Genomic DNA, 72089 nt, shown 5'->3' with positions numbered 1-72089 from the left:
CAGAAAAATCAACTGAGGAAACCCTGAAAAGCCGAGTGAATTTAAACAATGTTGCAGAATCAAGTCGTACACAAGAAGGAAGAGGACGTGGTTTCAATCTTTAAAATAGAGGTAGAGGAAGTTTCAGAGGTAGAGGTCATGGCAATTACAACCAAGGAAGTTATAATAATTTTACACCACCTAATCAAGGAAGAGGTGGAATGAATTTCAGGCCTGTCAACTGAGGAAGAGGTCGAGGCAATTTTTATCAAGAAAGAACTAATTACAACTGCTTTTATTGTGAAAAGTATGGGCACAAAGCAGCAGATTGCAGATTCAAAATGATGAATAACAATTAAGCACACATTGCAGAAAAATAACATCAAAATACTAATGATAATCCGGGTACTTAGACTTTATTTTTTACAAGTAATTCATGTGTTGAAGATGAAATATATGGTACTTGGATAATGCTTGTAGTAATCATATGTCTGGTAGAAAGGAGTTCTTTTCTTCATTAGATGATTCTGTTAAACTATTATTGAAGTTTGGTAATAGTACAAAGATCCCTATTGAAGGAAAATGGCACATACCAATTAAATTGAAGGATGGTTCTCTGAGTTATATTTCTGATCCTTATTATGCTCCTGAACATGATTACAATTTATTGAGTATGGGGCAATTATCTGAGAAGGGATATAAGATGATAACTTATCATGGATATTGGACTGTGTTTGACAACAACGGAAGATTCATAGATAAAGCAAAGATGACTTCAAACAGAATATTTTCATTAAAAATTCAACATGTTAATCCCTCTTGCATGAGCTCTGTGATACTTGATGATAACTGGCTGTGGCACATGCGGTTTGGACATTTTCATTTTTCTGCCCTAAACTACCTGTCAAGGAAAGGACTTATTTCTGGCCTACCACGGATTCATATTCCCAATTGTATTTGTGAGATTTGTCAACTGGGAAAAAAGCACAGAGATCCATTCCCTATAGAAAAGTCATGGAGAGCTAGAAGATTACTTGACATTGTGCATTCATATCTCTGTTCTGTAGAAGTTCCAAGTAATGGTGGTAGCAGGTACTTTATCACTTTTATTGATGATTTTAGTAGATATACATGGGTATACTTTCTGAAGCAGAAATCAGAAGCATGTGATGTTTTAAGGCATTCAAGGCGTTTGTTGAAAAATAAAGTGGCTATAAAATCAAAATTCTCATAACAGACAGAGGAACAGAATATCTTGCGTGTTCAGAATACTTTAAGCAACACAGAATTCAACACCAACTAACAACTAGATACACTCCTCAACAAAATGGAGTTGCTGAAAGAAAGAACAGAACCATCATGGATATGGTTAGATGCATGCTCAAGTCAAAACAAATGCCTAAAGAGTTTTGGATAGAAGTAGTCGCAACAGCAGTTCATATTTTAAACAGGTGTCCAACAAAAAGTGTTCGTGATAAAACTCCAGAGAAAGCTTGGAGTGGAAAGCGGCCTTCCATCCATCATTTCAGAGTCTTTGGGTGTATTGCTTATGCCCATGTACCAGATCAATTAAGGAAGAAGTTAGATGACAAAGGCGAGAAGTGTATCTTTATTAGCTATAGCACAGACTCAAAAGCATACAAGTTGTACAATCCAAAAACAAAGAAAGTAATCATCAGCAGAGACGTAACGTTTGACGAGAAAGACATGTGGGACTGGAACATAAAGACAGAAAAGCAGCTGACTATAATTCCAAATACATGTGATGAAGTAGAAGAAAAGCAACATGACACAACTGAACAACCAGAATCATCTAGAAGATCACAAAAAGAGCGGAGACTACCTGCTAGATTAGCAGATTATGAAGTTGGCAATGACAACAATCCGTCCGATGAAGAAATCACAAACTTTGCTCTATTTTCAGACTGTGAGTCGTTGAACTTTGAAGAAGCTTCTAAAAACAACATTTGGAAGAAAGCAATTGACGAGGAGATTCATGCCATTGAGAAGAATGACACATGGGAGCTGACAAATTTACCAGCAGATAAGAAGCCAATTGGAGTAAAGTGGGTTTACAAAACTAAGTACAAATCTAACAGTGAAGTTGATCGTTTCGAAGCAAGATTAGTTGCAAAAGGATACAAACAAAATCCAGGTATCGATTATTTTGAAGTATTTGCTCCCGTTGCTAGATTAGATACTATTCATATGATTATTTCACTCTCGGCTCAAAATAAGTGGAAAATACATCAAATGGATGTTAAGTCTGCATTTCTAAATGACACTTTAGAAGAAGAAGTGTATGTTGAGTAACCTACAGGATATGAAGTTCTTGGAAAAGAAGATAAAGTTTACAAATTAAAGAAAGCTTTGTACGGGTTAAAGCAAGCACCAAGAGCGTGGTATAAGAAGATTGATTCTTATTTCATTGAGAATGGTTTCAGAAGATATCCGTTTGAGCATACTCTTTATATCAAATTCATTGAACCTGAAGATATCTTGATCGTGTGTCTTTATGTTGATGATTTGATCTTTACTGGGAATAATTTGAAAATAATTACAGAATTCAGGGAGGCTATGATAAAGCACTTTGAAATAACAGATATGGGCTTGATGTCTTACTTTCTTGGCATTGAAGTGGTTCAAAGAGATGGTGATATTTTCATTTCTCAAAAGAAATATGCAAATGATATTTTGAAGAAATTTCAAATGGAACATTCAAAACCAGTTTCTACTCCAATCGAAGAGAAGTTCAAGTTGTTGAGAGAAGATAAAGGAAGAACAGTAAATTCTATATATTACAAAAGCTTGATTGGAAGTTTAAGGTACTTGACTGCGACTAAACCAGATATTGTGTTTGGAGTTGGTTTGCTTAGCAGATTTATGGAGAAACTTTGTACCAACCATTTGCAAGCGGCAAAAAAGATTATTCGATATATCAAAGGTACTTTAAATGATGGTATTTATTATGAAAATACTAATGAAGTGAATCTTATCGGTTACACTAACAGTGATTCAGTTGGAGATATAGAAACAAAAAAAAGTACTTTAGGATTTGTATTTCATCTTGGTTCTGGTGCAATTTCATGGTCATCAAAGAAGCAACCAGTAGTAGCACTCTCTATAGCAGAAGCAGAATATATAGCAACAGCAAATTGTGCAATGCAAGCAGTTTGGCTAAGAAAAATTCTTGAGGAATTGAACGAGAAACAAAGTACTCCAACAACAATATTTTGTGATAACAAGTCAGCTATTGCACTTTGCAAAAATCCAGTATTCTATGGAAGATCGAAGCATATTGATATTCGATTTCACAAAATCAGAGAGTTGGTAAATGAGAAAGAAGTTGTGATCGAGTATTGTCCAACTGAAGAACAAGTTGTTGATATATTTACAAAGTCATTGAAGACCGAGTTATTTTACAAATTGAAGAAGATACTTAGAATGATTAATTCTGCAAGTTTGATTTAAGGGAGGCCATGTTGATTAAAAATTTTAAATCAATTTGCATGGACTAGAATCTTCATGAAACATGGTTAAAGAATTGAAGAAGCAAAGTTTGAGTTGAAAACAATAATCATCTACTTACTAGAAGATGTTGGAAGCTTGAAAATTTTTGAAGAACATTCAAGAGAGTAGTACAACTACAACATTCTACAACATTAAAGAAATTCAAAATCAAATTGAATTGAAATTGGAAGTCAAGCAAATTAGAAGATTATGGAAACTATATGAATACAAGTTGAAAGAAGATTCATGAAGCGAACTCATAAAATAGTGGTCATTATAAAATTGAGTTGTGATTCATAAATTATTATTTTAGTAGGAAGCATTGCCTATATAAAGACTTCGTATGTATGTTATTATCCATCTCTCATGAACCAAAATACTTAGTGTTTGTTTTAAAAAATTATCTCATTATTATGGGTGTTGGTGAGTTTGAGAGATTGAAAATATAATAGCGTCATTTATATGAGTGAGTGATCTTGAGACCAATTGAAGCGTGAGTATTATACTTACAAATTATCTATCTTAAAAATTTAAACTAACATAAAAAGATAAATATTTATAAATTTAAATAGTTCTTACACATTTTTGTTAGCATGATGTTGGATTTTTGTGAAAAATAAAATAAAAATATTTTTAAATACTTATAGTTTAATATAAATAAAAATTTATATACAATTATCTTTATATAAATTTATAATTAAAAATTATTAAATAATAATTAAATTAAATATATTTAATTATCTAATAATTTTTAATTAACAAATAATTTATATTAAAAAAACTGCATACCAATATGCACCTTCCATTTTTGTGCATTTTATGAAGGGAAGAAAATAATGTAAGTGTTACTTTCTTAAACATAGGAACATAATGAAACGATTGAAAGGTGCTCTTCCTCATCATGAATTTTTTTAATAATAAACGAAAGATGTTACTTATTTTTTAAAATTTAGTATTTGATCCATTTTTTAAAAATTTATTATTATTTAATTAATTAAAATATTTATTTTTACGTATTAATTGTTTAAAAATTAAAAAAATACTTTTTATTTTTTAAAAAAAAATTAAATAAAAAATAATATTTAAAAATAATTAAAATTCAGATATAATCAATTTTACGTATAATTAAAAATTAATAATTAAAAAATTTATTAAATAAAAATTTAATCAGAATGTTTAAATTATTTAACAACTTAACTGTCAAATTCACTTAAAATTGACTTAAATTTTCACTTTAAAAAATATCTAGCTGCACTGTTAATAAATTACTAGTCATCGCCATGCATGTCACAAGCACGTGTCAACATCTACAACTCCACCGTTCTCCAAAGCCACCACCTCATCAAACTCATCCACAAGCACCGATATCAATGTCTTCCCACTCTCCATTATTAATCTTCAAAACCTAAGGAAGAAAAGAGAACAAAAGGAATCCCAAAAAAGGGCCTTTTCTTTTCTCTTAACAATCAAACAACCATAATGGCTACCGCTACTGATCGTGCACCTCACCAGGTTCAAGTCCACACCCCCACCACACAACGGGTCGACGTTCAACGCCGCGGCTACGACGTTAGTGGTGGTGGTGTCAAGACTCTTTTCCCCGACAGAGGTCCGTCGACCTCTCAAATCATTGCCGTCCTCGTCGGCGTCCCCACTGGGGGCACTCTGTTGCTCCTCTCCGGCCTTTCGCTTCTCGGAACCATAATCGGGCTGGCTATTGCCACCCCGGTTTTTATCTTCTTCAGCCCGGTTATAGTTCCCGCCGTCGTTACCATTGGCCTTGCAGTCATTGGTATTCTGACTGCGGGAGCATGTGGACTAACCGGGCTGATGTCTTTGTCATGGATGATTAACTTCATCCGACAGGTACATGGGACGACGGTGCCGGATCAGCTGGACTCGGCGAAGCGGCGCATGGCAGACATGGCGGATTACGTGGGGCAGAAGACAAAGGATGCTGGCCAAGAGATACAGACTAAGGCCCAGGATGTTAAGAGGTCATCATAAAGTAAAAAAAGAAAAAAAAAAAAGAACGGGTTTGAATTTGAATTTAGGGTTTATCGATTATGTTGGAAAAAAATAATAGTTATTATGCATGTATGTACCTTTTGGTACTTTTGAATTTGGAGGTCTCATTTTGTGTTTTGGTCTTTGTTAATTAATTTGTGCTATGTATGTGTTTTATGTTAATTAATAAGTGTTCTAGATATCTTGTTTTGTTGCATTTGTATTTGTTCCACACTTCCACTTATTATTATATTATGGGGAATGCTAGGAACAATAATTTTGTTGAACAATATGAATAATTATCAATCAAATAAAAATACACCACATCTCTAAATTAATTTTCTAAAATTTAATATTAAAATAACTATTCGTACACTAGTAAAATAAACATCTGATATATTTATTGTTTATATTGTTTAATATTTTTATTGTTTACCTATATTTTTCTTTATATTATATTCAATGTGTTCAACAAGTCTATTAATTATTATATTTTTCTTTGAACAGTGTTATATAAACCTAGTTTAAGTGTTCATCATCATATAATCTTAACATTAAGCTAATAAGCTAGCACAATTTATGGTGTCCAAGTACCAGACTTGAACAGGATTTATGTGGCATTTATTTATCACCTTTTAATATTTTTTTGGGTTCAAATATTATTAAATTAAATTAAAGGTACAAGAAAAGTACATGAAATTGTGGTTATTAAGAAAAGTTAAAGAAAAAAAATTAAAATTAGACACACAAAAAGGTTAATATCTAATTCTTTTTGAAATAGATAAGTTATTAGTAAAATTAAAATAGTGATGAAAGGTGAACTAAAATGGCTAATTTTTTTAGTCATAGAAGTTTAAAATATGTTATGCTCAATTATGAAAAAATAGGAAAATAGTGTGTTTTTTATGGATATGGAGATAATTTTTTTTTAAAATTAAAATTCACAAATTAGATGTTCAGTTTTGTTTTCAAACACAAAACTTAAGGTTAGATTTGGGGTAATAGAGACAAAAACAAAACTTAGAATTAGATTTGGGAACAAAAAACAAAACTTAAGGTTAGATTTGGGGTAAAAAATCTTAGTCTCAAATTTATGTGGGCTTAAAAAAATAGAGACAAACAAAACTTAGGGTTAGATTTGGGGTACCAAAAATATGAGTTTTAAATTTATGTGGGCTGAAAATTTTTTTTAAGAGATAAATAAATCGGTGGGTCAATTTTGTGAAAAAAAAATTATAAAATTTTATAAAAAAAATTATAAACCACAAATTTGATTTTTAGATTTGTATTTTTTTTTTTAAAAATTTAAAATTACAAATCTAACAAAAAAAATTAAAATTCACAAAATTGTGCTTTAGATTTGTGACTATCCATACAAAAAAACACACCAATTCTTCACCTTATTTAAAAACACCACCACAATTTCAATAATAAAAATAAAAAGTTCGAACTAAAATAGCAATTTCAAAGGAAGTGGAGTGTTTTTTTGACAAAGTAGTATTTTAACTTGCAAGTTCAAATTAAACATGTGATTTTTTTTTAATATTCGGTCGAAATTGATTTTATTTGCTAAATAAAAATAAGCGAATAAAATTTGTCTAAATAATAAAATTGTTTTAGATGTCACATTCTCATTGTTGCTGACCCATACAACTTCATAGTCTTTGTTCCAGTTCATCATAACATCACACTCAACTTTTAGGTGATCGTGATCAAGGAACCTCTTCTAGCAAAAAAACAACCGCCACTTCGAATCAAATTGAACTATATATCTATAATGGGGCCATGGTCCCAAAATCTTTGCAACTATCTGCAATTTTCTTTGGATGATATCACAGATGAAAACTGTGATAATCAGTCCTTTAATTTTGAACATAAGTGCAGTGTGTCCAAATTTGTATAATAATGACATTATTCTGAGTCCCTGCTGGACCAGTTGCTTTTCTTTATTTTGCTTCAGTTGTTGATGTCATGCGAGATTAGTTCATGTGTAGATTAATTTGCGCCTAAATTTTTTTCATATTAAGAATTCTTGTGTAAAATATAAAAATATTTGGGCATTTTAATATTTTACACTTGCTATAATAATGGTAGCATAATCTATTACAGACGTATTATAAAAGAATTATTTTTAATTATGTAAAATAACGTCACTTACATTAGTCATATACTTGTAGTCACCAAAAAAAAAAAACATTATAGTAATATATTTTTTTAATTATGAAGGACAACACGTCAATAAATTTTTGTAGATGCACAACGATGTATAACGCACAGTTTGAGTTATTTTTAGGAAATTCATCCCTAATGGCTTATATATATAAAAGAGTAAAGTATCATTTATGTCCCAAACGTTTGGGGGTAAGTCTCAAACCTATCCCTAACGTTTTAAACGTTCTATTTGTGTACCAAACGTTTGTAATTGTAGTCAATGTAGTCCTACCGTCAAAATTGCAAACATTTCGTTTACGGCGGAACCTACGTGGACGTTATGTGACACAGTGGCAGGGCATGTGTTGTTACCGTTATTCAATTTAAAAAAAAAATAAAAAATAAATGTTAAGCAGGGGGTCCTCTCGAAAACCCTAATACCCAATTCTTTGGCTCCAGTTGCTGCTGCTCTGCCTTTGAAGGCCGATTCCCCGTGCGTGAGAGAAGATGGAGCATGAAGCATGCCAATCTGAAGCGAGCCAAGGCAGCAAGCAAGCCACACGAAATAGGAACCTAGCACGTCGAAGGAGGACAACCTGTTACTGTGGGGAACGGCCTGTGCTCGCAACGTCGTCGACGGCAGAAAATCCTGGGCGGAGGTTTTGGGGTTGCGTTAACTTTGGGGTGAGCTTTAGCCATGTCCTTATTTGTTGTTGAGTTATGCGTTTTGATCATCAATGGGTGTGACTCTGCTGTATCATGTATTGTATAGGTTGGAGAAGAATGTGGCTACTTCGTATGGGCAGAACCAGAGGAAGATCCGTCACAAGTTTCTAGGCTAAGATTGAAGGTCAGAAATTTGAAGGGCAAACTGGATATGGTTGAGTTCAGATTCATGGTTGCAGTGGGAGTTGCTTTAGTTGGATGGACACTTGCACTGATAATGGTGTTTGAAAAAACAACAGCAACCAAATTTGGCAGACTTTCACTAGAATAATGTTGCTGGTTTTGATGAGTCATAGGAGAAAGTTGTTACATAGCTAAATTGAGATCTGTATGTTGGGTTAGAGATAATAGTCATGTTGAACTAGTTGCTATTTTGTTGAACTCAATCATATTGTAATGCATTGATGTAACTTTGTGTTTTGGTTGAAGAAAGGCTGGTTTGTGCAGATGCAATGTTGTTTCAATGAAAGAGTTGAATGAAATCAAGTTTTGGATTTTTGCATTCTATTTAAATGAAGCAAGTCAACAGGAAACATAGGGTTCTGTAACATATTACTTAATGATTAACTATAAAGCTGTCATTGGATACAAGTAGTAAATGTTGGAAGCAAAATAACAAAACAAGAGCAACATAGTTTGCTCCATACTAAGGGTCTGCAATAACATACTATTGTCTTAAAACTAGTTTCCAGACACTATAAGGATACTAAACAGAAATTTTGTACTCATAAAACAAGTAGGCTTAAAATATAAACCATCAGACATCATATTCGTCACATCCTTTTCCATGCTTTGGGAGGTGTCCTAGCCATGAACTTCAGTTGGGATTGGGTGATGTTCTTCGATGGGCTTGGTAGCACCCTCAGATTTGTGGTGGATGGAGTCAGCTTAGGCTTTTTTGAAGTTGCTTGAGAGTGTTGTGAACTCACATCAGTAGCAGCAGATTTTCTCTTTGGCCGGGTGACTGTGGTATTCTTTGCAGCAGCTTGGGATGGCTTAGAGCCCTAACTGGAGATAGTGCTAGTGCTGGTGCTAGACTTGAATCTGGAAGCCCTTCTTGTGGATCCAGCTACTTTATTTGCCTAGTAAACAGCCAGAAAATCAACTAAGCAGAATTATTCAACAGCTACTCATATCATAATCTTTAAATGCAATTAATAATAATGAAGCCCTAACTAACATGAGCAAAATAAAGTAACAGTGCTTACCGATGCAGTTGCAGCTACTTTGCGCTTCTTTGGACAGGTTCGTTTGTTGTGACCTCTAGCAAAACAATAGGAGCACTTCTGATTCTGCCCTTCGCGAGAAACTCCTCCCCGAGTTGGGTTCTCATCTGCAGCTTTATTACGTTTTACTTTAGGCCTTCCAATGGGTTTCCTGTAAACTGGTGGCAAAACGTCATCAAAGGGTGTCTTCTCCCACAGGTTGGGTCCATTCAAGGGATATACCACATGTTGGTAGCAGTCAGTGTAGGTTGATTTCTTGTAACAGTTTGCAACAAAGTTGTCAACGTTGAAGCACATCTTCCTGATGCAGGTCATTGCATGAGCACAGGGGATCCCGGAGAGTTGAAACTTCCTGCAAGAACACTCATGATTCTTCAAATCAACAACGAACTTCTCTTTGCCTCCATGGATACTTGTTACCTCATATTTATCACGACCAGCATACGTGCTCACCCACTTACCACTTGCATCAGCTTGTTTCTCAACCTTAATCCTGATACGGGGCAATACTTCTCTTGGGTATTCAATTATACGATCCCTATTATCAGCCCAACGCCTCATTATGTATACTCTGATGTCTTCAAGCATGCTGACTATTGGCTTCTCTCTGGCATCCACAATTACAGAGTTAAAGACCTCACACATATTGTTTACCAAGGTGTCACACTTAGACCAGGTCCCAAACTTGTGGCGGCACCAATATTTGGTTGGTATCTCCATCAGGTGGTTGTAGGCTCCATTATCAAGACTCTGTATTTTAGCCATTCTCCTCTCCCACTCTTGTAAATAAGTAGCCTTTGCAGCATTCCACATCATCAGTTTTAGTTGCAGCCCTGGGAATCTCTTCCTGAAATTGCTATAAAGATGTCTAACACAGAATCTATGATCCACTCCGGGAATCAGCTCATCAAAGGTTGGAACCAATCCCTAAACCCACAAGAAATAGTTAATACAGTAATTAGAGCAGCATGATGTCTGTTAGGTATAATTAAATCAGTTAATGCACAAAATCAGTAACTCATTACAACTCAGACCATATATCATATAGTACAAACACCAACAAACACTACAAGAACTTCTCCCTACAATTCAAACACCTGCATACACTACTAAAACTAATAATAGGTTCAATGAAGTAGCTCCTTAAAACTAAGTTTAGAAATAACTACCTTCTGTTGGTCAGACATGAAGGTGCAGCCCCTTATCTTGTCATACCCGAAGTCATCACACAAATTGGTAAGGAACCAGGTCCATGTGTCCTTCGTCTCTGCTTCAACCACTGCATAGGCTATTGGCAACATCTGGTCGTTCGGGTCCCAGCCAATAGCAGTGAGAAGCTGACCCCCATAAGGTGTCTTGATGAAGCACCCGTCGAGGCAAATTATTGGACGGCAAACCATGAAGCTCTTCTTGCATGCATCAAGGCACACATAGAGTCTTTAGAACTTTGGCCTTAAATCCACACCAGGTTTTGGTCTCTCAGAAGCAAACTCTGATGGTCTCTCCACTTGCAACTTCACTGTAGAGCCCGGGTTAGACCTGAGCAATTCGTGACAGTAGTCATAGAGCCTTCGATACTGCTCAATGTACGTTCCTTGTAACTCATCAAGAGCAAACTGCTTAACCCGGGCAGCTTTAGACTTAGTCAGCTCTACATTCCACTTGCTGTATGCTTTCTTCATTAGTGTGGAGAGCTTTATCTTTGGATTCTCAGCAATTTTGTTTAGAAAGACCTTGCTCAACCATTTTGCATGCATAATCCCAATTTTCAACTCCCTGGAACAGGTATGCTTGTTGTGGCAGCTGGTGAGTTGCCATGTTTGCTCATTCTTCATCTTCCCACAGTATGCAAACCAGTTACAACCCTCAACGCAAATGACTTTCACTCTCCGAAGGTCAACCTTATCAAACCTCAAACCCCTCCCAGTATGTACAGCATAGGCAGTAGCACAATCCTTAAACTCATCTCTTGATACATAAAGAGTTCCAATCTCCCACTTATACTCACTCATGTCCTTTAGCTGCTTGTGCAAGGGATACCTCTTCGCAACATTGTTGGCATCCTCATCATCACCAACAATAGGCACATCAAGAAAATCTTCTGATTCATATCCCTCTTCCTCATCCCCTAAACCTGCAGGTATCTTCTCCTTACCTCTGTCATATCCACTCCTATTCTCTTTTGCTGCATCAGTTTGGGTTTCAGTTGTGCCAGGCTCGAATGTATCCCCTACCCTGATGTCCACATCAACTAACCCCTCAGCCCCTTCCTTATCATCATCACTGTCACCAAACACAACCTCAGCAGCACTATCTTCTGAGCAATAACCATTTCTGGAATCAGAACTCCATGAATCACTGCTGTCATCTACACCACCCTTGGGAGTATAGTCCTCATCCTCGCTGCCATCACTACCCTCTTCTTCCTCATCTGATTCATCTTTTCCATCTTTCTCACCCACATTTTCTTCCTCCACATTTGGGCCAGAATTTCTCTCAACTTCTCTTGCTGAATGGGCCTCAAATGCCACAATTGGGCCTGGCCCATTAGATCCACAAGCCTGCTCTTGCATGGTAGTTTCAGTACTCCCTAACATGTGTACATCCTGAACTTCTTCATGGATATCACTAGGTTTATGCACTACATACAGCTCCACCATATCCTCCCTAACCCCAATATTAGCCATATCCATCGCATCTTTGTCTGTTCGCAGCATCCTTAAGCCTTCTTCTGTACTCCCTCCCAGTGATTTGTACCACATTGCTGCAATGTCTTTTTTCAAATACCCTTGTCTGCTCACTATGTCATAAACCTCAATCAGGCTCCACTCATCTTCATTACAGTAGTCTATCACAGTTGTCTCCCCACCCAAATACTTCAAAAGCCCACCTTCAAGACCAAAGCTTCCATGGTGGTAAACTTTGACACTGAAATAACTCATCCTAAAAACTGCACACCCTGTTACATCAGATCAGCAAAGTGAAACTAGTAAATTCTTAAGCACAGCTTGAGTCACAAAAAACAATTCAATTCATGCCCTAACTAACGTACGAAGCGAACAGTTCTCTGGGAATACATAAATTCAAATAAACCCTAAACTGTAAACAACCTGCTACATGACATTTGTTCTTCATCCAACTACTAAATGCAAACCCAACAAACATAATTTCTTCCTCGTACATACCTTGTCGAAGAAAACCTCTCTGTCGCCAGACCAAAGGTGCGATCTTTCATTTAACACAAGGAACCACAACCCGCCAACTACCTTGTAGCCCCTCCCTGCGATCACCCTCGAAGAAGTGTCAGACGTGTGTGGTGAGGAGAACCGGACTGAACAAAGAAGCGTTGAGGTGCTCTGTTTCTTCAACGTTTCGTTTTCCCATTCACTGAATGGAATAATAGGCGCGAAACGCAAACGTGTCTCTCTAAACCATTTGGGCTTACAACCTCAGCGTCCACGTAGGTAACGGAGTTAGCGGAATGTTAACAATTTTGACGGTAGGACTACATTGACTACAATTACAAACGTTTGGTACACAAATAGGACGTTTAAAACGTTAGGGATAGGTTTGAGACTTACCCCAAACGTTGGAGACATAAATGATACTTTACTCTATATAAAAAAAGGTTACACTAATACATGCATTGTTTTTAATGCATATATATATATACTAGTGAAGTGAGTATGATAAATTTAATAAAAAATATTTAATATTAAATATTATTAGATTAAGTATTTAACATAAACTTTTTATATTAAATTAGATCATTACAATAAAAATATGTGATTTTACTTCTTAAAAAAATGTAAGAGTATATAAAATAAAATAAAAAATACGATTTAATTATAATAAATACATTATAGTATAATTATATAGTAAAGTTGTGAATGAAAAATTTTAATATTAAAGTCCTATAAAAGAAAAGTTTATAAATCAACACAAATACTAAAAAATCTAAAGTCAAGGTACAATCCAATTTGCATTACAATAATAAACTTGATTTTTATTTTTTCCAAATCATGAAAACTATACAAAATCATCCTATCATTTCTGTTATTTTTCAATTTTTATATTTTTTTCGAAACTCTTATGTACCAAACCTATTATTCTTTTTTTATTTTTTCCTTTTTTAGAAAAAAAAAAAAGATACTTTGGAAAGCTTTAATACTAGACACTGAAATACTGAAAAATAAACAATGAGATTCAACCAAACAAAATTGCTATAAGATGAACATGAGATGAATTTTTATCAATTTTTTTTCCAAAAACAATGAGCAGAAATTCTCACAAAAACAACATCATTATCAAGACCAGTGATTTCTCAGAATGAGAATGGTTAAATCAAAATTTGAGAAGACAAACTTAATATGATATAAACCAAATTGAATCAAATGAGAAAAAAGGTGAGAAAACATAATTTTTCAAAACTTAATATGCATATATCTCATTTGCAGAATAAATGGGATATTGTTATATATTTTTTTTTATAATAAAAATAAGATACGCAATGAAGTGAAAAAACATAATTTTTCAAAACAAAAAATTGCATGCATTGCTAAATGATATATTTATTTTATTTATTTAAATAAATAAATACAGATAAAATGATTAGTCCAAATTTAAATACTCATTTTATTTAATCAATTTAGATTGGTTGAGTGATTATTTTATTTATTTATTTAAATAAATATCAAAAATTAAATATATAATAATTCATGAATTTATATTCTTTAAAATAAAAAAAAATAAAACAATAAGTAAAGGATTAATTACATTAAATTTATAATTTTCATCATATGAGTTTTAATATTTTAATTCGGGTTATGTGAAAATAAAATCTATCCATAACTAAGTAAAACAGAGAACAATAATAGAGAAAGAAAAAAAATGAGTGTTAATTATTAATGTGTGCTTTAAATAGTAGCTTAAAGAGTCATATTTATACACAAGTATCAAAATTCTGGAAGCTACTAACTCTAGTTTAATAGTAACTAACGCAATTAGTTACCCTTTTTTTATATATGCTATTATCCCCCTACAAACTCATAGTGGTTTTGATGCCAACCTGAGTTTGTTTTTAAATTTGTCAAAGCTGGCTAATGATAGAGGTTTTGTTAACACATTTGCCACTTGTTCAGTTGATGGAATATGTGTGACAACAATGGAGGCTTTAATCACCTTGTTCCAAACAAAATAGAGAACTAATTTAAAGTGTTTAGTTCGATTATGTATGATTGGATTATAAGCAAGCAACATAGCTGAGATATTGTCACAAAATATAGTGGGGGAAGCTGTGCAAGGCTGATGCAACTCAGCCAGAAGATTTTGAATCCAAATGAGTTCCATGAACACTACTGCTAGGGCTCTATATTCAGCCTCAGTCGAACTTCGACTGACCATGGGTTGTTTGCTGCTCTTACAAGACACCAAATTTGAACTATAGTACACACAAAATTCAGTTGTAGATTTTCTATCATCAAGATCACTTATCCAATCTGAGTCTGAAAAAGCAGAAAATCATAAATCAGTCCATCGATGAAATTGCAATTTGAGCTCAGTACTACCTGCCAAATATCTCAGGACTCATTTAACTGCAGTCCAATGTTCTTGGTAGGGGTTGGACATAAATTGACTAAGTTTATTCACGGAGAAATTGATATAAGGTCATGTAATTGTTGCATACTGCAACCCGCCCACTATGAAGCGATATAAAGTTGGATTTTCAAAAGGGGTTTCAGTATTGACAGTCAATCTAAGAGAGCTTACCATTGGAGTCACATGCTTGATTTGGATTCATTCATGCCAGCATGTGTTAAAAGGTTATGTATATATTTGGTTTGGTTCAAAGAAATTAAAGAAGTAGAATGTGTTATAACTTCTATACCTAAAAAAAAGTTGAGCTCACCTAAATTCTTCAATAAAAAAGATAGAATGAAGTTTGCTAAGAAAAATTTTTATTTCAGTTTCGTTATTTCTAGTAATAAGCATATCATCAACATAAATAAGAACATAAATGGTAGAAGTAGAAGTATATATAGTAAACAGGGAGGGATCAAATTTTATTACTGTAAAGCCAAAAGAATGAAGGGTGGAAGTAATTTTTAAGTACCAGGCCCTTGGGACTTGTTTAAGGCCATAGATAGCTTTATTTAATTTGCATACAAGTTTAGGATTAGAGTGACAGAAACTTAGAGGCTGGGACATAAAAATAGTTTCATGAAGAGTTCCATTTAAAAATACATTGTGAAAATCATATTGTTAAATTTTTCAACCTTTTGATAAAGCAATGGTTAAAATCATCCTAATTGTAACTAATTTAATAACATGTGAAAAAACTTGATCAAAATCAATTTCAGCAGTTTAAAGAAAACCTTTTGCAACCAACCTAGCTTTATGTCTGATGATCTCATCTTTCATATTCTTTTTAACAGCAAATATCCACTTATAACTAACTACTTTTTCATTATCAGGTAATTCAACTAAGAATAATGTATTGTAAAATAGTAGTGCTTTATATTCTGTGAGCATAGCATCTCTCCATAAGAGATTGTAGAGAGCACTTTGAATACTTTTAGACAATAAGTCAGAATTAAAAGAGACTGAGGATTTTGCTACCTGAAGAGCTTTTGGAGTTCCAAGCAGCAATGCTCACATACACTAGAATCAGAAGCATTTTTTATTATTCAGAGGTAAAGAGCAATTAGTTACAATAGACTTTACAATTGGTAAAGCTGGATGACCAAATTTTTTGTGGTAAACATCCAATGTCAAAGTTTGAGCAACAAAAACTTGTGTATTAAATTGTTTAGAGTCTGATGTAGGAAGAGACACTTTTTCAAAATGATACATTCCATTAATTGTTGTGCCTTGGAGAAGCACTTTCTTGGCAGCCTGAGATTTTACAAAAACAAACATTAGCCCAAAACGAAAAATACACATTGTTATCTCTAGCAAATTTGGATAAACTAACAAGGTTATGTACAATTGAGGGAACATGTAGTAAATCATAGAAATAATATCTTTTTTCTGTTGGTTTATGATGCAAGTATGAATTACCAATATGCTGTATTTTAATACCTAAACCATTACCAATATAAACTTGATCTTGTCCATGATATTCTTGTGCTTGTTGTAGGTTTGACTTACCAGGAGTACAGTGATGAAAAGCGCCAAAATCAGCATACCAAGATGGATCAGCAATTGTAGCAGGTGTAGCAAACATTGCTTTGTGATTATGGAATGAAGGAGGTGGAGGGAGTGCATTGTGTATAGAAGAGTTGGGTGAATTTTGCTATGCATGTTGAAATTGTTGGTCAAATATGAAATAACAGTAACTAGCAATATGCTCCAGCTTGCCACAAATTTGACATTGTGGCCGATTTGAGTTCCAAGAACCTCTACCTCCACGCCCTCTTCGACCATAAGTGCCTCTATTAGGTGTAGGCGGTATGTTTCTTGCATAGCCAGAATCAAAATTAGTCTGAGTAGAAGGTTGGGTGGTGCGCGGAATTAAACTTTACACAACTGAACCAGCAAGTGTACTGGATCGTCCAAGTAATACCTGAGTGACTCAGGGTCGATCCCACGGAAATTGTGATTTGAAGCGAGCTATGGTTATCTTGTAGATCTTAGTCAGGCAGATAGAAAAGTTGGTTGGTTGTTTAAAGTGCATAAAAGTAAAATAAAGAAAACGTTACTCAATTGATGGTGAGAGCAATGATAAGAAGATGGTTAAGACTTCGGAGATACTTTATTCTTCTGGATCAATTCGGTTTTACTATCTCCTCCAACTGTGAATGATTTCTTCTATGGCAGACTGTATGTGATCAACGCCTTTCTTGAGAGGTCGCCAATGCTCCTCCAGATCTAAACCCAGGGTTAGTGCGGATCTAGTCTGATTGAGGGTGAAACTCCTGCAGTTCATTCCCCTTAGTGATCATACTCAAAACGCCACAGACAAGGTCGAATCTTCCGGATCAGATAATGCTGCGCCTTTGGTTCTAGCCTTTACCACAAAGACCCTAATCTCCCCATACCTCGGTTGAACTGATGTCTCGAGAAGTCTCCAATGAAGTCGTGGATTAGCCGTCTAAGAGAAGTATAATCAAGCTAGTGGTTCATCATTGTCCGATGAACGACTCACTCTGAACCTATGTAGAATGAGATAACCTTATGCCAATTCAACACATTCAAGGGGTCATATATATTTATTATATATGATTTCAACCAAGCTTTGGTCCAAAAAATATTAATAATTGTAAATTCAGTTATTAGTCTAAAAATAAATAGATTCAGTCCACTACCAAAAATGAATTCTAGCTTTTCAAAAATCAATCAAAATATTAAGCTGTAATTTAGTTCATAATAAGAAACGGAAAACTGTGTATGTGACGGTGACTATGTGTAATGGTAACAGTGTGAAGTAGAGACAAGCACACAAAATCACGCAGCAATCTTCTTTCGACGCATATGGTCAACATAGTATGCTTTTCTCGACTGTAAGCACCATAGAATCTTCCTAAAAACAAAAGGTAAAAAAATATGAAAAGTTAAGAGTAAAAACGAATCCTGTAATATTATGAAAAAATAGATTATTATGATGAGATAAAAGTACCATGAGAATCTTATGGCATAATACAAGATAAAAGATTATGCCACCTAGAAAAAAAAAATTTATGTGGTAATATAAAGTGAAATTAAATGTTTAAGAATGATTGTGAAACTACCTTGTACTCTCTTTTAATATATTATAATAAGTAATAAAAGAATTCAATTAAAGTTTATTCACCCGATTTCATATATTTATTTTTATTTTTAAATAGTTTTTATTTTATTTTTTTTAGTAAATTATTAGATAAAATACAAGTATAATGTTTTGATAATTAAAAACGATATCTAATTTTTTTAATTTTATTTTTCATGAATCATGACAACATGTATTTTCAACGATATTATTACAATTAAATAATATAAATTGTTGAAAGGAAAAAGAAATAATATATAGGCGATAAAGACAATATATATAACTCATGAATAGAAAATAATAGAAAAACTAATGAATACAATAACACAATCACCTAATACATACGTTTAGCAAATTAAAAAAAAAAAAAAACTATGGTTATCAATCAAAATTTAGTTGTGCAAAAAATTAGCAAAAATTGAGAGGAAAAAGGAGAAAGAGAAAGAGGTATGAGCATGGACGGACCCACGTTTAATATAGAGGGGACATTTGCCCCCACAATTTTTTTTAAAAAAATTAATACTTATATATATATATCACTTATTATATTATATTTGTCTCAAAATAAAATATAAATAGTTCTTTTGTATTTTATGTTAAAAAATATTTTGTTAAACTTAACACATAATAATAATTAGTTAATTAATTAATTTTATTATATTAGTTAATTAATTAATAATTAAATTAAAACTTAGTTTTCTAATTAAATACAACTTAAATTATTAGTGATTTTTTAAAAAAAATTTAAGATAAAAAAAACATATTATCTATATATTAATTATAAATTCCGCTAAAATTAGTAAATAATTAGTCAATAAATTAAATTTTAATAAAAAAAATTAGAAATAAAAATCTTACGTTAGAATAGGATAAAGATCTTTAAAATAAGAATTTTGACACTAATCTCAAAAAATTTGACCCAAAATTGAGTCAAACGGACTAAACTAAACTCAAAATGGGCCCCCAAGACCCAATTAGGCCCAACCATACCTTACCAACACAGCTTCCCTTCTCCTCTCTAGCCTCATTCATGCTCGGAAACATTTAATGAGGAGGAAGAACACTTAAAGCTTCCAAACTCTCATTCAAATACTCTATTTGCTATAACTTCTTCATCCGAACTCCGATTGCTGCACCGTTTGTGGCTACGCATTCACCGTGTCGAGCTCTACGATTACACCAGAACAATTTCTCTGGTGAGCCACTCTAACACTCCAACCTCTCTACCCCCTTAATTTTCGAAAAATTAGTGAAAAACTATGTTGAGAATTATGATTTTGGTTCAAGTTTAGCTTGAGAAACTTGTGGATCTTTGTTCAATCAAGACATAGACAAGGTAAGGATTCTCAAATTCTACAATTTCTTAGCCTATATGAGTTGGATATTGAATTTAAGTATGTGTGTGATGTATATATGTATTAGGTGTATATATGTATATGTTGGAGCTTGGATTATAAGCCTTAGAACTTGGTGGAGGCTAAGTGCCTTTAATTGGGTGATTTTGGGCCTTGGAGCTGTGTTTTGGTTTAGTGGGTTACCTTGATTAATACGTGAAACGCGGCTAAGGTATGGTTTAGGTTTCGCATATATAATATATAATGTCGTGTAAAAACTTAGGCTAGAGAACCATAGGATAAGCTGGAATGATTATGTGTATGGAATGTTTAGTGATAATGATATGATTTGAGTATGTGTGGTGTTCACTTGGTCTTGTTGATATTGGAATTGATACGTTACCTGTATCCTCGGTCGCCCGGAATACCCGGCACACTAATATCCGAGGCCGACGCCACACTAAACAAGCTCGGAACAAAAGCAGATAAGCTCGGCCTCACTCATTCGAATAAAAAGACACGTGCATCATAAAGCTCGGTCCCGTATCAACCGTCCAAAAATCTCGGCACGTGATCAGGACCGAAGCAGCATCACCTAATTGAAAATGAGAAACGTGCTCAGCGGATTTATAGCACCATAACAGAATATCTTAACTAAATCTATAAACTAGGACTCACCCACTAACGGGTAGAAACCAACTTCTATAAAACCTAGCTAATACACTCGGCTAGGTCTCAGGTTCTATCACTCTAACTCTCTCACTCTTTTCTCTTAACTCACTCACTGTGAACCACTACTGACTTGAGCGTCGGAGTATCTTGTGCAGGTATTCCCGCCGCGGTGTTTCACTTCCGGCCGACGTCAAGCTCTTCCTCCTCGGTGTCAACCCACTCGGAAGCGCTTAAGCTCGGCCTCCCTAGTGTTTGGACGAACCACTTGGCGCCCACCGTGGGGCCGGAGTCCATCTAACCCCACTGTTTCCTTTGTTTAGTCTTTTACCTTATTTTGCAGGATCCCCGATCCTCGGACATGGCTGACAAGGAAAATCCACAACTTTCACAAGACGACCTCCTAGCTCAGATCGCTGAGCTTCAGGCGGAGGTACGAAGGATAGCTGAGCTCTCAACACAAAGTAATGGAGAGAACTCCAAGGGCTCAGATCAAAGTACGGCGGACCCTTTAAACATCGTCCCGCCAAAGGAAAAGCTCACCCTCGACAACCCCTTCTCCGAGGAGATCACGAATTACCAGATGCCAAAAAACTTTACGCTGCCCACCGCGCTGGAGCCGTACAAGGGGTTCGGCAACCCCCGAGCCCATGTGAAGAAGTTCCAATCGATGATGTTCTTCAACGGCCCGAACAATGAGCCCGTCCTCTGTCGAGCATTTCCCACTTACCTAGATGGTGCGGCGTTACTCTGGTTTTCTAAACTTTCTGCAGGTTCGATCTCCTCCTTTGAAGACCTCGCCAGATCATTTATTGATTACTTCGCTGCATCAAGAATATATGTACATGGCTCGGACTTTCTCGGCACCATTAAACAAGGACAGCACGAGAGTCTGAAAGACTACATGACCAGATTCGCTGACGCCACTATGGAGATCCAAGATTTGGACCCGGCCGTTCACCTGCACGCTCTCAAGGCCGGCCTCAGACCTGGCAAATTTCGGGAGACCATTGCCATAACAAAACCAAAGACGCTAGAGGAATTCCGAGAAAGGGCGGCCGGGCAAATGGAGATTGAAGAACTCCGAGAAGCACAGAAATCAGACAAACAGCCACATCGGAGAGATGAGGAAAGGACTTTCAGATCACCAGGAAACAGGGACACAAAGAAACCTCCTAAGCCCGCGTCAAAGTACAACACATACACCAGATTTAACACCAGAAGAGAGGACATCATCAGAGAGATCCTCAACGCCAGAATCATAAAACCACCAGCCCGAGCAGGGAACTACCAAGATCAACGATTCGTGGACAAGACAAAACATTGTGCCTTCCACCGGAAGTTCGGTCATACCACAGATGACTGCATCGTTGCGAAGGACCTCCTGGAAAGACTAGCACGCCAAGGTCTCCTGGACAAATACATTGAGACCCGGAAGGGCAGAGGAGGAAACTCGGACAAGGCAGAACGTAAGCAAGCAACGGCTGACAACAAAAAAGAGAGGATGACTCCTGATCCGCCAAGAGGAATCATCAACCACATATCAGGAGGATTCGCAGGCGGAGGAGAAACAAGCTCGGCCAGGAAGCGGAGCTATAGAGCAATGCTGGCAATCGAAGGAACCATACAACCAAAGAAGGGCAAAGAACCAGACGTCACAATATCCTTCAACCAAACAGACTTCAAATCGGCAAGCCCTAACCTCGACGACCCCGTGGTAATTTCCATCCAGGTCGGAGAGCTGTTGATAAGAAAAACATTGTTAGACCCAGGTAGTAGCGCTGACGTTTTATTTTACTCTACTTTTACAAAAATGAAATTATCAGAGAAATTGATACAACCCTCCTCTGGAGAGCTAATTGGGTTCTCCGGAGAGAGAGTCCCCATCATGGGGCATATATGGCTAAAGACCACAATGGGAGAGATCCCTATGTCAAAATCAATTGATATTCAATATCTAATAGTAAACTGTTACAGCCCTTATAATATTATACTTGGGAGACCCGCACTGAACATATTCAGGGCAGTGGTGTCCACATTACACCTGTGTGTCAAGTTTCCAGTGCAGGAAAACAAGATCGCTACGGTGTACGCCGACCATCAAGAAGCTCGGCAGTGTTACAACGCTGGCCTAAAACCAGCCCAAACAGAACAGGAAGCTCGGCCCCAGGTTCAAGCAATCCACACGACGGCCAACTCAGCAACACTAGCCGATCTAGACCCAAGGGAAGACCTCGGCGAAAGACCTCGGCCAATGGACGATCTTCAACAAATAACACTAACAGCAGACGACAAACAATGCACATATGTCGGAGAGGCATTAGAAGGGGCAGACCGAGCAAGACTCATTCACATACTGCGTCAGAACGCCGACCTTTTTGCATGGACACCAGATGACATGCCCGGAATCAACCCAGAAGTCATCTGCCATAAGCTAGCAATCGACGAAACAATCCGACCAGTTGCACAGAAGAAAAGAAACCTCGGAGAAGAGAAAAAACAAGCAGCACTCGAAGAAATCCAGAAACTCCTCAATGCAGGTTTCATCAGAGAGATTCGCTTCACCACATGGTTGTCCAACGTGGTAATGGTAAGGAAGAGCTCAGGTAAATGGCGCATGTGCGTCGACTTTACAAACTTAAATAAAGCTTGCCCTAAAGATGCATATCCACTGCCTTGCATTGATAAATTAGTTGATAACGCCTCTGGTTTCAAAGCTTTGAGTTTTATGGATGCATACTCTGGCTATAACCAGATTCTAATGCACCCAGAAGACCAAAGCAAAACAGCTTTTATAACAGAACATGGGAATTTTTGTTACAAGGTAATGCCTTTTGGCCTAAAGAATGCAGGGGCGACATATCAAAGGCTAATGGACAAGGTGTTCCAACAACAGATAGGCCGCAATATGGAGGTCTACGTAGATGACATGGTAGCAAAAACACCTATGCAGGGATCACATTGTGACGACCTAGTAGAAATCTTCAGACAACTCCGAGCATATAACATGAGACTCAATCCAGACAAATGCGCGTTCGGAGTACAAGGAGGGAAGTTCCTGGGATTCATGTTAACATCTCGAGGCATCGAAGCCAACCCAGAAAAGTGCAAAGCTGTGCTGAACATGACAAGCCCAAAAACGGTAAAGGAAGTCCAGCAACTTGCAGGACGAATAGCTGCCCTGTCACGTTTCCTACCTGCAATGGCAAACCGATCTTATCACTTTTTCCAGACATTCTCAAAAGGCAGGAAGTTCAGCTGGACAGACGAATGCGAAAATGCTTTTACCGAACTTAAACAACACTTAACATCACCACCAATCCTCCAAAGACCAGAGACAGGTAACCCACTGTATTTATACCTATCAGTATCTAACCATGCTATAAGCTCGGTTTTAGTAACAGAAACAGGAAGAAAGCAAAGCCCAGTATACTTCATCAGTAGGGTGCTACAACCAACAGAAACAAGGTACCCGAAGATAGAACAACTGGCGTTAGCACTAGTCACCACAGCAAGAAGACTGCGGCACTATTTTCAGAGCCACACAATCATAGTACGAACGGACCAACCGCTAAGGCAGATATTGACCAGACCCGAGCTCGCCGGCAGATTGATAAAATGGTCGGTCGAGCTCTCCGAGTTCGACATCCAGTACGAATCAAGGAAAACACTGAAGTCACAGGTGCTAGCCGACTTTATATCGGAGATGACTAACGACACACATAATACAGAGGTCAGTTGGAGCATACATGTGGATGGAGCGTCAAACAAAGAAGGCAGTGGGGCAGGGATACTACTAAAAGAAGGAGACAAGGTGGTGGCCGAGCAGTCACTACAGTTCCGCTTCAACGCAAGCAACAATCAGGCAGAATATGAGGCCCTACTTGCTGGACTAAAGCTCGCCCTACAACTACAAATACCTCGAATAACAGCCTACTGCGACTCTTCCTTAGTGGTACATCAAATAAAGGGTGAATTTCAGGTAAAAGATCCTTTGTTAGAGAAATATTGGCTCATAACAAAGGATCTAATTTCAAAATTTAAAGAATTTGATATTACCCATGTAAACCGAGAACAAAACACCAGGGCCGATGTGTTATCTAAGTTAGCCACCACACGGCAAGCCGAAAACACATCGGCACTGTCCCAGCTAACACTTGACAAACCAAGTTTTGAGCAGGAAACAATTTTAAGTATTACACAGGTCCCAGATTGGCAAACACCTTTTTTCGATTACATCAATACAGGCACCATTCCAAAAGGTGAGCCGAACTTGCCGCTCTTCAGAAGAAGAGCAAGCTTCTACACAGTGCTCGGAAACACCTTATACAGGCGAGGACATTCACAACCATTACTCAAGTGCATCAGCAAAGAGGAAGCCGAGGAGGTCATGGCTGAAACGCATGAAGGAGTCTGTGGCAACCATATCGGCGGCCGAGCATTAGCAGCAAAGATCTTGCGAACAGGATACTATTGGCCGACGATAAAACGGGACTGCATCACAAAAGTCAAAACATGTGACAATTGTCAAAAGCATGCCACCCTCTCAGAGACCCCAGCCGAGGAGCTCCATACCATAGAGGTAAGCTGGCCTTTCGATAGGTGGGGATTGGATATCCTCGGGCCCTTTCCGAAAGCACCAGGCCAGGTAAAGTTCCTCTTAGTGTCAATCGATTATTTCTCCAAGTGGATAGAAGCACAACCACTAGCACACATAACAGCAGAAAAAGTGCGATCCTTTATATGAAAAAATATCATATGCAGATACGGTATCCCACGAGAGATAATCTCGGACAACGGGAGACAATTTACAGATCACAAGCTCGCCACTTTTTTGAAAAATTTTAACATTACACACCACTTCAGCTCAGTAGAGCACCCGCAGACTAATGGACAAGTTGAATCAGCTAACAGAATTATATTGCAGGGATTAAAGAAAAAGCTCGGCGAAGCTAAAGGAGAGTGGGCCGACCTCATCCCAGAAATCCTATGGGGTTACAACACCACCATCCAATCTGCCACAGGGGAAACTCCCTTCAAGTTGGTATATGGTGCAGAAGCTCTCATTCCAATAGAGGTCAGCGTCCCAACATTAAGGGCGGAGCTCTATAATCAAGCAAACAATCAACAAGCTCGGATGGCCGAATTGGACCTTGTAGAAGAAGACAGAGACATCTCCGCCATAAAGCAGCGAGCCAGAAAGCGCTACCTAGAGCAGAGACACCATTAAAGAGTAGTTCGCAGATCTTTCAACAATGGAGACCTTGTACTCAGACGAACAGAAGATGCACGGAAACCTTCCTCACATGGCAAATTAGCGGCAAATTGGGAAGGACCTTTCCGAGTCCTTCAAAACCTCGGAAAGGGGGCTTACAAATTAGAAACCCTTAGAGGAGAACAACTTCCAGGAACATGGAACGTCTCCTCTTTAAGGAAATATTAGTCATGACATAGCCTGAATAATAGCGAATGATGGTACTCTTTTTCCCTCCGAAGGTTTTTTCCCAAAACACAAGGGTTTTACTCGGAAAGGGTTTTAACGAGGCCGGACGCAACAAATCATTATACCCATACTACTCAATGTGCAATCAAAACAGTTCTCATTTTGACAGTTAGCATACGTTTTAGTCAGTAAACACTTCAAATTATCCGAGCATACTCCTCAGAACCCTAACATCACGAACCGAGCATATTCCTCGGAAAACTGCCAGCATAAGGATAAGTCAAAGTTTATCTAATTAAACTGACCCGAGCTTCATACTCGGAAAACAACATGCGCATGCCGAGCATACTGTTCGGAAGAAGTACAAACAAATAATATCATCACATCGCTTAAACAAATCCTAACGCGCTTCCATTCAAAAATATAAGTTCTACACTAGAACATCTACTCTCATTTCCAAACAAGTTCACTTAAACAGAATGGCTTCGGCCATCTTCGATTTATATATACACGACTACTTCTAAACACACAATCATAAGTTTATCCAAAATATCAAATTTTATAAGTCATCATGCCGAGCTGTATGCTCGGAAAACAAAAAGTGTCACAACCAAGATTATATACTTGGTACCCAAAACATTTCCACCAAATATTCATAAACAAAGTTCAAGATAGACAGCCACAGAGTTCAAAAGAGGCTACACATATACAAAATAAACAAATACTAAAGGCCTAGTCTGCCTTATCGCCAATACTAGACTCCCCGCTACCATCTGAAGCAGCAGCACCATCATCCACAAGCTGCCCGTTCACAACCACTTTAGTTGCATCAAGCATATTCGCATCTGATCCAGGAAACAACACCCGCACTTGAGAAACAGCGCACTCGAAGCCTTGTGCATATGACTCATAAACCTCAGTCTGCAACTCCTTCACCCTTGACCCCAAGCAATCATTGTCAGCCTTAACAGTCTTCACCTCCTCTGCACAAGAAAGATGAAGACGTTTTTCCTCAGCAAGCTCGGACTCTTTCAACTTCAGCGACGAGGACAATTCCATAATAGTCTTATCCTTTTTCTCCAAAGCCGAAGACAGCTCGGCAACATCCACAGCAGACTTGTGCTCTCTCTCAAAAACTAGCTCTTGAGCACGACCAACAGCTACCATACGTGCACCAATGACCTAACACCAAAACACAGAACATCAACAAAATATAACAAATGCACACTAAGATAAAATACAACCCTCACCTGCATAAAACGGCTCACTCCTACATGACCAACATCCTCGATCATCTTCATATCATCTGGGAAGCAACATAACTCATCAGCCATGACAAAAAAAGGGTACAGTTTTCCCCACAACGAGCGACAATGAACATCTTCCGAATAGCCATGCAGTCTTTTTTGAGACTCATAGGTAGACTCCACTCACTGAAGCTCCACAGAAGACTCCCCTTCCTTCAGGAAAGCCTCGGCAATCTTTTCTTTCGCAAAACCCCTCTTTCGTTTAGACTTAAGAGCAGCCTCGGACTGAATCACAAGGTCTCTATCAGCATTGGTGGCCGAGCTCCCCTTCTCAGCTCTCTTCTGCTGATTGAAGAATGACTTCAAACCAGCAGTAGTAATCGTAGGCACCTTCTCACCTGCACCAAAAAGCCAACAAGGTAAGAACAGACAAGGACAAAAACGACAAACTAATCAAAAAACAACTAATTTACCTAGATATCTCAGAACCGCCTCTCTATCAGAATCCCATTTTAACAATTCGGACACAGATAGCAAACCCTTTGGACCCAACTCTTCAAACAGAAACTCCATCACAAGTTGATCATCAACCGACCTATCATCCACGTCTAACGCTTGCACAGGCTCGGAACACCAAGATAAAGGGAACTTCTCAACAAGAAACTCATTTAGATAAAAAGGAAACTCCTCAGGTACACTCCTCACTTTAACATACATAGTTTTAAAGTCCTTAAAAGAAGACTTATAAAGGCCAAAGATAGCGCGACGGGGGTAACTACTTAGATTAATCCAGAGACCTCGGTTAACCCCTTTAGCTTGAAACAAGGAGAAAAACAACCGAAGAGAGGGCGGCTGCTCAAGGAATTCCATCAACACCTCAAAAGCCCTAACGAACCCCCAGGAGTTTGGGTGAAGTTGACTCGGAGCACAATTCAACCAATAAAGAACACCACATTCAAAGTCAGTAAAAGGGACCCTAACCCCAATTCAGTAAAAAGGCAGCTGTACATATAAAAGTAAGCCCAATCATCACGAGAATGAAAAACCCGGTCATCAACACCACAGGGAAGTATCTCTATCCTTATATCACTACCACTCCTAACCCAAACATTCGAACCCAGCATATCAACAGACTCTTTATCGCTAAACTGAGACACATACTCCTTAACCCTAGAATCAACCCAACCATATAAACCCCCCCACCTTCATTAGACACTGTACCTTCCATAAGAACAGGGAGCAGAAAATCAAAACTAAGAGAAGAAAAGAGAAGCAGCAAGAAAATGAATCAACACTCACCTTTCTTACTCATCTTCTCCGAAAAACGCAGAGGCACCAAACACAAAAAATATTAGGGAAGGGGAGCACGTTTATTACATAGTGGAAGGGCAGTTACATATGAAACGTCTCCCTCTGATCTACACCCTTAGAAAGCCCACGATCAACACTCAGCAAATCAAACGGTCAGGGGCTCCTCGAAACTTACAAATGCAATCAAATCAATCATTCATTACCGCACAAAGAACAACGCAGGCAATAAATGCTACAAACCATTTCAAAACACCAATGCGCCAAAACTAAGACAAGCTCGGGGGCTGTGAGGAGCACACATAAAGCGACCGAGGATTTGGCCATCCGAAGTATACAAAGCTCGCCTTAGTCTTGTCCAAACCAAGGCAAGCTTGGGGGCTATGATACGTTACCTGTATCCTCGGTCGCCCGGAATACCCGGCACACTAATATCCGAGGCCGACGCCACACTAAACAAGCTCGGAACAAAAGCAGATAAGCTCGGCCTCACTCATTCGAATAAAAAGACACGTGCATCATAAAGCTCGGTCCCGTATCAACCGTCCGAAAATCTCGGCACGTGATCAGGACCGAAGCAGCATCACCTAATTGAAAATGAGAAACGTGCTCAGCGGATTTATAGCACCATAACAGAATATCTTAACTAAATCTATAAACTAGGACTCACCCACTAACGGGTAGAAACCAACTTCTATAAAACCTAGCTAATACACTCGGCTAGGTCTCAGGTTCTATCACTCTAACTCTCTCACTCTTTTCTCTTAACTCACTCACTGTGAACCACTACTGACTTGAGCGTCGGAGTATCTTGTGCAGGTATTCCCGCCGCGGTGTTTCACTTCCGGCCGACGTCAAGCTCTTCCTCCTCGGTGTCAACCCACTCGGAAGCGCTTAAGCTCGGCCTCCCTAGTGTTTGGACGAACCAGGAATGATGGATGATGATATGATGATGTTTGAAGAACTTGTGATCATGGCAATATGTATATATAGGTGTTGGTGGGTCCCCAACCAAGTGGGGCCCACAGTTTTTAAAACAAAAAAAAAAATAAAGAAAGAGTGGCCTAATAGCCATGTGAGAGAGAGTTTAAAAGGCCTCTCTTTTCAAAAGAAAAGAATAGAAGGAAACAGAAAGCACGGCGTCGAAGGAGAAGAGAAATTGGGGAAAAAGGGCATGCCAATCTTGATCACATTGACTTGGTAAACTTTCTCCATTTCTTATGAAATTTTAGTATGTTATTCCTGGTGTAGAGATGAACATTAGGATATAACTTATTTGTTGTATTGCCTTCTCTTTTGCCTGATTTGAGATACCCACTTTGTGGAGGGTTTATGTTGATGCCACCAGTTTTGGTGATGTATTTTGTTGATTGTTGAGATGCCCTAGTGTCACTAGGAAGACTGTTTGTGTACCCATTATTCTGATAGTGGAAGATTTTTCTGGACTAGGTCCCGTGGATTTTTTGTCCCTCTTTTGGGGGTTTTCTCACGTTAAAATTCTGGTGTCTGATTATTTAATTTCTGCCACTATATTTGCTGCTTGGAGTATCTTTGATGTTGCCCATTTAATTGCACAGGTTGTGAAAAAATTATTTCTGGTGCTTCCGCTGTTAAACAGGTTATTGTTTTTGAACCTTTGTTGAAATTTTCCCAACAATAGGTTGGTATGTTGATGTTTGTTGATAAACTTGTGAAATTTAGGTTGAAGTGAGATTGTTATTGAGTTGAGAAATTGTAGGATTGCAAAGATTGTTGTGATATTGTTAAGGGTAAGTTATATTGCTGATTATAGGTACGATGGATTGGGTTGAAAACAACTTTGCAAAGAAAATGAGGTTTTGAAGCTTTTTGTGAAATTTGGTTTTTAGCCGAACTTTGGCAACCCATAACTTGGCTTCCAAATCTCCAAATGATTTCAAACTTATTTTGTATGAAAATTGGGTCCGTGAAGTTTACGCCGTTCAAAGAACGGAGCAAAAATGATTTAAAACAGAAAAGTTATGTGCGTCAGAAGTTTGGTGTTTAAATTAGCAAATCTGCAAAATTTTGACTTGGTAAAATTTTTTAGAAAAACGTACGCCCACGCGTACGCATGGCCCATGCATACGCGTGACATGAGACTTTCGCGTACACATAACCCTCATTCGCGGATAGTAGCTACTGCCTGGCGCTAATGCGTACATGTAATAAGGGGATGCGTGTGCGTCTTGGCCTAAACGCATACCCATGCGTACGCGTGGCCCACGTGCACACGTGGTCCTGTTTTCTGCAAAAACTATATTTTGAGTTTTTAAACTGAATTTCAAATTTCTAAACCTCTATTTTCCTATGGTTAGTTCTAAACTTGGTTAGGAAGCTTAGTAATGAGGCGGAGTTAGTAAATTAAGGTAACTTGAGGGTGAAGTAAAGGTTAAAAATGATGAAATCATGTAAAAAGGAGATGCATGCATGAATGATTGAAGATGCTAAGGCTTGAATGATTGATTTCTATAATTACTATGAAATGTATGAGGCTTACACATTTAAATTATCTGAGATACGGGTTTCTCTGGGTAAAATACCGTGGCTTGCCACCACATGTTCCAGATTGAGACTTGATACTCTGTTGACCCTGCAACGTAAGATGTGACCGGGTACTCTAAATTTCCGGGAAGGTTGAACCCATTGAGCAATCTATAACATGAGAAAAAGCTATGCATAGACTCTTAGGGATGCGCGTTGGGGGACAGTCCAAAGGTTTAGCAAATCGGACTTGTCGGGTTGGCTTAATAACCGACAGATGAGACTCATCAGCCATAGGACATACATGTACCATATGCATATTACCTGAATTACTTGTTTGTGCATTAACTGAGTATGCCTAAATGTATTTGCTATGCTAATTGCATAATTGTTATCTGCAGTACTTGTACTCTTCTTGTGTTTGATTTTATCTGTTTAACTATGTGTGGCATACCATTGGAGATGGAGGTTCAGAGGAAAGGCGGAAGGAAATAGGATTAAGGTTAAGTTATGTTAGGCTTGGATATCTCTAGAAAGCCACCCCCTTTATGGTTTCTGTTTAATACTTTAAGGCTTTTAATCTGAGTATCGGCGTTCTAGGATTGCCTCTGACATTCACAGGACCTTATATATTATGTGCGTGACACCTTTACCATGCTGAGAACCTCTGGTTCTCACCCCATATTGTGTTATTGTTTTCATATGCAAGTCGAGAGGCTCCTCGCTAGGCGTCTGAACTTCTGAAGCGGAGTAGTCTTTGGGTTTATTTTGATGTACAGCTTTATATATATATGTACTTAGCCTTCTCTCCAAGAAACTTGTTTATTTTGTCCCTCCTAGAGGGTTGAGGAGAGTTAAGTTTTCAGCTATGTATTTTAGATTTTCGGGATATGTATATATATGTAAATATTCTCCGGCCAGCCTTAGCTTCGCAACCTGAGTTAGGAGCTTGTTATTCTGTACTTTTGACCCTCCATTTCCATTTTCTACTTGTTATACCTATAATCTCTAGGTTTCTTAGCACACAGGTAATCTCGTTTCCTGAGTGTTGCGCTTTTTAATTTGTGATTTTGTTTTACCTATTTTTCAAGGCTCCTAGTTTATTATATTCTTTCTGCTATTATACGTATGTATTTTAGATTAGAGGTCGTAGCGCCTCGCCACCTCTACTTTACATCCTAGGTGTAAAACTCTGTGTGGTAGGGTATTACATTAATATACTGTAATTATTTTGGTTAAAAAATTTATTTATACTATAAAGACTATAATAAGTAGATTTGACAATTGAATATGAGATAATAAAAAATAAAATATTTTTTTAAGAACATATATAGAAAAATAATATTTAGTCATGTTAAAAATTTAAAAAAATTATTATAAATATTTTTTTGTTATTTTAAATATTATACTGTGTGTATGAAATTATATTTTTATTATCTTAAATATTATAATAGTGATTGTGTGTATATTTCTAGTTTTTATATGTATAGATAGTTCTAATTTTAAATTTTGAATATATCTAAACTAATTTGGCTTGGTCAAGTGATCAGCTTAGTCGTCCGCTTAAGTAAGTATTGAGGGTTCGAATTCCGTCTCGTATGTATAGCAACTCATTGCCGGCCAATTGTAGATACTCAAATGGAACTCAAATTCATGACGGATTAGTTCTTAATTTATTGGGTATCGTGGAAAGCAAAAAAAAAATTTATACCTAAATTTTATTTTATATATATATATATATATATATATATATATATATTTTTTTTTTTTTTTTTGGGTCCGTCACTGGGTATGAAATTACGTGAGAGGAGATAAAAAAATATGTGAAGTGAATTTTGATTTATATAGTAAATATAAGAATGAGTGATGGATATGAAAGGAGAAGAGAAGAAATTAGTTTTTAATTAAATTTATACCTATTATTAAAAAGAATTAATATTAAAAATAATAGTGTAACCTACATAAAAATAAAAGATAAGAGAATATAAAAAATTAAATTAAAAAAATTCTTTAATATTATATAAAGATAAGTTATTATAATGAGATAAAAATATAATGAAAATGCTATAATGTAAAGATAAAAGTTGTTAATTGTGACCATTAAAATAATTGTAGTTACCGTTATAATATCTGATTATATACAAAAATTAAAAATATATATTTAGATGTACATATATTTATATTGTTCTTTGTTATTTGTGACCGTTATAATTATTGTTATAATATTTGATTATATAATATATAATTATGTTATTTTTAATTATATTTAAAAATCCGTTTAGTTACATTTTAAAATTAATATTACAATTGATTACATTTAAAATAGATTAGTTATCCTAATTTTAGTGAAAGCTTAAAAGAATTTATACGTTTATTTTTTATTTCTTGTAATATTTTATCATTTTAGTGGGATCTTAAGAATAAATTAAAATTTTCTTGTACATTAAATTTTATTAGGTGTAATGTTTTATAATTTTAATGGGAACTTAAGGTGAAATTTACATTGATTTTAGTGGGACCTTTATTAGATGTAATATTTCATAATTTTAATAGGATCTTAAAGTGGAATTGAAATTTTTATTCCTTGTAATGTTTGATAAATTTAATGGGACGTTAAGGTATAAAATATAAACAATGAGATATATGAAGAAAGAGGAATAAAAAGCTAACAATAGATCTAGAACCATTTAAGTGGAGTGAAACATAGGTGACTAAGAATAAATAAATAAAAAAATGTCTTTTATTTTTTGAAATATAAAACATTTAAATATCTCTAGAAAACTAATTTGTCATTATATATTTTAAATAAAAAACTTAAATGTCTCGTATTTTAAAAAATAAAAAATATTTTTATATTTTAAGAGTAAATTACCATTTTTATTCACGAAAATTAAAAACACTGACAAATTATCCTTATCATCTTTTCCTTCCCCATTAACCACTTCATCATCCTCATCTACTCATCACCTGACCACCACCACCACCACCACTAATCTCATCCTCTGTCTCTCACCAATAATTAATTGATTTTCAAACAATCCAAGCAGCAATCTTTTCAGCCACGAGCCACCTCTCTTTCTCTGTGACAAACGCGGCCTTTGTTTCTGTTCCTGCAGCTTCCAGCGTCAGCGACTACCGCTGCCGTCCTCCTTCTGCCGTGGCCACCCCTCTTTCTTTCCTTCCCTGTCTCGCCTTCGCTGACTAGAGGACCTTCGCACCAGTTTCTGCTTCGCTGCTGCCAGCAACCCTAGAGCCGCAGTGCCCCGCCTCTCCTCTCTTCACCGCTGACCACCCTCACCTACTGTGACTATCTTCTCCTCATCACCGAACTAGTGCCACCAACGGGCCACCGTGCCAGTCGCCACCACCGCGGTCAAAACTACGGCGAGCTCTCTCTCTTTCTATCTCTTTCGCCATCTGTATTAAACCACAGAACCCTAATTCACTTCACCTTCTCCTCTTCTTCCCCTTCTTCTTTCCTCTTCAAGAACCAAAGACCTCTGAACCACCATCACAGCCTTACCATCATTGCCGTCCGCACTTCCAGCCGCCAGAACCGCCGCGAACCACCGTTGTCTCCACCATCTGCGATGAACTCGAGCCACCCTCACCTTTCCAATCGTTCTTTCTCTCAGTCTAGACCACCACCAGCGAGCCACTCACCAGTCTCGCACCTCCTCTACCGAACCCTAACTCAGGCCCTGCTCTCACTCTCTCTTCTACTCTACCGAACCCTAGCTCACCCCTGCCTCTCAGAGTTTGGCTCAGGTGTAGGGGTGAATGCGGATCGGATATGGCCAAAACTTCGATCCGATCCGCACATTTGTGGATCAGGTCGGATCGAATATCAGATATATCCACAAAAACACAAAAATATTTTTAAAAGCTTATTTTTATTTAAAAAATATCAATAAAATTTATTTTTTCTATTCTTTTAAATATGTTTACTCTTAAAATAATGTCAAACATACTTTTATTAAATAATAAATTAAAATAATACAACATATATGATAATTATTAGTTAAAATAAAACATAAAAAGAATATTTGCTTATTTATTTCTTTATTTTTGTGGATACGCAAAAATGCGGATACCAACACAAAATCCGCAATCCGATTCGATTAGTGTGCGGATCGGATCCGTATCCGCAATTTTTGAATCGGGTTCGAATAAAAACCGCGGATATGCTGATCAGATCCGATTCATGAACACCCTACTCAGGTGAGGATTACTCATTCATTCAATTCCCCACATGTCCTGTTTGAGTTTGGCAATTGATTTGTTGCAGGGGCATTAGGTGCGATGATGATAAAAGTAATTTGGGGTTTTTTATGTTATTTTTTAGTATTTAGATAATTTTATTGTTTGGAACCCATATTTTATAGATACAAATGGTAATTTATTTTTTTTTATGGGTAGATCTGTCAACGTTTTTAATTTTCGTAGGTAAAAATAGTAATTTACTCTAATTTTAATTAATAAAAAATTTATATATCTTTAAACCAAAAATTAAACCCCTTTTTTTTTCAAAAATTAATTAATGTCTTATTTTATTATTATTTTATCATTTTACTGACACTTTTGTTTTAAAAGATCTTAATCAACAATTCATTTACCGACCACAAATTATTAGCCCTTAGTTACAAGGTTAGTAGATATGGTTAAAATGTACTTCACTAAGGTAAAGTCCGAGCTTGGAAAGCACCCTCTCGTTGGATTTTTTTTGAAATAAAATAAAAAAATTAAAAAAAATATAGGTAGATAATGAAAATATTAAACAATGTGAACAATAGATATATCGGATGTTCAATTTATTAGGTGTGCGGATGATTATCTTAATATTAAGATTTAGATGAATAATTTGGATATAGTGCGTTTTTACTTTATTGGGGCCAATTTTAAAGCCCATTATTCACATTGTTCACAAAAACTATTGTCTACATAGCAAAGTCCATGTTTTTTTTTTATTTTATTGGGTCAATTCTAGAGTCCATTGTTCACATTATTTACAAAAGTCATTGTCTACTAAACAAAATCCAAAAAATTATTATTTTCCTAAACTTCATTTTTTAACGTTAATTTTTCAAATACAATTTTTCTAGTTCAGAGCAAGTTCGTTGTACTTCGGCAAATTCTATATTTTTTTATAGAGTTTGCATAATTTCTGGTGAACTCTCCTTCAAATTATAAAAAATGGTTAACTCAAATTTTTAAACTTTACAATGGACAATGACAACCATTATCATCGTTTTCAGAGTATATAGAAATACACAAGTGTACACAGAAATAAATCATATTTTTACAGGGAAAATAATGGTTTTTTTTTATTTATTATTAAAACTTGTTGAAGAAAGAGAGAAAGAAGACTTATGGTGAGAAACCAAGAAGTGAGAAAACAGAGGAGGAATAGATTAAGATGAAAAGAATTTGTTATTAAGAGAATCTCTCTTTTTTTTTCTCCTATGCTCGTACACTTGAACCTTGCTATTATAGCCAAGGATAGCTAACTCTAACTAATATATCTCACATCCCCCCCCCCCACAAACTTAGGGAGGCTTTTGTGTCAACCGAAGCTTGCTCTTGAACTTGCTAAATAGCAATGGAGATATGGGCTTAGTCATAATGTCTGCTACTTGTTCTAAGCCTGGAATATGAGTAACAGCAAGCTGTCCTTGAATCATCTTATTCCGTATAAAATATAGATTCAATTCAAAATGTTTTGTTCGCTCATGTAAGATGGGATTATAAGCTAATAATACAGTGGACATGTTATCACAAAATACTGTGGGAGATGAAGTGCAAGGCTGCTTTAGTTCACTAAGTAGGATTTGAATCCATATTAACTCAGAGAAAGTAGCTGCCAACACCCTGAATTCAGCCTCGCTGGAGCTTCTGCTAACAGTGGGTTGCTTTGAACATTTCCAGGAAATCAAGTTTGCTCCAAAGTACACACAGTATCCAGACACAAATCTTCTATCATCAACATCAGCAGCCCAATCCGAATCTGAAAAGTTAATTAAACAAAGATCGTGAGTCTTATGAAATTGAAGAGCAAGATCAACTGTACCTGCTAAATATCGAAGAACACGCTTTGCCGCCATCCATTGATCTTGACTCTGCTTTGACATGAATTGGCTGAGTTTGTTTATTGCAAATACGATGTCTGATCTTGTGACAGTGGCATATTGAAGTCTCCCCACAATTGATCTAAACAATGTAGGATCTCAAAAGGAGTACCTGTATTTGCCGATAATTTTGAAGAGCTAATCATAGAAGTGCTAATCGGTTTAGCATCTTGCATACCAACCCTGCATAATAATTCTTTTATGTATTTACTTTGATTAAGAGAAATTAAATTAGGTGAGTGAGTGACAGCCTCGATGCCAAAAAAGAAGTTTAAGTCCTCCAAATCTTTTAGAAGAAAAGTTGAATGAAGCTGCTTTAAGATAGAAGTGATTTCAGTGTCATTGTTCCCTGTCACTAACATATCATCAACGTATATAAGTATATAGATAGTAGAATTAGAAGAAAATTTCGTAAAAAGTGAAGGATCAGACTTAGTACAAGTTGAACCCAAATTGTTTAAGTGCAGCAGTAATGGTGAGGTACCAAGTCCTAGGGGCTTGTTTTAAGCCATAGATGACTTTGTATAATTTACATACAAGATGGGAATTTGAGTGTGTAAAATCTGGAGGCTGAGACATATAAATGGTTTCATTGAGGATATCATTTAAAAAGGCATTGTGGAAGTCATATTGTTTAACTCTCCAGCCTTTTGATAACGCAAGAGTGAGTATGATTCTTATAGTGACAGGCTTGATTACAGGTGAGAATACTTGATCGAAATCAATCCCAGCAGTTTGAGTATAACCTCTTGCCACAAGACAGGCTTTATGTCTCACAACCTGCTCCTGAGCATTTTTCTTCAAGGCAAATATCCATTTGCAACTAACTACCTTTTCATTTGGTGGAAGTTCTACTAAACTCCAAGTCTTGTGATGAACTGATGTTTTATGTTCTGCCAGCATAGCTTCCTTCCAGTGAGTGGATTGAAGAGCAGCTGTGACCGATTTTAAAAGATGTGGTATAGCAGAATTGTCATGAGTATCGATGCTGGCATGTAGCACTCTTGGTTTTGTACTTGCTGTCTTAAATATAGTTTGCATTGGATGAATATTATTAGGGACAATGTGATTGAGGGGTAATGTAGTATTATCAAAGGGCAAAGCATCCTCAATTGTTGAGATAGGAATTGGGTTAGTGAAAAATGAAGAAGGAATAAGAGAATTTTTATCAGGTACTGTATTAATGTCTTGATGACTCATTGAAGCACTTAGAAAAATAGAAGTAGAAGTAGACGGGCCTGCTATGAGGTCTGATTGGGTTGTTGTAGAGATAGAAAAATGATTCAATTGAGAGGGAGGAAGAGTGACAATAATTGGAAGCATCTCAGTAGTAGTGCCTGCAGCAGTAGTACTATCACAACTAGAATTGTTAGCAATAAAGAAACTATAGGAAGGAAATTTTTTCTCATGAAACACAACATCTCTGGATATAATAATTTTGCCAGTGGAGATCATGCATTTGTATCCTTTTTGAGTACTAGAATATCCAACAAAAATACACGGTTGTGATCGTATTTTTAATTTATGTTGATTATAAGGTCTCAAGTTAGGAAAACACAAGCAACCAAATATTCGAAGAAAACTATAGTCTGGAACATGATGAAAAAGAATTTGTTATTAAGAGAATCTCTCCTTTTTTTTTTTCTCGTATGCTCATACACTTGAACCTTGCTATTTTATAGCCAAGGATAGCTAACTCTAGCTAATATATCTCACATTTATAATGAAAAAAATTCTTGTTAAATATGACTTATTCCTGTGTATCGGTGTATTTTTAGAGACGATGAAAATGGTTGCCATTGTCGTCAGCAATGTTGAAGAAGTCATGTCTGTGTATTTTTGTGTACTCCTATGTACTCTGAATACGATGATAATGACTTAAAAATTTGAATCCCGTGTATCTATTCTTAATATATAAAAGTAGATGGATAGGTTTACCCGCATTACTTTTAAGACAAATTTCTCCTCCTACTAATACTATGTCAGCAAAATCGCTTATTTGGCAAAATTTTAGAATCAACTACTCAATTTTTGCCAAATCAACTATTATTTCCAAATCAGCAAAAAAATAAAATATACAAAAAAATAAAAAATATCGGTAATTAGAAATTAATAGTATATAACTAAATTTGTAACCTACAAAGACATTTAATCCATATCCCTATATTTATTATATCTTACCGTTATAAACAATATAATAAGATAAATTCTTCACATACAAGTGTTTTTTTATACAAGTATTTACAAGTGCACATTCTTCTTTTTTTTTTGCTGCACGTTCTTCTTCCTCTTCCTTTTCTTCTTCTTCTTCTTCTTCTTCTTCTTTTCTTTCGTTTCTTGCCTTCTCTTTTTCCTTCTTCATCCGTTACTGCACGTTTTCACTGCACCTTCTTCTTCTTCTTGCTGCACGTTCTTCTTCCTCTTCCTCATCTTCTTCTTCTTTTCTTTCGTTTCTTGCCTTCTCTTTCTCCTTCTTCAACTGTTACTGCACGTTTTTACTGCACCTTCTTCTTCTTCTTGCTGCACGTTTTTCCTCATCTTCCTCTTCTTCTTCTTCTTCTTTTCTTTCGTTTCTTGCTTTCTCTTTCTCCTTCTTCATTTACGTGCTTTTATCTCTGTTTTCTTTCTTCGTTATTCTCGATTTCCATTGTTTTTTGACATCAAGCTCTAAAATCATTTTTGAAGAAGAAAAAGCAGCAGAAGACGAGGAGAAGAAAGAGTAAGAGTTCTGAATTATGCATAAGATGTACTTCAACGAATTTTGGGTGTATTTCTTAAATCCTTTGGGTGTAGTTTTGTAATCCTTTAGGTGTATTTCTGTAATCCTTTGGGTGTATTTCTATAATCGTTTGGGTGTATTTCTGTAACCGTTTGGATGTATTTTTGTAATCGTTTGGGTGTATTTATGTAATCGTTTGGGTGTATTTCTGAAGTTCTATTATCTTAAAATTTGGCAAGAAATTCGTTTTCATGGAGGAAGAAGAAGAAGAGTCATTTATAATGCATGGTGAGTAGCGCGCTTTGAAAACAGGAAGTGGTTGAATAACGTGCGTTTATTTACTCTTGAATGTGGGAGTGTAATGCGTGTTTTTTGTTGGGTTTGTGCCAACTTGTAAGACTTGTAAGCCAAAAAGAATTGTATGTGTAGCAGACCTCATACAATAAATTTGTAATTCCCAATAATTAATTTCTATAAATAACTGATTAAATATAATAAACATCTATATTACAAATGTCATAATAATATTATTAATCATAATAAATTTTACGTTACAAATATTCAAATTCCATACCATTTGACCAACTTATATAAGTCTCTTATCACTATTCTCTCAAATTACATCAAATTTAGCACAAAAAATTTATTTTCCAACTACACAACATCTCAAACTTACTCAATAGAGCATCATTCTTTGGACAATATTATCAAATAAACAGACCATTGGTTGATCAAAGTTTGCGTGGTTCGTCTATAAAAAACATTAACGCCCACAAATGAAGAGGAGCCACTTTGCTTAAAAATAATTATATTAGATGAAAAGGAGACAACTACATTTGTGGCACGTGTAATCAAACACCACAATATTAATAAGGTAACTCTATATACTTTTTATAATCCCATCTATCAAATCATTAGTTATTAACCAAATACTTATTTCATATCAAAGTGCTACAACTATTTGATGGCAAAGAAAAAAAAGTTGAACACAATTGTTTCAAATTTAATGACACTCTAAAAAATTAATGACATTGAAGTACCACCTCAATTGAAAAATTTGTCCAACCTTACACTTATATTTGAAGTTAAAGTAAATGATTTTAATCTCAAAAAAGGTTGTCAACAATACACTATTATTAAGATATTTATTCTAACCAAGAATATTGAACCTCAACACACCCATTACAACAAATAAAACGAGTAATACTAAAAAAAAAAAAATACTTATTCAAGACATCATTGTTATTTCATTGATTATAGGAACCAACTTTGCCAACACTTCACATACCCATCAAGAAATTAAAGAGAAAGAAACTCATACAAATTCAAGACACATCTTCGGACGAAAAATTTACATGCAAAAATAGAAAAAATTCATAAAGAACATGTCTTTACAAGAACCTACTATAGAAAGAAGAAATCAACAACTCTAACAACAATCAATAAGAAAAAGAGGACAAGGGCCACATAAGAAGACTAAGTCCATCAACTAAAACAAATGCAAAAATCAAATCACCAAATAAAAATATCACTTTATACAACTCCGACATCAAAAACTTTTGTACTACAAATTATTTTAAATAAAATACCTTTTAAATTTAACTTTAGTTTACACATATTTAATTTAATTCTACAAAATATAATAATTTTTAATATTTATTATATACTCATCCTTAATATATTCGCCCCACACATTGCGCGGGTCTCATTCTAATTTTAGAAACAGTCCCGCTATGTTACCAACAGTCCAACAGCATTTTTGCCAACTTCTGGCAACTCTTATTTATAATTATATTTAATGAAAGTGTCTTCGTGGAATAAAAATATCTTTTTTATGGCGGTGTTTAATAGAAATGTCTTTATAGATATATTTTCTGGATGTGTCTCTTTATATATGTGTTTAAAATATAATAATTAATTATTGTTGACAAATAAATTGGCAGATAATATGTTGATACCTATACTTTTTCTTTTAGAAAAGATCGAAGGGAAGTTAGCGCGGTTATTATGTGAACTCAATACAAAATAACACTATAAGTACTGTTTGGATCAATAGAAAATGCAAGAAAGGTAAATGTAAGGAAAAATTCATTTTCCATTGATTGAATGACAATGGAAATTAGAAGAAAAGGAAAAATAGTGGCATGGGACCACCTCCAAGTTTTCCTCTCAAACTTGATGAAAATGGATGATAACTTTAAAATGAAAGTCAAATTATTAATTTATCCATAGTGTTAAAAAAAGTAAAAGAAAAATGAAGAGTATTAATGTAATTTTACTTGATTATGATTTTTTTCCTCTCATTTTTTCTATGGAAAAGTATAGGGTACCAATATATTATCTGCCAACTTCTGCCAACTCTTATTTATAATTGTGTTTCATGGAAGTGTGTTCGTGGATGTGTCTAATAATTAATATATTTTAAATACATATATAAAGAGACACATCCAAAAAATATATCTATAAAGAAGCTTCTATTAAACACAACTATAAAAAAAATATTTTTATTAGACACATCTACGAACACACTTCCATGAAACACAATTATAAATAAAAGTTGGCAGAAGTTGGCAGATATGATGTTGGTAACGTAGCGGAACCGTTTTTCTATTTATTTTTTCTTCATCTAAACAACATACAAAAAATCAACTTTTCTTCTCATTTTCTTTCCTTCCATTTTTTTTTCTTATTTTCTTTCTTTCTATTTTTCATTTTCCATCCAAACAAAGTGTAAAAAAAAAAAAAAATGTATTTAAAATATTAATATTGAAAAATGGGATTTTGAAAAATAATATATATATTTTTTATTTTATTTCAGTGAAAAATCTCACTCTGGTTTCTTCTTCTTCTCTGAATTTGATTCCTGGAGGTCGCAACACTTGACTCCATGGATTCCTACGACCCTCTTCTCGAAAAGACCCGACTCCCCCAACCTTCCCTCCAGAAATTCGCAGTGGCATCAATCTTCCAGAACATCCGATCCAACCCGCATTCCGACCCGGGAAGGCGTGCCATCTCCCAATGCCTCAATTCCTCTTCCCCTAACGTCGTCGACACTTCGGTCCGCGAGCTTTGCCGCCTCGTAACGGACTCCGTCGTCCCCCTCCAATTCGCCTTGCTGGAGCTCCACTCTGCCCTCGAAGGATCCCACCCGAGATTCGTCCCCGTTTTCGTCAAGGGTTTGGGCTTCCTTGTTCGTTACGGTTTCCAGAAGAACAATGCCACGTGGCAATTCTCCTCCACTGAAACGCACCCTTTCGTCAAGGTTTCTTCTCTCGTTTTCACTGCATCCGTTATGAGCTTCTTGATTGTTAATATAACAGCTCAATTTTGAATTATTATTATGATTATGAGTTATTTTGAATCAACATTTTAGTTTGAGTTCATAATTATTGGTATCTTGTGCCGCAAATGCCGTGTTAGTTTTGCAAGGGATTCTGTAAGAAATTCTGAGGAGTGTGTAGGTTTGTGCAAGTATCTGGAAAATGCAGAACACAATGCAACAGAGAAAATTTCATTTAGTTGGGTGTGTTAGACATGTGATAAAGTTAGTTGAATAGAATTAGCTGGTTGAGTAGAGATAATTATCAACCATGTGTCGCGTACAGAATACATGTTGAAATACAAAATAGTATGTGAAACAACACATGTATTTATAATTATTGAGACTGATATTTGGCATGCACATAGTATTTTTTGTTAGCTATTGGAACAATATGTCACATGTGCATAAAGCAATTAGTAAGCTAATGAAACTGACTTTACATTTTTTATCATCTCATTTCTGTAGTAAATATAGAATTAAGTGTGATTTGATATTTGTCAGGTGTTGTCTAGCTGTTCCGAAGTTCAACCTGAACTACTGCAGCAAGTGTTGATGTTTATGTTGCAAAATAAGCGACTGGGAATGGACGAAGTTTGTGAATTCTTGAGGCCATTGTTGAATTTCTCAATCATAAGATTATTAGTTTCCGAGTCATCTTCCACTTCATTTGCAATGCAACTGGTCTCATCTTTGGCTTCATTTTGTTGCTCATTTCCTTATGAGTCTATTCCTGTTTTTAGGCTCGTAGTTGGATGCCTCAAGTATCTTCCACACGAGACCTCAGAAGTAAGTGCAATTGTGAAAGAAGAACTGCTTATCTTGGGTTAAATAAGTTTTTAATGGTTATTATTTACTTTATTGCTTATTGGCTCTTCTTAGGACTACAATAAATTTGTATATATTGTAGAACACATGACGGAGGCATATATAGTGGTACTGAAGTCTCTGGCTGGAAAGAAATTGGTACGTACCTTGTATTCTTGTAATTCGCAGTCCACACTGGTGCTTATTGTTCTACCCTGTACTCATATTGTTCTTGGTCCCTGTCAACAGCTGATTACTGGGGCTCAAAACTCTTCTGTGGAATTTCTAGAAACAGTTGTTTCCCTGCTCACTTGTCTTAAGTGGTACCCAAGTGGTCACGAGCGCATCTTTGAATTATCAAGGCGCCTCTTATCTGTACAGAAGGATCTTGGGCTGCAATGGGTACCTGGTCTGTCATCGACTTTGGTAGCATTATTCACAATATTTGTTCAATCAGAACTTGAGCATGAACAGGCTTCAGTATTGAAACTTCTTCTCTTAATCCTGAAGTGGAAATATGATAGTGGTAAGTTTGCTATAATTGTCCTGATTTCAGAGTTTATTCATACATTCAAACTGAATATAATTGAAGTATGATTTTTTTTTAAAATTGTCAAGTTTCTTTTTAGAATCCTCGAGTTTCAAGTTAACCTAAGCCAATAACATTTGTATTTTGTAGACAAGGTTATGCACATAATATTGCTTTTGCATACTCTTTCTTCCTGGTGTGATGAACTCGGTTCAATTTTTTTGGTTGGTTGGTTTATTAGCTACTTGGCAGTATGCTATGTGTGGTTTATGCATGTTATCTTCCAGGATTCTGAATAGCCGTATATGGTTCTTTGATATGGGAGTAGCTATATCACTTCTTCCTGCTGTAATTTGCTCCAGCTCAAAATTTTAAAGTTATCCTGTATAATGACAATTTTTTTAATATAATTTGTTTATTATGATAATTACCCATGCAGATGATGCTATTAGCAGAACTAAATCCTCTCCAATTGAAGAGATTTTGTTTTTACTTCCCACTGTCAGCCTTATGTCTTCTCCTTCCAAATGTGTGAAAGGACTGGCTGCCGATTTGCTTCTTGTTTTGGAGAAGCTCCTTGTAAAAATGTTTGTGGTGCCAAACGATAAACCAATAACTGAGAAGGGAGCTCACTATCTAAGCACACCAGGAACTATACTTTCAAGACTTGTGCAACATCTGTGGTATCAGGTTCCTTTTTTTGGTTGTTGTCTGGCATTATTTTTTCCCCCACTCTCTATTCTCCTCCTTCCAACTTTCATTTAACACAGAATATAGAGATTAAAATGCTGTAGGTTGAATATTCATTTACAAGCTCTCCAATAGTGTAACTAGAATGACAGAAGTATAATAATGAGAATTATAACTAGTAATAATATAATTTAGAAATACTATCACTCTTCTGTTTCAGGATGGAGAATATTCTTCCAAAATCTTCCTTCTAAATTTGGTTTTGAATGGCACAAATGAAACCAAAATAATGCATGATAGACCAATATCTTGGGTTTCCCGTGTACGAGGGTTCTGCTCGTCAATTATTGACCGGCGAAAGTCTTCATTACCTCTCACACATTTTCAGGAAGTACTTTTGACTGGTATGAGACGCTAGCCTATGGGAATGGAGTTATTTGGCATTGTTTTGTTAGAAGGATGCAAGAGATTGATGTTATTTCAATGTATGCTCTTGCAGAGATGCCCTTGTTACTCAGTGCTGTTATTGGTGTTTTGTTGATTCATCCATCAATGGAGGCTGCTGCTGTTGATACTTTGTCTTCTATTGCCATTATGGATCCCAGATTGGGAGTTCCTTTGTTGCTAACCATTATGTTTTACAGCAATATATTCACAAGAAAAGATGTTGCTAGCCATGATATGTTGGTAATTTCTCCCTTCTTCACTGGCACTTATTGCTCGACATACTGTTCATTTGTCTCGATTATTTGTCAGTATGGTCCTTTATTTCGCTCTGTCTCTCTCTCTCTCTCTCACACACACACACACACACATTTTAAAACTGTTGTTGCAGCTAAAAATCTTGGAAATGCTGCCATCACTTGCTTCACATTCAGCAATGATTCCACTGGTAGTTCAAACTCTCTTGCCGATGCTTAACAAAGATGCAAAAGTGTGAGTACTCGATTAGATATTGAGAATAAATATTACTATTGTCGTAGTTTTGCCGTATGATATCTCATATCTGTTTATCTAGCATAGCAATAATGTTGTGCCATTGATGTCCCTTTTGACAATAAGTATCCTTTAGAAGAGTTGGTCCCAGTGATTGAAATTTGAGCTTCTATACATATTTAGTTGAAAAAAGGGACCACAATGACATTGAAAAACAATTTGTTTCATGAATAGTTTCTGCTATTCCTTTGTATAAATTAGAACTCTTACTACGTTCAATTACTCATTCCATCCAATTCAGGTTTTTATATTATTCTTTTTTAAAAAATTATGCAGCTCGTTATATGCTACAGCAACTCGATTACTGTGTCGAACCTGGGAGATCAATGATCGAGCTTTTCCAAGTTTGCAAGTAAGTTTCTAATCCAGTCTACACAGTCAATACTTTAGGCAGAGACAACTCTTTTAGTCCAAAAGAAATGGAACTGGTAGCATAATGAGTTAAACTTGTATTTGCAAGGTTGAACAAATTGAATTATTAGTTCCATTGACTAACTCTATTATTTATGGAGACTGCATTTTCCAGAGTCCACAATTCAGATTCAAAGGGCTCTTGCACAAAGTAGTATATTGGATATGAAATTGTCACTATACTATCCCTTTTGTTTCTTTGAAGCTTACTCTATCAAAATTACCTTAATTATTTTATATTTTCTCCATGTTTAGGGTGTTTTGCTTCCCAAAGGATTCACTGATTTCATGTCAGAGAGAGCTATCTGTATAAGCATGGCTGCTTCCATTCGAGATATTTGCTATAAAAGCCCTGATAGGGGTGTTGACCTTATCTTGTCTGTTTCGGTATGCCCTACCTGTATATTGTTTTCTTGATTCTATCCTTCAATGCATGCTTTTCTGGCAATCATGGTCTTATGTTCAAATATACAGACTTGCATTGAGAACCCAGATCCTGTAATTAAAGTTCTTGGTTTGCAAGGACTTGCCCACCTTTGTGAAGCAGATGTGATCGGTACTGTCAACTTTGTCTTTGAATTACATCTTCTGGAATAATACAGTATCAAGACGTATTAAAGCATTTTAATGGGATATGCTGTGTTTTTTATTTAGATTTTTACACTGCATGGGGTGTCATTGCCAAGCATGTGCCAGGATACCATTCTGATCCTGTTCTTGCACATAGGTAAGCATGTCTAAGGTTCTAAGCATATGCTTGTATTTTTTTGACTTGTACTATACCAGTGATGGGGGTATTTTTATTTTTATTTTTTTTCCAAAAATAGTTGACAGGCTAAACAGAATAGTTTTTACCCTGGGCTTTTGCATCCCAATTCTTATCAAGTAGCATTGACAAATTTGGTTCTGTCTACTATTGGAAACCTTGTTCTTCTTTTAGCTACTAGATTTGCATTAGAATGGTATTTCAAATTAATTCTATTTTCCCTCTTGAATTTCATGTTAAATTGTAATCCTTTTGTCTCAACAAAGAACACTTCCTCATAATTTGCTGTCTTTGCAGCATTTGCTTTCTTTTAAGGTGGGGTGCAATGGATGCAGAAGCCTATCCAGAAGCATCAAAGAGTGTGGTGCAAATTATTTGGGGCGTAGCTACCTCTAGTCAGGAGGCCCAGTGGGCTAAAGCTAGAGTTTCAGCCCTGGAAGCTCTTTCCCAATATGAAGTATACTTTGCCTGGTTCTGAATGTATGGAATGTTGTTATTTTAGGAGTTATACTTTCTCCATTAATATTGTTATATTACCATTTTCCAGGTGTCACAGCTTGAAAAAAGTATTGCAGATTTTAAAAAAAGAACTTTGGAGCTGTTTGTTTCTGAGACCTGTCCCAAAATACTGAAGGTCATGGAGGATTTTCAAGTCAAGATAATAACACATGAGCACATGTAAAACATCATATCCTACAATACCTTTATTAATCTGATGAATGGATAATATGATTAACTTCATTAAAATTTTGTGTTTTTTTTGTTTTAGAAATCGCCGACGATTGGTCAAGGAGAAAAGAGTTTCAGGAAGTAAGATTGAGAAATTGGTGGATGTACTTCCACAGGTTATATTCTCTTCAGGTATGGCAGTATTAGCTTTCCATTTTGTCTTCTTCTTAATAAGAATTCCATGGCATGCTTACTAGGAAGATCCAAAAAGGGGTTAAAAAGGAGTTGAAATTCCTAAATGGTGTTCCTTTTTCTTTTCCCTGTGACTTTTACGTTTGCATTTTTAATTCAGAAGATAATTAGAAATAAATGTATTTTGAATTTTCTGAAATCTAAATGGAGTACTAGAGTGGTTGTAGCTAAGTTGAAGAAATGACAATGCAGAAAAAAGGGGTCAATATTTCCTTTAGTGCGGTGGCAGAAAATTTGCTACTTTATATTTTGGGCAAAGTATTATTTTTGTTCCAAATGTTTGGAATAAGTATCAATATTGTCCCTAATATTCTTAGTCCTAATTGTGTCTTAAACATTTCAAAAGTGACTCAATGTTTATCATAACCATTAACTCCGACAAAAATTACTAAGTGATGACATATATTAATATATTATTAAATGTTGCATGTGGCAAACTCTAATGATATACAATAGTAAATAATTTTTTTAGAAAAGTTAAAAAACAATAAAATTAAAAAAGAAAAATTAAATTATAAAAGATTAATAATATTATGGGTTTTTTCCTCATTGCCAATCGTCATCGTGCTATATAACCCCATATTCTTCTCTTCTAAATTGCTGAATGGGGTTTGAGAAGGTATATATTCTCTGGTAGTATTCTTGATGTGGTTAAAGATGGGAATAATATTGAGTCACTTTTGAAACGTTTGAGACAAAATTGATACTTTACCCTTTGGTGTTTATGAGCCGAGTGAAACCGGGTTTGATATGACCCAGACCCGGCCCGAAATATATACCGGACCTATTTGTTATACTCGAACCCGGCCCTAGACTCGAACCTGGCCCTAGACCTGATGAAACCTACACACTTTCGGGCCACGATTATACCGGGTGAAAACCGGGCCGTTAACATTACATTACCTTGATACCTTCTTGTAAGCTAGCATGTGAAAATATCCAAATTTTCAGGACTCCAACCATTATTTGACATGGTAAAATTCACTTAGAAAAATATAACAAGAACCAACCATTCTCTAAAAATAAAGCATAACCACAATCAATACTAATATTTTCTAATAGCACCAAATATTTAATTCAATACAAATAACAATATTATGCATTAGTCTAAAGTCTTATGCATTTTAAACATAAAACATTAACTTATAGTCTTATAATGACTAATAACACAAAATATTAAGGTTTACAATACTTAAATTCCACATAAGAATAGTCATCATCCATCACTAATAACACAAAATATTAATTATGTATGATGACCGGGCCACCGGGCTAATTGCGGATGGCCCGAGCCATTGCCCGGACCCGACCCGAAATAATGACCGGGTCTATTTTTGAGACCCTTACCCGACCCTAGACCCGGTAAAATCACACCAAATTAGCCCGTAAAATGTTCGGGGCCGGGCCGGATCTTCGGGTCAGGCCGGGCCATGCACACCCCTAGTCTAATGTATTAATTTGGTCCTTGTTTGAATATGCTCTGACACAGACTTCCGATTTGCAGGTAATACTAGTGAAGCTAGAAAATTGCCTGGTGCAGCTTTGTTATCTTTTTCTTTTACTCCTAAAGACGTGAAAGCCTATCAGGAATCAAAAGTAAGATGTCAAAAGATTAGCTATATTTTTTTAGAATTGGCTTCACTTTTAGTCTGATATCATAAGTATTCAGAGGCTAAGAGATGTACATGCTGGGTATGGAAATGCTCTAGTGGAAATGGCTTCTTCTCTTCAGCTCTCAAGAAATATCATGCTTGCACTTATGGCGCTGCAATCGTGGAAAGGCTTTGTGCGACGTTGGATGAAGGCTTACATTGCGTCCTATGATACAAAAGCACAGACTGTCCTAGATAAAACGTCTAAAGCTGCCAGTGATATTTTAAAGGTTTAGCTTAATGTTGTTATGGATATCCTGTTTGCTCAAAGTTCAGCTATATGCAAGTTTTACACAAATTTATCTTATTACATGTTCTTTTCTGTTTTTTATTTTGTGCAGAGAATGATGGCACTAGCAGATGAAGCTATACCTAGAGCTGCTGAAAATATTGCACTGGCTATTGGTGCACTCTGTTTGGTGAGAAACTTTCCATAGTTATGCACACTTTTTCTTTTCCCTCAAGTTTTGCTCCACTGCTGCCTGTTGGCATCTCAATAAGCCATTGGTAGGATTATCAAACTTCTGATTATGTGGGTATTAACAATGACTTGACTTAAATTTTGCAATATAAATGATCATTTGCAGTGATTGAATTATTTGGATTTAACTTATTTGTATACAATAAATTAAAAAAAAAATCCCACAAAAAATTATTGCCTATAAAATAATCACAAACCATTAAAGAAATAGCAAGTCTTGTGTGATAAGCACCAGATTGTTATGAGATTTGGCTTTTCTTTTTAGGTTTTGCCTCCATCTGTTCATACTGTTAAATCTGCTGCTTCAAAGTTTCTCTTGGAGTGGTTGCTTCAGCATGAACATGAACACCGTCAATGGTCTGCTGGAATTTCTGTTGGATTTATCTCAAGTTGCCTTCATGTAACTGATCATAAACAGAGATATCATAACATCACAGGACTTCTTGAGGTGCTTTTTTCCCCCCATTCTTGTTTGAGTATTTCTATTGTATCATTATTTTCTCTTTCTGAAAAAAAAAGGTTATGTTTAAGAAAATATTTTTGGAAACAAAACCTATTCTAATACGAAAAGAATAGCAGTTTTAGGTTAAGAATGCTCTAAATATGTTAGATGTAATGCAAGTGTTTGCAGCAGTCTTTTAACTCCACCTTCTCCCTTGTCTTTGCTTTGTGATTCAAATAAAAACTTCATGGCGAAAAGAATTCAAACCTGTATGACATTATACACATGCTGTAGCATACTTGGGGTCCTGTTCACCTTTGTAGTAGGGTCAAGGGTGCATGAATAGGGAGTTGAAGAACACCATTGGATATATGTGCTGTGCAGTAAGAGAGGCTAAAAAATGCAGTTTTTCTAAGGGGTCCCATCATTTTTTCCAAGTTAGGTCCAAATCACATGGATGAGTTGTGAGGGTTGATTGAAGACAAGAGGTGATGATGTGTAAAAAAACTTGTCACTGATTTGGTAGTTGACTTCTGTTATTGATTTGACAGCTTTCTTATGAGTTACGAGGTTGTATTTAGAAGTGTAGTTGTACACATACATACACTCTTCCAGAGGGATTTTTTGAAAAAAAAAATCTGCTTTTTTCCAGGTCCTTTTTGCTAGCAGAAGTTCCCTTGTAAAAGGGGCATGTGGTGTTGGATTGGGTTTATCATGCCAAGATCTTCTTACCAGGGTTGAAGCTGCTGATAACTCCACTGTTGAAAATGAAGCTAACATGGTTCCAGAATCTGAGTTGCTAGGAAAAATTGTTACAGCCTTAGCTACAGTGATACGTGAAGGAACTCGATCTTTGTCTGTTGTTTTGGACAGTCTATGCTCATGCTTTCCACCTGGTTCTCATGAGGTGAATGCTAAGGTACTTGAACAATCATTTAGTAACACTGAGGATTTTGAAGAAGATATATGGGGTGTTGCTGGTCTGGTTCTTGGTTTGGCTACTTCCATTAGTGCAGTATACAGAGCTGGAAATTTAGAAGCTGTTCTCAAGATTAAAAGCTTGGTATTATCATGGATTCCATATGTGAATTCACTAGTTCTGAAGACTAGTTCCCATGGGGAAGAATCTGCGATTGTTTTAGCACTAGGGTCCTGTCTTGCACTTCCCACAATAGTTGCTTTTTGCCAGAGAATGGAATTGATGGATGATACTGAGTTGGACCAAATTGTGGTTGGCTTTAAAGAGTTTATTTCTGACTTAATCTCTGTGAAGAAGTCTGGCATTTTGCACCAGAATTTAATGATGGCATCATGTGTTGGAGCAGGGACGGTGCTTTCTTGTATACTTAATGAAGGCGTTCACCCTGTTGAGGCCGAAAACATTAAAGGTTTGCTGGAACTGTTCAGGAAATGTTACTCCAACCCTTTCCCTTTTCTGGTCCATCTTGGTGGTATGCTAGGAGTTGTTAATGCTATGGGAGCTGGCGTAGGGATTTTGGTCCATGTGGATTTTCCAAATTACACCAAGCAAACTGATTATCAGAAGAAGGTAATTTACTAGCTGCTATCTTTCACACATATTTGTTAATATTTGGTTTTGTTCCTTGTTTCATATCTTAACATCCCTCCATGTTAACAACAGGATTCGTCTTTTGTTGTGGGTCCTCTTTTAACGAGTTCTGTTGTTGAACCATACTTAACATCTTTGGTGCAAGAAATTTTTCTCGTGGCACAACATTCTGATAATCATCAGCTACAACAATATGCTTCCTGGGTACTTGGCTTCCTTCGACATCATTTATGGTCCAAGGAACATTTGGGTATTGAAAGTGATAATAATGTAGCGGAAACTACTTCAAAATCTGTTTCTCAAAGTGTTTCTGAGGACAATGTGGTTTGGAAACTCAGTTCGTGGCTTATGGATTTCAAATACACTGTGGTAGATCTCTTACCTTTATTTTTGCAAATTATTCTGGAGTTCTTAAGCTTTGAAATATGCAATTCCTTCTTCAGATTTTGTAAACTATGTCATATTTATTTCTAGTGCAATTAATCATTCACTTGAAGGTAGTTTTGGGTTTGAAGTTATAGTTTGTGTAAAAAATCATGTGGCATTTCACAGAATTAGCTCAAATTATTCACAAGTGATATGTTCAAACTGAATTGTTTTTCCTCCATTTGATGTGAAATAGCCATGATAACATCATTGAATGCCAATCCATTGTGATAACTGTATCTGATCATTCTATTTTACTTTTCATTCCAGATTTAGGTAAGGACTCTTTATATTTGATAGAATTGCAACATACATTCTAAACTTGCCAACTCTATTCATGTTCACTAAGTTTTATATTTTGTTCGTTTCTTCTGATTGTTCTCATTTTTTTTCGTTATCTATTCTCAGCCAGGTACTATTGTACATGTTGTTACAGTTGTTGCTGTATTAAGGTGCCTTTCTAGAGCTCCCAGATTGCCTAGTTTGGATTGGGGAGCAATTACCAGGCGTTGTATGAGATACGAGGCCAAAGTTGTCGAATTGTTGCAAGCAGATTCTGCTTTTGAGATGGGTACTCTTAGGGAGCAATGCGTACAGTTTGCATTAGCTCACGCAAATCAATTTGATTCACTCCTAACTTTTCTTGATGAGCTATCTGATTTCTCTAGGTTCAGGACACTTGAAATAAACCTGCAGTCATGTCTGCTAATTCATCTTGCAGACTTTGTAAAAGTATTTTCAAGCTCCAGGCTTGAAAAACTTTTTGGTGATGTAAATAATCATTTGTCTTCATTTACCTCGTGTGAAAATTCTGGCAGCTTGTTACGTATTTCATGCTGGAAGGGTCTTTATGAGTGCCTAGATGAAGTTTCTGTGGGCACTTCTGATCACATTTGCCTTGTTGAGAGGTGCATGGAAGTTCTATTTACTTTATTGCCACTTATGCAATCTTCTGGCAGTATAGTGTCAGGCAATGTTAGTTCTGCAGAGGAGTGGGCTGAAGCAGTAAGTTGCTTAGGGAGGGCTCCACAGAGTTGGTTATTGGATTTTCTGAAGGTATGGATACATGAACTGTCTCTTTATCAGCTTTTCCTTTTGAGAATATTATTTACTGTTTCATGCCTTATGCATGCTGATGTTTTGCAGTTAGTTCAGCTTCTTTCGCACTAAGTTTAGTGACATTAAGCTTATAATATATCAAAGGTCTGTTTGAACTTGTGACCTAAGCAATCATTTACAAACACAGGTTTCATATGAGGAGTTTGTTCATGGTGCTGTCCAATCTGTTGATGTGCGAAAGAAGGTCCTTATGAAGATCAAGCTAGTGAAGAGTCATTCTCTTGCACTTGTTGAACTTGGAAAAATGAAATCATATGTATTAAACTCCAAAATCCAAGGTAAGTTTTCTGCTACGGGACCCAATGTTAACACTTTCTAGAGCACAGGAAAACAGATCAATTTAGGGTTAAGCAGTTAATGGTTCTTAATTGAGTTAGAATTGCTACTTCTATTTGGAACTTGGAGGCATGTTAAGCTTGGATGTGTTCATTTTAAATGTCTGCCAAAATTTCATATTTTGCAGGATTCTGGGATGTACTCGTTGAAGTTGCAGCAGCTTTGCAGCATGCAGATGGAAGTATTAAAAGACAGTGGCTTATTGACACAGTTGAAATTAGCTGCGTATCTAGTTTTCCTTCCACGGTAGGACCTGATAGTCAATGCTAATGTCTTCAGAAATTAACGTATTTTTGTGATCATACATTTGATATTTTTGTGTTTAAAATTATACTTAATTGGAGAACAAAATGTTGTTGAAATTGTACAAGTTGAATTTGTTATGATTCTTATTCCATTTACAATAAATCTCCTTATTTACTCTGCAGGCATTTCAGTTTCTTGGTTTGCTATCTGCCACCTGCTGCAAATATATGCCCTTTATGATCGTTGACCAACAAACGGTGCTGAACGATCTACCAGTCATCCTTGTGTCTCTTCTTGATGACAAGAGCTGGGATGTTGTTGCAGAAACAGTTGTTTCCCATCTCTTTTTGTCAGCCGAACGCATATACCAATGGGCAATTCAGATAGCAGATGGTTCCTATGTTCCTGGTTCGCAACCCATTGATGAGAGTGAGAATCATGGCGCTGATTCTCTGCTGCAAGTGGTGCATCATACTTGTGTACTACTCAAAGGCTACTTGCCATTAGAAAAGCAGGTTCGGCTCGCCAGCATGGTTATCCCCTGAGATTGGAACTACATTCTTGAAGATGAAAGGAATATGTTGAAGCTAAATCTGAAGTGTGTTCTTTGTAAATAATTTGCATAAAGGAACACAACAGCATGGCAACGGCACAATGTTCTTGGCATGAGAATTTGCACCATTCCATTGTGCTTTTTTCTCAAGGTTAAACTCATAACAAGCTTACAAGATTATGTCTTTAAATCGAGTTTGTGTTAATCTTTAAGATTCAAATTTACTTCCATGGTTTAGGTGAACTCTGGAGTTTGATAGAGGACAGTATTGGGTGGAAGTCAACCGTCTCAGATGTTTCTTGCAAAGCAAACAGCTGATTATGTACAGTTTTGGTTGTCCAATGTACTAAAGCTAACCAGAATGCATGTTGTACCATTCCTTGTTTCTATACAAGCATGCTGTACATTGTAAGATTTGGATGCAATGGTTAAAATTCTAGATGTTAGTATATTTTACATTCATCTTTTACATTGTTTGTTTGTGGGGGGTGGATAGTTTTGAACTTGATGGAATGAATATGTAGAGATTCAGATGCTAAGGTCTCTGCGGATGGGTTGCCATGATTAGAGTTACGTTAAGATTTCTCCTTTACTGCCACTAGAAGATAATGATAATAGGAACTAGTAATTTTAACCATTTTTTCATCTTATTGATACTAAAGGGAATAATAAACTTATGTTCGAACCAAAATCATTAAAAGTGTCTTTGGATCAAGGAATTTTAAAAGCGAATGTAATTTTTTGCGATATTTAAAAATTTTGTTCAAATAATTTGTTTGGATCTAAAAAAGTTTTTTTTTTTTACTCATAAAAATTCAATAATACATGAATATCATAAAATAAGAATGGTTAGTTGGTTACGTCCGTGTAAATTCTTTTATTGTATATGAATTGTGGTTTAAAACAAGAAAATGAAAATGTAAATCTCTAAACGGTTTTGGTTTAAATGGGAAAATGACATAAATCGTGGTTTTGTTCTAAAATCTTAGTTCAACCAGAAAAGCAATAAATATTGGTTTTATTATATATGCCTCAATGGTGAAGGTATATTTATGGTTGAAGTGTTTAAATTAAATTTAATCCAATTATAATTGGTAAATTAATTTTTTAGGAAAAGATATTATGACATTGTTTCAAGATCGTAAACAATGGTGGTTTTTTTACTTAAATTACATTTCATAAATATCAAATTAGTTGTTTTTCATTTTTCTACTTGTTTTATTCATTTCAATGACAATTTTCACCACTCAAACATGGGCTCATATTTTGTAGAAACTATTTATTTCTATAATGCAGAAAATATTATGAACAAATATTAACCAAAAAAATATGGAAAAAGGAAAAGGAGAAAATTCTATAAATGATTTTTTAATGGTGTTATATATCTAGGTATCAAACATGTTAGGTGTATACTAAAATCAATTACCAAAATAAACCACTAGTATAGTATACATATTGAAATACAAAATATAAATTAAAAATGAATTAAACTACACAATAAATATATGGTAAATAATTTTAGTATACAAAGAAATGACATTTTTGTGTGTGTATACATATACATATATATCATTCGTCCAAACACACGAATAGATATCTTTATTTTTAACTGATTTGGTTAAACCAAATAGATTTTTATCTGAAAGTTTCGCAATATTTCATTGATTGGTGCAATAATGCAATCTGTCTCCTCAAATTTATTCTCATTCAATTTTTGAGGTTCACTAAAATTGATGTATCTAAGTAAATGCATCTAGATACATCAACTTTTAATAAACAGAACATTTTTTTAATATAAAAAAACAATAATTCGAGAGTGAGAGTAAGACTTATATAGAACACAATGGCCAGAATTGAAAATACATATAGTAGCACTTCTGGCTTCTCATTCGACTTGGTTTTAAACTCGGATGATTAACGTTTAATATTATTCAGAAACATAAAAAGTTTATCAAAAAGATTGACGCAAAGAATCAAACGATGAAGGTTCTTTTTTCCCTATTGGCCATACGAATAAAAAGGGTGGATGGAATACATCAATGCTCTTTCTATTTTATAAATACTTCAGCAGAAATTTATTCGTTAAAAAAAAAAAGAAAAAAAAAACGCAGAGAAAAGTTTCATTCAGAAGCATAATGGAGTAAAAACTAACAGCTTCAATTATATTTACTGCAACTGCAAACATTAAAAAAGGGAAGGGTTCCCAAACATTTGTTATGCAACCGTTCGGTGGCTTCTAACATAATTTTGATCATCAAAACTTTGATCCTACAACTGAACTATCCAAAGCTGAGAACATCATTGAACCATTCAACTAATACCACCAAATACATGAAGAGGAGGAGGAGGCAGCCAAAAAAGATGAAATTTACATGTCTCAATAGTTAAAAAGGAACATATGGAAAATTAAAATTTTTCATAAATTGAAAAAATAGGCTCCCGAAAATTATAGTTTCATAGATTTAAAATTTTTACCTCAGCTGTACAAATCTGATAATTAGACCCTCTCAACAGGCATTAGCATCAGGTGATTGTTTGGCGGAATCTTGCCTGGGGGTACCCTGGAGATCATCTTCACCTTGTTCCATTTCCATATGCTCTGAACTGCTATTGATTTCGGAACTTTTGGGATCATCATCTGATACAATTGGTTCTTGGTTAGCAGAGTTCTCCAATTGTTCTTCAGGATGTTGGTCTTTTTCTAAAGGCTCCTTGGGAGCAGGAGGAGAATGTTCTCTACTACCAGCAGCATTGCTAGAATTACTAGGTGTCAGCCACACAAACTTTAGGTTATGGTCTTTCCAGCATTTTCCATTAACGAATGCTCTCTCGGCTGCACGGCGAGTGGTGAAAATTATCCGTGCCTCTTGTTGGTTACTACCATTGACTTGTGAAGCTTCTAGTTCAACAGTGGAAAGTTCGCCATATGGTAAGAAGTGTTCCTTCAAAATGGCAACCTAACAAAAACGAGTTATACTTATTTCAGCTAAAATATAATAAGTTAAAACTGATTCTGTCCCATATAGAATAGTAATACAGGAACAAGTCCAACACAAAATGACTGTGTGATACACAATAAATGAGTTCTGTTAACCAAGTTCTTATGCACCACAGAAAACTAACGCGAAACCTTTACAACAGCTAAAAAATGACACCCTTCAATTTGAAGGCACTACCCGCATCTACTGTGTTAAAACACAAGAAATACTTAACACTGGTTCATCCTAAGGATGTACGCGGCTTGGCATGATGGCATAGCTTAGTCAAAGGTGTTACCAAAATCTTAAAATTTAAGAAGTAAAACCTTTTATGAATGTAAGTGAACACATCTGAAACTCTGAATCCAATATTTGATATTTTCATGCATGAAGATATGTGGAAGTGTTGAACAATAATGTGTAATAGTCAAGTGAATTGTATTACCCACACGCAGGTAAGGAAATCCATTCTAGTAAGTTCAGAAATAGAAGATAGGCAGAGAAACTTACATCTGCTAGACCAGTAGGCAGAGGAGGCATGATTCTGAAAGCAGTGGGACGATTATCCAATTTGTATCTGTTTACAGGCGCAAATGGTTGCATTGGCTGCTTTAGGCCTGTGGGTTCTTGCAATCTCATTGTAGTAATTGGTTTGGGACTTTGAGATACAGTATTGACCAACTGTTTGCTTTTATCAGCAGTTGTCTCTGCATGTGGAGATGCCATACCAGTATCAGCATCAGACAACTGCGAAGAAGCTAGTTTGGCAACATCAGATGCCATGCCAGTTTTGGGTCTCTTGGCAGCTTGCTCGGTAACTACTTCACCCTTGACTCCTGTAGCCTGAAAAAATCAAAGTTTATATTATGAGGAGGAATTATATCAATACAGGAAACAAGATGATAAGATAAAGTAAGAGGAGATATGTAATCATCCTTGAATTGTAAGTCCAATTTTTAATAGTTATGCAAAGGACAAGTCATTAAAAGCCATTTTATTAGTTGCTAGTAATATCCTTGACTTGGACCGAAAATAGAAGGCAGTGTACCTGACACCAAACGGATCACACTACTTACTATAGGTCTATAGCCATTTAAGCTAGCAAAAGCCAAAAAACAATGTGCTTCTAACCAATGTATTATTAATTACAAATTAAATGCAAGGATATTTTAACTTACATGTTTCTCAAGTTTGCTCAATTGGCGTCTGAACTCATTACGCTTTTGATCCAACATTTCCTGCTTTTTGCGCAGTTCTTCCTTTAATTGCTCCAGGTTTTCTAGCTTCTTTTGTATGGGAGGTGGACCCTTGGACCCATCCAAGATGACCGACTTTGGTTGATCAGATTGCGTTGATAATTCAGCATTAGTCTTTGAAGCATCAGATTGATGTATATCTTTTCCCCTATCAGCGAGAACAGGAATGGATGGAACAAAAGCTGATGCTTGCCCACGGGGAGTTACAATTACACCATTCCCACTTGTGGTACTTTCACTGCGAATGCTATCACGATTAGCCCACCATAGTTTGATAAAACGATTACCCATTACAGCATCTGGGGCCTTCAAAGCAGCTTCAGCTTCTTCTCTCTTGGAGAATTGCACAAAAGCTCGCTCACTGTTCAATGGAATATATATGTCAATAATTTCCCCAAACTTCTTAAAATGGGCAAGAAGTGCCTCCCTTTTGTTGCTTTTCTGAGGTATACCGTTAACAAATAGAGTGCGCAATGCCTTTTGCGAAGGTTTCCGTAAAGTTCGCATGCTTTCAGTTTGTACCTTCATCAAACCATCCAAGGCTTTTGGGTCAGTATCATCTGCTATCATTTGCTTTCCTTGAGAGGAAGCAGTTTGAGCAGCAACTAATTCATCATTATCTTCCTTCAATTGATTCTCAGGATAATGAAGGGGATTCATGGTAGAGTTTGTCTTTTCTTTCATGTCATATCTGTTTTTTGAACCACCAATTCTGGCCCAGACAGATGAACTAGCACCCTGTGAACTGACAGAAGTTCTGGTAGTACCCACTGGACAATCACCATCTGGAACTTCTGATAACCTCATATGATGGTGGGCAGAAGCATCACTAGGAAATGCCTCCGTTTCTTCGATCTTGGATGACTGAAGAGACTCCAGAGCGCCATCATTCCAAAGGGGTTGATCAGGATCATAAACATCGGCTCCACTTGTGCAACCAGGACCTGGATATGCACCATCCAATGGCAAGACATCATCACCAACTCCAGACTTGCTAATTTTTCCAGGTATACATTTGCTGTTCACTATTGTGGTGGAAGCATTTACTGAATGTAGAGATCCTGATCCTGCCGGAGCTCCAATTAGATGTGCACTTGGAAGCGAAACAGGAAGGTTGAACTGTGAAAGACTCTGAGGCAACAATAAATTAACTTCTAGTTTAGCAATGAATTCAACCATATAGAAAAGGAACTATGCAGCATCCAATTCAATGAAGCAACCAACACACACTATAGTAATGATAATGTTGATATATATTGCTGCTCAAACATTAAATGCCTGAATGTTCTGCACATTTGTTCCAAAAAACCCACATAATTTATGTTGAACATTTTATCAACAAAAGTTGTCAACATTTTATGGTCAAGAACACCCTCCCCACCCCCCCACCCCCCCAACAAAAACAAAAAAAAAAATCAAAAAGGAATCTCATAAAAGGGACAGCAAGAGGAAAAAATTTCACAGAATATCTTCTACATTGAGCAATTGAAAAATCATCCCCATACTCCTTGGGGGTTGGGTTGGTTACCAATGGCATACACCCAAAGTGGGAAAAACAAAAATGATATGCTGTGGCACCTGGCGCACTCAACTCAATTATACACCAAATAATTCCACAAACTATATATTCCCACAAAAATGGCCTAATTGTTTTTCCCCTAATTATAACACCCTCATAGTATGAATAACTGGAACACAATTGTTGTGCAGTAATTCTGAAGTGATTTCACAAGCAATCAGTCAGTCTATTTTATTCAATTATGGAATGACTACAGCAGTTGAAGATTAAACAACTCATTAATAAACAGGAAATATCTTCAAAAAAGTGTACCTGGACATCTTCAATAACAATCCGATTAACACCATGCTCCATTGGGCACATGTCACCTCTAAGGCAAAACCCTCGTTCCTCAAAATCTCTACACCGTTGGCGAGGAATATTCACATTTAGTGATGGATTAATAGGAGGTCTCAGAGCTCCCGGTAAACCCATTGGATGGAGCATATCTAGTCCTCCATTGGGTACTGTTGGAATTAAACCAAACGTGTTCCAGGATGCACTTTGTGCATTTGAAACATTTGGTAATCCTCGCCCAGTATAAAGGCTTGGAGGAATAGAGCCTGGAACCAATTGAGTAGCAACATCAATTGAGCTGAACCTAGGATCCCGATGGTTCCAAAAACCAGATTCTCTACCTCTTCCCCTACCAACACTAGGATCTCCAGTAAAAGGTTGGTTTGCCCGTAGTCTCATGTCCAAAGGTGTTCGAGGACCTGAAGTCAATCCAGGGCGCCTTCTTTCAAACTTAGAATACAACTCTTTATCTGTGGTGGCATCATTGTAAGTTTTCATTGTTTCAAATCCTAGAGATTCATTTTCCCTGAAAGGATGCCGATTCCCAAAATTTTTGTTACGTTTTCTGAACGGCCTGTTATTAACAGGCTCTGAAACATCTCTCTCTGAAGATTGAGAACGAGCTTCCCTCCTCCGATGCTTATGATTCCGATCGTCATCATCATCGTCACTAACTTCCTTTTCCTCGGGATCGCTACTTACACAATCAGATGGAACAACAGTCTCTGGTTTTGGAGATGAAACTTTCAGCTCCATTAATTCTGTTATAACAAGTTTTATGCTATCCTCTTCCAAAGCCCAACGAGGTATGACCAGCTTATGTTGGCAGGAAGAGTTCCAAAAGAATAAAGGGCCTACATCAATAGAAATTTAGGACAACAAATATGAGCAAGGTTAGAGAATACATTTGTGCATGATATTTGCTATTTATATATGCATTTTGTAGCACGGTCCCCAATCATCTATCCTTGCAATCAGTGATGACACAAGGAATATGGGGCACAGACAATTCTTGAATTGCACTATTGCAGAAAATTTCCGATGAAAAAGAAATCTATAGTTGCACATTTTAATAAAAATCGAAAGATGAAGCCCTAACAGGGAGTAATATGATCAATAAGTCATTTGATATTATTCCTTTAAAGCTCAGGAAGCACCACAAAGAAAGAAAATGGTCTTGCCCTAGGAAATCAAATGTTAACTTCATAAAAATAAGCCAAACTGTAAGAAATATTCAATGGATAACAAGCATGAAATTCATTACTTACAGAGTAACCCTACATTCCTAAAAATTGTGCAACAGATTCTACATTACAGTATCATACCATGTATATTAGGAACCAACCATATATATGCAGCTACTCAGCATCACCACTCCAAGCAAGAATACATACCATAAGAAAATTATCAACAACTTAAAGTTGCTTGTTAATCACAAATAAAAATCCCACCACTCCAGCACTACTTCCTTTTTTTTTTGTTTTTTTGTTTTTTTAATTTCCAACATCCATAGTCACTCAAACATTCGGCATTGGATCATCAACACTGCTAAAAACACTAATTAACCCAAAGTGATTCTCCATAGTTTCAAAGATCCCCCAGAACCCCCTCCCCCCTCTCACCTCTTCTCCAACTACTATTTTGCCCTAACCAATAATCCCTGCCCCCAAACCCCACGTTTTCTCCCATCCATTTTTCTCCGTCTCTCCTAAACCATCCAATAACACAAACTACACCGTACATCCACCCCGCCCTAGGGTTAATTAATTGTGAAAAATAAAACTATCAAATTACAAATCCCTCCTAAAAAACTTACTGCTGCAAGCAAGAGACTTATCAATTGTTCATATCCATAGGTATCGCACGCACGCAGCAATTTCCTTCTACGATACGAGAGACACAAAATTCGAAACAATCTATCTTATCCAGAGAATTTTAGAGAGAGAGAGAGAGAGAGAGAGAGAGAGAGAGAGAGAGAGAACCTTAGCTAGAGAGGGGTGAGTCGTGGGACCCACGCGCAACCGTGGGAGGCGGCGATTGACGGCGGAGGCGGGTGGCAGATTGGGGGAGAGTGTGGTATTGGTGGGTGCGGCTCTCTCAATGCTTAGAGAGAGAGAGAGAGAAAGAGAGAGAGAGAGAGAGAAGGTTGAGAGAGTTGAACGAAGGAGCCAACAACACACCTTAATCATATGTTTTCCTCATTCTTCTTCTTCCTCTTGTTCTTCTAATTAATTTCTTTTCTTTCTTTCTTTTCATTAAACATAAAATAATAAATAGATTTAATGTAATTATTTTCTTGTGAGCTTGTCCGTCCTTGCATCACAATGTTGAATTCAGTCACTAATGTTAACCAATTAATCACATCAATAATTAATCAGCTAGGGCACGGATATTTGAGTAGCTAGCTTAAACAAAATATTTTTAAGAATTTAATTTATATGTATTGTTTTTTTTCCTTACAAAAAGGTTTTATTTTCAATTAGAATATATATATATATATATATATATATATATATATATATATATATATATATATATATATATATATATATATATATATATATATATATATATATATATTAAGCTAATAAAATAGCCCAACCCAATATAGGTAAAAGTGGCCAATGAGTAATAGCTCAAATGGCATAATCTCCTCATACTCAATTAAAAGGTTGCGGGTTCGAGTCTCCTATCTTTGGTAAAAAAAAAATATAGGTAAAAGTGTACCAATGTTTAGCAAAAATATAAACGAAAAATAGAGAGTAATATTTTGTTATTATTTGAATTTTGATTAATATGTGTAGATTTTGACTAATTTTGAGTAAAACAAAAAAAAATCAGTTGATCCAAACAAATCAGTTTATACTTTTATAGTGCTGGGACTACATCAATTTAAGTTAGACTAGTATTTTTATATGTAATAACATTATGGGAATATAAATATAAATATCAGATGAGTTATACATCCATGTAATTTTCTATTTAAATTTATTCAAGTTGGCCCAATAAAAAAAAATTCAATCCCATTAAATGAGCGTGTATTACACGCACATAAACCTCCCAAAATGTTAACATTAATTCGCGCTTTGAATATAAAACGTTTCTTCTTCAACCTCGAAATCGCTATTGGAGAAATTCAAATCTCTCTCAAAATCTTTCAAACCTCGTTCACGTTCTCTACGGAAATTGCTACTGAAGAATCGCGAGAAGGTTTCGAAAGGAAGAACAAAAAACAAACAAAAACAATAACAGAGACTACGAAATGTATGAAAAAAACTACTGTTTGTTTAAAATCTCGCAATCTCGCATTTCTCTTAATTGGATTTAAGGTTTACTGGATTGAGTTGCTTCATTTAGTAGATCGACTTATTCTAATTCCATTTTTTTTGCGTAACTAGGGCATACGAATGCAAATGTGTTGTTATTTTCTTTCTGTGATATATAGTTCTGTTCATTGGAATTGGTGATTTAGATTCACTTGATTGTTAGTGTGTTCAGTTGAGTTATTTTGCATGCAAAAATGTTTTTCTTGCTGATTGAATGTTTATCACGTTTTATTCAAAACATGAATAGAAATCGGTTCATTGAAGTTGCTGATTTAGATTCACTTGATTGTTAAGTGTTCAGTTGAGTTCTTTTGCATGCAGAAATATTTTTCTTGTTGATTGAATGTTTATCATTTTTTATTCAAAACATGAATGGAGATCGGTTCATTGGAGTTACTGATTTAGATTCACTTGATTGTTAAGTGTTTAGTTGAGTTCTTTTGCATGCAGAAATGTTTTTCTTACTGATTGAATGTTTATCACGTTTTATTCAAAACATGAATGGAGATAAGTTCATTGGAGTTGCTGATTTTGATTCACCTGATTATTATGTGTTCAGTTGAGTTCTTTTGCATGCAGAAATATCTTCCTTGTTGATTGAATGTTTAACACATTTTATTCAAACATGAATGGAGTTTGGTTCATCGGAGTTGGTGATTTTGATTCACTTGATTAAAATATGCATGCTTGTGCTTGTCGGTGTATTGAGTGAAGTATTGACTAAATTTTTTTGTTCTTACAACAAAAATAAAAAAGATGATGGTGACAAAAATGCCGAAGCCGCGCTATAACATAAGCATATATACACATTAAATATATTTATCACCTTTCATTCAAATAAACTCTATTTTGTATTATAAATATATCATAACATACTGTTTCAAAACCTTGCAGAAAACTCACGATCTCAGATGCCAAACAAAAGCAATAGCAAGGGTGTTCAAGGCAATGAGTTAGCAAAAGAAAGATATTGTTGAAGAAATGGGATTCGGTGCACTGGCACATTTTCCGGAAATGAACGTCTCTCACAAGCTCTTGAGAGAATTGATTGGTTGCTATGATGACTATTATGGATACCTGGACACTTTCTATGGGGGAATATACATAACACCTGATAAGGTAGCAAATGCGCTGGGCATAAATCATGGCGGTAATATACTTTCCAACTTGTGCTTATTTTAGTCCATTAGTTGCTTTATTTTCAGTTCATTTGATTACAGAAAATAAAACTGAGCATATTTGACTGATTTGTTGCTATTAAAATATTATAGGGGAGCGTTTTTCTGAAAAAGTTGAGTACGGCAAACTGAGTGAGGCAGACAAGGAGATAATTAACAGCTTCAAAAGTGCTACATTGGCATCTTTGACAAAATATGTGGTTGATATGAGTGTTCAAGGAGAGGAGAACCGGCAGAAATTCAAGAGGACTTTTGTCGTCTTCGTCCAGAAGTGCTTTTTGCTGCCGACAACAGTGAGCACGGCCTCCCCGATCCATAAGCCGCATGTCCTTCATGTGGACAACATCTGTCAATGGGATTGGGCAACTCATGTGCTGAGCTTCTTGAGGAAGGGGATTGAAGCCCAAAGACAAGGAAAGAAACAGTCCGTTGACGGCTGCGTCTTTGTTTTGATAATAATATATTTCCATGAATGCAAGTTTCCTCGACTGGATGCACCTGAGACTCCCGGGCCACCGTGGGTGGCCCACTGGACACGGAGTCTTCTGCTCGACTGGATTGCTAATTAAGCAACTGATACAGTGGTAAATTAAACAAACAATTTTCTTAAAAATTCGGTTCAGATGCTTCTAAAATACTCTGCTAACTAATAAGTTTGTGTTTTAGGAACTTTTGTACAGAGCAGAATTAAGGGAGAGAAAGACAGCAAAAGAGAAGGTGTCTAAAATAGTTATTCTGAAGGGGGAAGAGAAGAGAAAGCAGAAGAAATAAAAAAGAAAATTGTTGTTCTGGATTCTTCTTCGGAAGAAGATAATTTTTCTGAATCCGAATTTGAATCTAAACCTAAGAAAATACCGCAAAACAAAAAAACAAGACAACAGAGGCTGGTGAAAAAACAAAAGATTGTTCCGACGGATTCGGAAACCACAAGTGAATCTAAAAACCAAAGCAGTCCGACAGATTCGGAAAGCACAAGTGAATCCGAAATCCAGTAAGTTTGGGAAATGACTATTTTCGGTTCATTGCTTTGTTTGTTTGATGTTCATTTGGTTTAGTTTTGCTTCTATTTGCTGAAAATTGTTCTTATGCGCTTGTTAAGTTAATTACAGCTCTGATATTTGTATCTAATCAAGATAGTTTTTTTTTTTAATCTGAATCTAAGTATACTTCTTGAAAACTATCTATTTATTTAAATTTTCATCATGTTATTTTAACAAAACTTGGAAAAACGCCGACAAAAACAAGAAAATAATCATAGAATGTGGTTAAAAAATAAAGCAAAAAAAGGAAGCTTGTTCCGACAGATTCGGAGAGCACAAGTGAATCTGAAAACTAGTAAGTTTGGGAATTGATTATTTTCGGTTCATTGATATGTTTGTATGATATTTATTTGGTTTAGTTTCGCTTTTATTTGCTGAACATTGTTTATGTGTGCTTGTTAAATAAATTATAGCTGTGATATTTGTCTCTAGTATAAATTCGATGTGTTTGTATGTATCGCTAAGAAAAAGAAATCGGAAAAACACCGACAATGAAAAGAAAACAACCAGAGAGGGTTGCCAAAAAACAAACCAAATCAAGGAAGCTTGTTCTGACAGATTCAGACAGAAAAACTAAATCTGAAAGGGAGTAAGTTTCTAAAATGATATTTTCGGTTCATTGATACTTTTATTTTAGGTTTTTTGATACTTATTTTATGAATTTTCAGAAGTAAACAAGTAAAGGTCAGGGCTACTGAAAAAAAGAAGAGAAATATTGCAGCTATTAAGAGAAAAAAGATCAAAGAGAAAAAATGATGGAGCTCAAAAAACAAATGTTCCTCCGGATGATTTTGACTCGACAGAGGCGTGAAATGATTTATCCGAGACGTAAGATTCCGTTTCTTATATCGAGTTCTTTTTTCTTTGTTTGCTAACTTTTCTTAAAACCTCTTGTAATTCCTCTGGATTTACTGAATAATATTTATTTTTTTGCTTAGACTGCCGACTGTAGATTTGGGCAGCGAACCTTTACAAACCCAGACGAGCTCCACACCGTCTGTAAATACACCAGCCAATGACAGGTAAATTCGGTTCATTGGATTCCAAAAATGAATTTGATATATTTTTAATCATTTGCTTTTAATCTTGTTTGATGATTTTAATTTGGTATCCTTTTTTATTAAGAAAAATACCCCGAAAACCCTAGTAAAAATTTTTAGAAGAAAGAAACTCCATCAAAAATAGAGTTTACAAACTCCAACTATGTAAGTTGAAATATTTATGTTGGTCTTTTAGATTTAGGTAATAATTTTTGTTTAATTAATGACACGAAATCTGTGTTTAATTGTCAGTAGCACTACACCTGATCCTCAACTCCAACTCATTGCTGTTGGAGGTGAAACTCATTCTAAATCTCTCGATATGTGAGTTTTTCAATGTGCAGCCTTCGATTTCTCAGTACCTATTTTGGTAATTCAATATTAACTTTTCTTTGTTTATCTTCCTTAGAGCTCCTATTGTAGTGTCTCTTCTGAGTTCTCTGGTGGAAGAGATAATAAAACATCAAGAGACCTTCACCCATGTCTCTTCTGAGAGTCAAACAAAAGAAACTTCTGTTAATGAGTAAGTTGTGCTTAAAATTCTTTTTATTAGTTTTAATAGTATAGGATATTAATTTCGGATCGTTATTGAACTCTTTTCTGTTTGATGCACCAGCCCTCCGGAAGAACAACAACAATCGTGCCAATAAGCTCCGGTGGCAGGGCAATCGGAAGAAGAAGCACAGCTTGATTTGTAAGTTTTACTGCTTGTTCAAATCTGGGTAATTTCGGTTCATTACCTGGTTTACTTGTGGTTCATTTGAATCCAGAAATCAATTCGATGTGTTCTTTATTGGACTCTCTTCTGTTTGTTAATCTTTCCCAAGAAAGACAGAGCCAGAACCTCCGTTGAATGTGTAAGTTTTAATTAATATCATTTTTATTAGCTTTCATGTTATATGATACTGCTTTTTCATTATTACTTAAAACTTTTGTCTGTCGTCTTGCAGTGCTGCTCCTCTTTAGAACTGGGAAGATGATGCACCTTCCTTCAGCCTTGGGATAAGTCCTCCAACATCTCAACCAACTCCCCCGGCCTCTCAATTGACAGTTACGCAACTTGAAGTGCTGGCGGATGCGGTGATTGTTGCTGGAGTGACGGCATCATTGAAATTTGCTCAGGAAGCAAGTGCTGAGCCGAGCTTGACCACCTCTGCAGGGTACAAAACTCCGGAAAAAGAAAAAAAAATCACGGAAGAATTGAAGGAGAAGTGTTATCATTGGATGATACATGTAAAGGAAACCAAAGATACTACCAATGAATATGACGTCATATTCGTCTTGAACCATGAAGCGCATTTGGATGGGCTTATACATCATTTCTTGTCTCTAATGCCTGGACAAGATGTAGAAAACATGGTAAATTCTTTGCCTATTATGTTAACTGAACATAATATGTGGTCAATGCCGTATATCTCATAACTTTTCTTCATGTAGGTGGTCAATGCCGTGTGTATGATTCTCAACGACAGAAAATATCGCCGGTTTGAGGAAGAAATTTATTGTGTGCCGACGGATATTTTGGTAAGCCAAATTTTTTATTCCCTAAGTAATTTACTAGTTCTGATAAATAATTCGGTTCATTTGTGATTTAATTGAGATTCATTTTGCAGAGTTTTATGTTGGAAAACCATGGCGAGAATTACATTGATCCAAATACCAACAAGGCCTATCGGATCGATATCGATCAATATGCGCACTACCGCCGTTTTCTTGACAAAATAAAACTGGCATTGCATCCTGTTGGGAATAAGACACCATTCCCCCTTGAGAAAACACATTTGACAGAGAAATAAAATAGACACAATCACAACACAAGAATTTAACGTGGAAACTCCAATTACCGGAGAAAAAACCACGGCCGTTGTCAAATGACAACCAGAGAATATCACTATGTGAAAATTGTTACAACACATAGACTTCTTTCTTTCTAACACCGGCACCCCAGTACACCCACACTCTCTCAAAGCAAATATCTAACTACACCTCACAACACTCTCTAATCAAAGAGTACAGAGGAAAAGAAAAATCAGATACAAGCTTAAAGTGTTTCTGACTGGTGCAAAAACAAATGGAGAACTTAGCCTCATATTTATAGCCTAGGCCACCCACTCCATTTGCTATCCTAAGCAATGTGGGACTAATTCAACCAAATCCTAACAATCTCCACCTTGATTGAAATAGTCACACATCTTCAGCTTCCATTGTCAACACCGACAATTCTTTGCTGCCATTGTCTATACCGACAATCATAGTTCAGAGAACTATCATACTCCACCATGAAAGTATACTCACTTGGAATTAGACCACTCCAAGCATTTCGCCTTGGTACAGATCGAAACCTTGCTGAAAATTCATGGTGCAACTTCCAAATTGGCTTTTCCTGGAAGTTCTTCAGCCATCGACCTAACTCCGCCACACACCTTGCATCTCAACGCCAACCAATGCCCGTGTGCAATTGTGGACCCGATTGCCACAACTTATCCTTATCCATGGCAGTGCGGTAATACCATGAGGATACTTCTTGTCTTCTAGAGAACATTATCTTCTCTCATAGAGAGAGCAACCAGAGATCTTCTCCTTCAACGCCTTGTGCAAACCTGATTGTATCAACACATCCTTGACTTGTATTTGCCACAGGCCAAAATTGATTCTTCCATCAAATTTATCTATTTCAAGCTTCACAGCACTTGAATATCCTGACATTGTTGCAACTGTATACTGGAATAGTATAACTCAACTGTGCACTAGGAAGGGTCCCCAGGAAAGAGAGGTGGGTCACAATGGACACACTTAAATACCAAGTCTTTCCTTAGCTAGAACCTTTCCAAACAGCACTCTCACAGTGTCACACTGCCTTCCAGCAACAACAACAGCAACCAAAGATCAACCTCAAGCCATAGGACAAAATTATTTTTTGATGTGGAAGGTCAGACTAGGCTGCAACCACAGAGCATACTAAGAATAAATCCTACCGAACCGAAGCTCTGATACCACTTGTTGGGAATAAGACACCATTCCCCCTTGAGAAAACACCTTTGACAGAGAAATAAAATAGACACAATCACAACACAAGAATTTAACGTGGAAACTCCAATTACCGGAGAAAAAACCACGGCCGTTGTCAAATGACAACCAGAGAATATCATTATGTGAAAATTGTTACAACACATAGACTTCTTTCTCTCTAACACCGGCACCCCAGTACACCCACACTCTCTCAAAGCAAATATCTAACTACACCTCACAACACTTTCTAATCAAAGAGTACAGAGGAAAAGAAAAATCAGATACAAGCTTAAAGTGTTTCTGACTGGTGCAAAAACAAATGGAGAACTTAGCCTCATATTTATAGCCTAGGCCACCCACTCCATTTGCTATCCTAAGCAATGTGGGACTAATTCAACCAAATCCTAACACATCCATCTGTAGGTTATGATTTCTAAAACTTCTTTGATAATTCTGTTGTTTGCTATCATTTAGATTGAAATATTCTATTATTTTCTCAAACTTCAGCTGTTTGTGCCGATTTGCAACGGAAGACACTGGTGGTTGTGGATTGCCAATGTCAAGAAGAAGGCATTCTATGTGCTTGATTCTGTCAACAAAAAGAAAGATGAAATACCTGACTTAAGAATTAAACTGAACAAATTTGTTGTAAGTTATTTACATCATACATATTTTGCTGATTGAATGTTTATCACGTTTTATTCAATCGCTGCTTGTGCCTGATTTTACTTTTTGTATCCTTTTCAGGGATTAATAGTCTTCCAGATGAGGGCTCTTAATGGAGGACGGAAAGGGAGTAGAACTAGAATATATCAGGCTCAGTGGTCAATGAACAAAGTAAAAATCTTTCTCTGCTATAATGCTATTTTTAATGTATTTTATTTTTTAAACTATTAATCATATTTTACTTATTTCTTGCTTAGCTATGATTGCGCAATATACGTCATGAAATGGCTGAAAATAATTGATCCTCAAAAGATCAAAAAAAGGAAGAGGTATCAATATAAAAACTGGATACAAGTAAGTAATTTCTAAATTAATAAAATTCGTTTCATTCCTTATTTCAGTTTGGTTCATTTCTTATGTAACTAATTCCTTTCAATTGAATTGTAGAAAGAAATTGATGCTTTTAGGCACAAATATGGTCCAAACATTTTGTTACACAAAATGAACAAAATCAGAGACCAAGTAATTCAGGCATCTGAAGCCATAAGACTCCCGAAGCCATCTGCTGCCCTTTCCAACCATTTTTGTAAATTCACATATGGGGATATAGATATTAAATAGGTTATAGTTTTTTTGACTGGTTGTAATTAATACTATTTTGTTTAACTTTTTTAAAAAAACAAACACTACTTCTTTAATGTATATATGTGAATATTAATGTAAATGTTATTAAAAATCTAATGTTAATGAAAATTCTAATGTTAATGTATATATCTATTGGA

The 72089-nt window shown here is 35.9% G+C and overlaps 5 protein-coding genes across 8 annotated transcripts; 3 read left to right on the top strand and 2 right to left on the bottom strand.

Annotated features, from left to right (window-relative positions):
• Nucleotides 1-4893: 4893 nt before the first annotated feature.
• Nucleotides 4894-5811, top strand: LOC112751413 (oleosin 5). Its single transcript, NM_001426607.1, has one exon. The coding sequence runs from the start codon at nucleotides 4969-4971 to the stop codon at nucleotides 5494-5496; it is 528 nt and encodes a 175-aa protein (NP_001413536.1). The 5' UTR covers nucleotides 4894-4968; the 3' UTR covers nucleotides 5497-5811.
• A 3566-nt stretch (nucleotides 5812-9377) lies between these two features.
• On the bottom strand, nucleotides 9378-10999 carry LOC140179431 (uncharacterized). Its single transcript, XM_072218313.1, has 3 exons — nucleotides 10769-10999; nucleotides 9582-10526; nucleotides 9378-9455 (listed from the first exon to the last, which is right to left on the bottom strand). Exons 1-3 carry the CDS (start codon nucleotides 10997-10999, stop codon nucleotides 9378-9380), a joined length of 1254 nt encoding a protein of 417 aa, XP_072074414.1.
• A 9710-nt stretch (nucleotides 11000-20709) lies between these two features.
• On the top strand, nucleotides 20710-25578 carry LOC140179430 (uncharacterized). Its single transcript, XM_072218312.1, has 4 exons — nucleotides 20710-22938; nucleotides 23104-24996; nucleotides 25113-25117; nucleotides 25215-25578. Exons 1-4 carry the CDS (start codon nucleotides 20710-20712, stop codon nucleotides 25576-25578), a joined length of 4491 nt encoding a protein of 1496 aa, XP_072074413.1.
• A 16831-nt stretch (nucleotides 25579-42409) lies between these two features.
• Nucleotides 42410-55498, top strand: LOC112751412 (protein RST1). 4 transcript variants are annotated; one of them, XR_003176380.3, is made up of 26 exons: nucleotides 42410-42957; nucleotides 43519-43803; nucleotides 43897-43980; nucleotides 44071-44347; nucleotides 44790-45040; nucleotides 45261-45444; nucleotides 45540-45727; nucleotides 45876-45976; nucleotides 46313-46388; nucleotides 46703-46834; nucleotides 46922-47003; nucleotides 47102-47174; nucleotides 47511-47670; nucleotides 47761-47891; nucleotides 47983-48074; nucleotides 49639-49730; nucleotides 49804-50016; nucleotides 50128-50205; nucleotides 50533-50715; nucleotides 51362-52258; nucleotides 52352-52648; nucleotides 53114-53761; nucleotides 53952-54102; nucleotides 54288-54406; nucleotides 54589-55110; nucleotides 55198-55498. XR_003176380.3 is itself a non-coding variant. In XM_025800545.3 (25 exons), exons 1-25 carry the CDS (start codon nucleotides 42580-42582, stop codon nucleotides 54949-54951), a joined length of 5535 nt encoding a protein of 1844 aa, XP_025656330.1. In that variant the 5' UTR covers nucleotides 42510-42579; the 3' UTR covers nucleotides 54952-55498. The 4 variants fall into 4 exon arrangements, 2 of the variants coding, with proteins under 2 accessions (XP_025656330.1, XP_072074033.1); XR_003176381.3 differs by having other exon boundaries at nucleotides 42517-42957; nucleotides 43925-43980; XM_025800545.3 differs by having other exon boundaries at nucleotides 42510-42957; nucleotides 54589-55498.
• Nucleotides 55499-57095: 1597 nt separating this feature from the next.
• On the bottom strand, nucleotides 57096-63525 carry LOC112751411 (zinc finger CCCH domain-containing protein 41). The gene is made up of 5 exons (XM_025800544.3): nucleotides 63031-63525; nucleotides 61025-61902; nucleotides 59116-60324; nucleotides 58448-58780; nucleotides 57096-57916 (listed from the first exon to the last, which is right to left on the bottom strand). Exons 2-5 carry the CDS (start codon nucleotides 61802-61804, stop codon nucleotides 57467-57469), a joined length of 2772 nt encoding a protein of 923 aa, XP_025656329.1. The 5' UTR covers nucleotides 61805-61902; nucleotides 63031-63525; the 3' UTR covers nucleotides 57096-57466.
• Between the last annotated feature and the right edge of the window lie 8564 nt (nucleotides 63526-72089).

This window comes from Arachis hypogaea, chromosome 15 (assembly GCF_003086295.3).
Source record: "Arachis hypogaea cultivar Tifrunner chromosome 15, arahy.Tifrunner.gnm2.J5K5, whole genome shotgun sequence".
NCBI classification, from domain to species: domain Eukaryota; kingdom Viridiplantae; phylum Streptophyta; class Magnoliopsida; order Fabales; family Fabaceae; genus Arachis; species Arachis hypogaea.
The sequence above is the reverse complement of the archived record's forward strand: the minus strand, read 5'-3'. Positions and strand labels throughout refer to the sequence as shown.

What these genes read in the sequence shown, in the direction of transcription:
- LOC112751413 (NM_001426607.1), top strand. Translation starts at nt 4,969, where the DNA reads ATGGCTACCGCTACTGATCGTGCACCTCACCAGGTTCAAGTCCACACC.
- LOC140179431 (XM_072218313.1), bottom strand. Translation starts at nt 10,999, where the DNA reads ATGGTTTGCCGTCCAATAATTTGCCTCGACGGGTGCTTCATCAAGACA. An exon ending in TCATGTCTGACCAACAGAAG is followed by an intron (nt 10,527 to 10,768) that starts GTAGTTATTTCT and finishes TTGTGGGTTTAG; the next exon opens with GGATTGGTTCCAACCTTTGA. An exon ending in AAGTAGCTGCAACTGCATCG is followed by an intron (nt 9,456 to 9,581) that starts GTAAGCACTGTT and finishes GCTGTTTACTAG; the next exon opens with GCAAATAAAGTAGCTGGATC.
- LOC140179430 (XM_072218312.1), top strand. Translation starts at nt 20,710, where the DNA reads ATGGCTGACAAGGAAAATCCACAACTTTCACAAGACGACCTCCTAGCT. An exon ending in GGTTGTCCAACGTGGTAATG is followed by an intron (nt 22,939 to 23,103) that starts GTAAGGAAGAGC and finishes GGCTATAACCAG; the next exon opens with ATTCTAATGCACCCAGAAGA.
- LOC112751412 (XM_025800545.3), top strand. Translation starts at nt 42,580, where the DNA reads ATGGATTCCTACGACCCTCTTCTCGAAAAGACCCGACTCCCCCAACCT. An exon ending in GAAGTGGAAATATGATAGTG is followed by an intron (nt 44,348 to 44,789) that starts GTAAGTTTGCTA and finishes TTACCCATGCAG; the next exon opens with ATGATGCTATTAGCAGAACT. An exon ending in AAGCCTATCAGGAATCAAAA is followed by an intron (nt 49,731 to 49,803) that starts GTAAGATGTCAA and finishes ATAAGTATTCAG; the next exon opens with AGGCTAAGAGATGTACATGC.
- LOC112751411 (XM_025800544.3), bottom strand. Translation starts at nt 61,804, where the DNA reads ATGGAGCTGAAAGTTTCATCTCCAAAACCAGAGACTGTTGTTCCATCT. An exon ending in TGAGCAAACTTGAGAAACAT is followed by an intron (nt 58,781 to 59,115) that starts GTAAGTTAAAAT and finishes TGATTTTTTCAG; the next exon opens with GCTACAGGAGTCAAGGGTGA. An exon ending in TGCCTACTGGTCTAGCAGAT is followed by an intron (nt 57,917 to 58,447) that starts GTAAGTTTCTCT and finishes CGTTTTTGTTAG; the next exon opens with GTTGCCATTTTGAAGGAACA.